The sequence below is a fragment of the Dermacentor albipictus genome, unplaced genomic scaffold, assembly GCF_038994185.2.
Source record: "Dermacentor albipictus isolate Rhodes 1998 colony unplaced genomic scaffold, USDA_Dalb.pri_finalv2 scaffold_17, whole genome shotgun sequence".
In the NCBI taxonomy this organism is placed as follows: Eukaryota; Metazoa; Arthropoda; class Arachnida; order Ixodida; family Ixodidae; genus Dermacentor; species Dermacentor albipictus.
Genome location: NW_027225571.1, coordinates 5,706,789 through 5,778,877, shown reverse-complemented (window position 1 = coordinate 5,778,877; position 72,089 = coordinate 5,706,789). Strand labels below are relative to the sequence as shown.

General features: G+C 46.1%; 1 long non-coding RNA gene across 1 annotated transcript; it reads left to right on the top strand.

The window, feature by feature from the left end:
• The first annotated feature begins 63,299 nt into the window (after positions 1-63,299).
• On the top strand, positions 63,300-71,542 carry LOC139052034 (uncharacterized). Its single transcript, XR_011509675.1, has 3 exons — positions 63,300-63,501; positions 64,632-64,737; positions 71,316-71,542. It is a non-coding gene; the product is annotated as an uncharacterized lncRNA (long non-coding RNA).
• Positions 71,543-72,089: the final 547 nt, after the last annotated feature.

Genomic DNA, 72,089 nt, shown 5'->3' with positions numbered 1-72,089 from the left:
AGAAAAAAGGAAGACATTGACTGCCACCATTGGCAATGTTCCAAGTGTTAAGTTACAAGCACATTATGTGCCTGCGAAGAGCAGACGAAAGCAACACGTATTAGTGCTGCTGCTGCACCCAGTCCCTGCGAGGAGCAGAAGAAATGAACACACATTAGTGCTACTACTACCACTATCATTGATAGCACCAACAAGTATTGATTTCTTCTGCTTGTGGCAGGCACTAAGTAGTGCACTTGTAAATTGGTTGACAGTTTGTGTAGGGTATGGACATGCTCAACTCATGCATTTACTTGGGGCTCACAACCTCTGAAGTCTGCCTTTGTTGAACGATGCTGTAGCTTTCGTCAGTTGACGACTTGCCTCTCGTCAGAGGAGTACTCAATGTATTATTTCCATCGTCGTGCAGGTGACAGTGGCTACCCCTTGGATCCGTGGCTCCTGACCCCAGTTCCAGGCCATCCTCCAGTGCAGACAGCCGAGGGGCAGTACAACACAGCACATGGCGCCATGCGTTCCGTAGTGGAGAGGTGGATCGGGCTCTTAAAGAGCCGTTTCCGCTGTCTTCAGCGATATCGCACCCTCCTCTACGAGTAGGAACGTGCGGCCAACATTCTCGCGGCATATGCTGTGTTGCACAACCTTCGCCTTTCTGAAGGCGACATAGAATCGGGCGATGACAGCGATGACGACAGCAGCAGTAGTAGTGAGCTCGACGGTAACGGCAACCCCATTCCGCACGGTCTGCCCCGAAGCACGGGGTCTACAATGAACTATTTGAGAGGGCGGGCTGTTTGTGACACTGTGATTGGCATCTTTGGCACAACCCGTGCGCAGTACATGCGTTACCTGAGAAGTATGCGGTGGAGCTGCGACGTCAACAGCAGCGTCAGCATCGCTAAGTGCATGCACACAGTTGTAGCGTAACACATGCCAAATAATTGCATTGTGCATTTCATGCTGTGAAATTGCCGACCCATTTGCATGCTAAGTTGTAGTTGATGTTTACGTAATCAAAAGCATTCATGTGTTGGGAATGCTTATGTAAAGCACGCATTTATACTAAGTGAAACCGTATGTTTAGTGGTGACACACAAGATTGAAAGCAAGCTAAAAATAAGTGCATTTTCAAAGTGTCTGCAATGATTTGCTTGTTGCTGCTGTCGTCACCTAGATGCCCTGAGTGCCATGCATGTAGCCTGCAGTTGCCATTTTTATTCTTACTCGTATCGGTGAGAGTTCTCTTGCCCCTTACGCATTCATGGACATAAGCGCCTGTCTCCTCGATCTCTACTCGCGCAGAGAAGTTAAGAAAAGCCCAAATGTACATTGCACGTCACACCTTCCGCTCCATTGAACATGCTGTTACACGCGCACCTTCTAGTTCCTCCACCATTTTGTCTCGCAACAACCGCAAAGTTCTTTTGTAGTGCCGAAAATGCCGTCTAACTGGTCATCCGACATGTCAAAAGCTGTGGCTTCCGTGAAGTGTGTGCACGCATGAGCAGTTGCTAGATTTCAACAAAATGACCTCACTTGTAAATAGAAGAACTCAGTAACTGGAATGTTATACTGTAATATGTGTATAGTGCAAGCTAGCACTTGAAATCTAGTAGCGATATGTCAATAAAAGCACGAGAGCACAACTGCACTTTTCTGTAATATTGGTTCCAAAAAACGTGCACTCGCCAAGAATAACACAAAAATAAAGAGCCGATGGTTCGGGCGCCGTACGGGTCCCTTGATCACAATGAAGATGTAAGCATGAGCGCGCGGCTATTTATGGCTGAGGCGGCGCAGTGTTCGGGTGTATATCTCGGAAAGATTACCCCACGTCCTGCTTATCGTGTGTCTAGTTGAGTGGATGTATGATGATTCTAAAAGCGAATGGGCAGATAAGTGTTTTCTTTTGCGATGATGGCTGCCGAGTACCAGTCAATGATGTGTCCGGTTAGTTCGCGATGTTCCGCGAGGGCGTTCGCTGCTGTGTGGCCCTTGGCCACGTCATTCCTATGTTGTTCCAAGCGCCATTTAAAATTTCCGCTCTCGCCGATGGGACACATCACACTCCTTGCGAGGTATCTTGTGTATCACTCCCGGCTAGTCGATGTGTTGCAAAGGGTCTTTTGCGCGTACCAGCTGTTGGCCAATTTTACGGGAAGGCACGTGGGCGCTTTGAACACCGTAGCCCCTAAAAATTCGTGCAAGGGCTTCGCTTGTTCCCACTGTGTAGGGTACCGCCGCGCACTTCACTGTTTCTTTCGCCGTTTCACGGCAGGGCTTCGCTGCTTTGCGCTCCTGCGTTCTGAGCAGTTGTCGAGGGTAGCCATTGTTCAACAGGTCCCTTTTCACAACCTGTTGCTTTTGCCTACGTTTTGTACGGCTGGAGCAGAGGCGGAATGCCCGGGAGAAGAGTGCTGCTGCGACGGATCGCTTTTGCCTAATTGGGTGCGCCGAGTCGAAGCTCAGGTACTTACCCGTGTGCGGTGTCTTTCTCTAGACACTAGTCCTCAAGCCGCTTAATGTCGTCTCTACGAAGACATCCAGGAAGGGAATTCGCCCATTGTTTTCCTCTTCAGCCGTGAACTGGATACTCGGCTTAAAGGAATTTAGGTGGTGGACGAAATGTGTTGCATGCCGGTGAGGGATAATGCAGAAGCAGTCGTCCAAGTATCTTAGAAATAGCTTAGGCCGCGTCCTGAATGAAGATAAGGCGGCACTTTCCAGATCCTCTAGAGCAATGTTGGCGCAAACGACGGATACAGAGGCTCCCATCGACGTGCCGAATACTTGCTTGTAATACTCCTTGATAAGAAGAAGTACGTATTCTCAAGGCAAAATTTTAGAAGGCAGCACATGTCGTGGAACTCGAATGGCGTGCGTTCAGGCAAAGAGTCAGCCTCGAGAAGTTTCCTGCAGCACTCGAGCGCCTAGACAGTACGTACACATGTAAACATTGACTTTACGTCAAAGGAGATCATGACTTCGTCATCGTCAATGCAGGTGTTTCTTATTAGCTCAATGAAGTGAGCGGAGTCTTTGACGAAAGTAGGCGTGAGTCCTGCAAGCGGCCTAAGAATACGGTGTAGGTAGCCGGACATTTCGCACAGCGGCGAGCGTGCGTAGTCCACAATCGGTCGCATCGGGACGTCCGGCTTGCGAATTTTCGGCAGTCCGTATAGAGCGCAGGAGCCGATCCGTTGTGGCAGAGCAACCTGTAGTAGAGATTCTTTCTTTCGGGGGGGGGGGGGGGAACAAACTTGAAAACTTCAGTAAGCAGCTTGTGGAGCTCCGATTCCACCTTCGTTGGATCCCTAGCCAGTTTGGCATAGGTCCTCGTGTACTGCATAAATGGGCTGCTCCAGGACATGTTGCTCCAGCATTTGTCCAGCATTTGTCCAGCATTTGCTCCAGCATTTGTCGGCGGAAGTGGGCCTCCCCTTGAGCCCTGGCTGCCGCCGACTGGCCCTGCCGAACGTACTCGGCAGTAGCCAACACCACGGAGCTTTCCAGGTCCTGCTGTCTCGGCTGCCTACGGGGAGGGTGGGGGGGGGGGGGTAAGGTGCCTGCGGGTCACGAGGGGTAGGCTGGCGGGTCGGCTGCTAGAGAGTAGCCGGGGGCTCTTCATGCTAGGCAAAAGCAAACACTGCTCATTCACTGGTATCCGACCCACACAGCTTGATTGTCCTAACTAATCACTTTGAAATGTCATTGCAGCTGCATAGTGTTAAGAACGGCCTGCTCAGGCGCAAGCTTTGCCAGCCAGCAGCGGCGGCAACCTTTGCTTGGAACGCCACCGCTACGCTTTAGCCTCGTCGCCATTGTGACTAAACGTGGTCGGCGGACCAACTATTGTTACTGAGCCCACCACCACCCACCTTGTCGGCCGCGAGCGGAGGAGTGCCCACGGGAACGTCTACTGATGCCTCTTCGCACGCGCCTTTCGAGACGCAAGACAATGGGCTACCGGCAGCGTTGCGGGGGTCAGCTCCGAGTTCTACGAAGTCCGTGTGACGTCGGTTCCGGACCGTGAACCGGTGTGTGTGTGCGTGTGTGTGTGTAAGCCGTCCCGCGAAGAGGCGGCATGTTTACGATGGCTGGACGAACGTTTCCGTCACCTTGGAATCGAGGGGGGACCGAGTGTTTATAAACCGCTGTTGTGTGGATGCTCCAGGTACTTTCTCAAGCAGTCAGGTTAGACTGATGCACTTTTCTCTCGCAGTCATGTTAGACTGATGAACTGCATGTAGATACTGTAAATAAACCCATATTCCTCATTCTCGATGAGAAGCAGTCCTTCCCTTCATCAACATCCTCAGCGTGCATAAGTTGGACGACGGCATGGGCCAGCTACCTTCTAATTCATGCCCGACTCCAATCTTGACAACTGGTCACGAACAGTGGGATTGAGCCCCTAACCCTGACAACTGGCTCACAGCGGTGAGATGGACTTTGCGACGTGGTTCTGTGTCTGCGGTGAGTGCTTGATTCTTGCTTAGACTCTCTAGGCTTCATTTTGTGGTTATTCTGTTTAGAACTCTAGGGAAGCTAGATTGTTGATCGTTAGCTAGGTTGTGTTTTCCTAGGTAGATTTAGAGAACAGGAACAAGGCAGTAAAGCAGCAATCATGGAGTTAAGGAGACCGCTGAGAGACGAATTGTTGATTGCTGGAGAGGAACTGGGCCTAGATGTACGCAAGGAAATGCTAAAATCGGAATTATTGCAGCTAATTTCCTAACAGGCGAGTGAGGAAGAAATTGAAATGGGGTTGGAACTTCTGAAAAAAAAAAGAACGTTACAAGGAGAGAGAGGAACGTGAGTTAAAAAATGCAACTTGAACTTGAAAGCAAACGTTTGGAGTTGTCTCAAGGAAGTGAGGGGGTTCTGGGACGATCAAATGAGGCAGAATCATACCGCATGGACAGGCTGTTAAAGCCATTTGAGGTCGGGACCGACATAGGCTTGTTCCTAAGCAATTCTGAAAGGACTTGTGTGAAGAAGAACTTCGGTCCGAGTACATGGCCAGAGCGGTTGCTGTCTATGCTGCCGTGTGAGGCGGCGGAAGTAATCGCCAGACTCTGTGCGGAATATGCATATGCTTATGCGAAAGTTAAGGCTAGTCTCCTGAAGAAATACCGCCTTTCAGCCGAAGCTTTTCGGCAAAGGTTTAGGAGCACAGGCAAGAAAGATAGCGAGGGGTATCCGGAGTTTGCATACGGCTTAAAGGCCAACCTAGTCGAGTGGCTGAAAAGCGCGGAAGTGTACGACAGCAGAGACATGATCATTGAATGCATGTGTCTACAGCAGTTTTACAAAAGCATCCCACCATCTGTGAAACTGTGGGTGCAAGACAGAGGGAATGTAAACACTGTGGAAAGGGCGGCTGAATTAGCCAAAGAGTACGCAACGCGCAGAAAGTTGAACGCCGAGGACGGAACTTGGGACGGTCGAAATGGACCGCAGAAACCTTTTCCGTTCAAAAAGGGTTCGCAGACTAGACGATCGGAGCCTGTAGACGTGGAGGAAAAGCCCTCAGAAAAGAGCGAGGAGAAACGTAACGGGGAAACCGCACAAAAGTAACAGAAAAGAAAATTCGAATCTTTTAGGCCAATCCGCTGTTATAGATGTTACAAACTGGGACATATAGCTGTATACTGCGGGAAGCCTAGCGTAGTTTTCTCCTACGTGGAGGAAAATGACGAGAATATGGAACTTTTGAGAACACATATTCACGACCTGCAAGTTAATGGCAAAGCATGCCGGGTGCTAAGAGACAGTGCCGCCACGATGGACAATATCCATCCGTCTTACGTGACGGTAGATGACTTCACCGGAGAAGTAGCATGGGTCAATCAGATTGTAGAAGAACACAGCTTGTGTCTGCCCATGGCCAAAGTCAAAATCAGTGGACCATTCGGGGAACTAGTGATCGAAGCTGCAGTTTCCAAATTCTTGTCGCTGCAGTACCCTTACATTTTTTTCAAATCGGTCAGAGCAGCTACTCCGTGACAAAGGGCTTAAACTGGGAGAGGGCGTAGTACAGGCATCGACGCGATTCCAAGCTCGTAAAATCGCGTCGCTTTCGGCCGAAAATGCACAAGCTGCTCCAGGGGAAGTAGCAAAGGAGATAACTTCAATAACCGAATCTGAGCTAGGCTCGACTGATGAAAAAGGAGTTGAGGAAAGCCTGCCAGCTGACCAGCTGAATGAGAGCGTATCGCTAGGGTGTCCAAGTTCACCCCTGCCGAAAGAGCCCGCTGTTGCACTCGCAAGCGAGACAGGGTCATTATTATCCCTAGTCTCAAAGCATTTTGATCAGCTCTTACGTGTGGACAGAGAGTCGCTGGCAGCGGAGCAAAAGAATGATGACAGCTTAGATAAATTACGCCACACAGCTAAAAAAGGCATTGCTAAGCGTAACTTGACGATACATGAGAGAGGAAGATTGTTGTATCGGCACTACAGAGATCGAAAGGGTAGGATTCTAGATCAATTAGTCGTACCAACTAAGTGCAGGGAGGACCTTTTGAGTCTCTGTTTTGGAAATAGGTGCTCCGGCCACCTAGGCATAATCAAATCAAAAGAAAGATTGCCTATGGAATACTACTGGCCTGGCTATTTCAAAGACGTAGAAAACTTTGTAAGATCATGCGACGCATGCCAGCACTCGGGTAAACCAGGAGAGACATGGAAGGCTCCACTAAAGGTAGTGCCCTTGATAACAGAACATTTCAGACGACTTGTGATAGACACAGTAGGGCCTCTACCAAAAACAAAATCGGGTTACAGGTACTTGTTTACCATGCTGTGTCAAACTACAAAGTTTCCAGAAGCAATCCCTCTGAAAGAGCTCAGCTCCACCGAAGTAGTAGGCGTGCTTTTGACAGTGTTTGCACGAGTTGGGTTTCCAGCCGAAATTGAGGCGGATCAAGGGTCAATATTCACCAGCGCACTGACTTCCACATTCTTGCAAAAGTGCGGGGTAAAGTTAATACACAGTTCCGTCTGTCACCCTCAGTCGAACAGTGTAGAGAGGTGGCATTCAGTTCTTAAGCGAGTTTTGCGTGCGCTCTGTTACGAGCACAAGGAGGACTGGGAGAACTGTCTGCCGGCAACTTTGTTTGCTTTGCGAGTGGTTCCACATGAAGTGACAGGGTTCTCGCGAGCAGAAGTAGTGTATGGGAGGACACTCCGTTCTCCACTGAGAATGTTAAGAGAAATGTGGGAGGAAAGAGGAGAGAGTCCTACAGTGGTTGAATACGTGCTAAATCTGCTGGAACGGCTAAGCGCAACCCAAGAACTAGTCGAAAAAGACATGGGAGTAGCTTGAAAGAACGCCAAATTCTGTTACGACAAGAATGCGAGGCTTCGTACCTTTAACGCCGGAGACCAGGTAATGATCCTCAAACCTTCAAGAAAGAACAAGCTTGAAGTTCAATGGGACGGGCCCATGAAAGTGTTGCACAAACTTTCAGGCACTAACTACGCTCTAAAAATGCCCGGTCGCAGGAAGGAAGTGTGGATATATCACTGCAATTTGAGGAAGCCGTATGTAGAGCGGAGCGGAGTCGTTAGCTATGCCATCAAAGAGCAGGATGGCATTAGCACCAAGTTTAAGGAGTATAAGGCGACTTCCAACTCTGAAATCGGCCTAGAAGAAGTAGTAAAACACTCGCTAAGCTCGCACGCTCTAAGACCCGAGCAGCTAGATAAGCTAAAAGGGATGTCAGGGGTATATCTCGACAGATTCAGCGATCGGCCAGGTAGAACCAAACTAATAACGCATGATATAGAGCTGACATCAACCGAACCCGTAAGATCAAAGCCTTACAGGGTGTCTCCAAGGCAGAGAGAAATTATGGAGGCAGAGATACAGCGCATGCTAGAGTTGGGAGTTATTGAGCCCGCTAAGAGTGACTACGCGTCACCGCTAATACTCGTAGAAACCCCTAACAAGGACCCTCCTCCGTGTGTTGTATACAGGAAGTTAAATGCCATCACTAGGAATCAGCTGTACTCGATGCCCAACATTGAGGAACGAATTGAAAGAGTTAGCGCTGCTAAATACATTTCAACTATTGATCTCGTGCGGGGTTACTGGCAAGTTCCCCTTTCAGAAATTACCAGCCGCTATGCCGCATTCATCTCACCTGTAGGCACTTTTCGCCCTCTCGCACTCAGCTTCGGGCTGAAGAACGCGCCGTTTAGCTTCTCTAAGTTAATGGATATTGTCCTAAAAGACTTGCAGGAGTTCGCCTTACCTTATCTTGATGATGTGGCCATTTTTTCGGACAGCTGGGAACAACACGTATCGCGCCTCAAACAGGTGTTCTCACGGTTGAGGGAAGCCGGCTTAACGATGAAAGCGGAAAAGTGTAGATTTGGTTGTTTGCACGTTACTTATCTGCTCCATGTTGTAGGCCAGGGCACGAGACTGCCGGCTGAGCTGCAAATAGCTAAGATTGGAGAATTTTCTCAGCCGCGCACGAAAACAGACATTCGTTCATTTTTGGGACTTGTGGGGTACTATGAACGGTAAATTCCGAATTACTCGCAAATGGCAAGTCCATTAACGGAAGCCCTCCGAAAAGCAGCACCGAGTAGCGTACACTGGGACAAAGACAAAGATAATGCTTTCCAAAGTTTGAAAACGCTAATGGTTTCTCGTCCTGCGCTTCGCACGCCAGACTACACAAATTATGTCGTAGTTCAATGTGACGCAAGCGACAGAGGTATGGGCGTGGTACTTAGTCAGGTCGGCGACGATAACGAGGAGCATCCTATCCTCTATGCCAGCCGTAAACTAAATGTAAGAGAGGAAGCCTACAGCGCTTAAGAGAAGGAATGCGCTTCTTTAGTTTGGGCCGCCCAGAAGTTGTCGTGTTACTTATGCCGAGCGAAGTTCATCTTCGAGACCGACCACTGTCCTCTGACGTGGCTCAATCAAATGTCACACAAAAATGGCCGCTTGTTCCGATGGAGTCTCACTCTCCAAGAGTTCAACTTCTCCATTAGATATAAGAAGGGAAAGTTGCATTGCAATGCGGATGGTTTGAGCAGGCTAATTTGAATTCTGCGTTTGAGGGTCCCGCCTAAATTTTAGGGTGACTAGTGTTAATTTTTTTTAAGCCAAGAAGATCCCCTCTCATTTAGCGGGATTCTCTCAATGATTGCTGAATTTGGCAGTACGAAATTGCTTCAAAAGATGGCCTAGCGAAATGCAGCATTTTTTGTTTCGGCAGTTATGTTTTATTTGAAGCCTAACGGGTCTAAATTGAGATTCAAGTGCGTGATCTCGGCGCGAAGCCGTGTTGTGGCATTCGTTTTGCAGTTGCCTGTCCTTGTTGAATGTTTTGGCGCGGTGACATCATTACACAAGTGGTCGCTGCGAGCCAAGGCATCAACCCCTGGCCCCCAGCCGTTCTCTTCCTGCCCAGCGGTTGTCAGCGCTGGACAGTCGAGATTTTCCGGGCCATAGAGGCGCTGTTAAGAACGGCCTGCTCAGGTGCAAGTTTTGCCAGCCAACTGCCTAGAATTAGCCTAGACCTCAGGTCTAGGCTAATTCTAGTTCTTACCATCCTGTAGTCACTGCAGCGCACCTTCCCGAGCACGTCCACATCTTGTATGACGCCAGGGTTAGCGCAGAATATGAGGTCTATTTCATTTCTAGTCTCGCCGTTCGGGCTCCTCCACGTCCACTTTCGGCTATCCCGCTTGCGGAAGAAGGTATTCATTATCCTCATATTATTCTGCTCCGCAAACTCTACTAATAACTCTCCTCTGCTATTCCTAGTGCCTATGCCATATTCCCCCAGTGCTTTGTCTCCAGCCTGCTTCTTGACTACCTTGGCAATAAAGTCGCCCATTAGTATGGTGTATTTCGTTTTCACTCTACCCATTGCCGATTCCACGTCTTCATAGAAGCTTTCGACTTCCTGGTCATCATGACTGGATGTAGGGGCGTAGACCTGCACAATCTTCATTTCGTACCTCTTATTAAGTTTCACAACAAGACTTGCCACCCTCTCGTTAATGCTATAGAATTCCTGTATGTTACCAGCTATATTCTTATTAACCAGGAATCCGACTCCAAGTTCTCTTCTCTCCGCTAAGCCCCCTTAGCACTGGACGTGCCCGCTTTTTAGCACTATATATGCTTCTTTTGGCCTCCTGACTTCACTGAGCCCTATTATATCCCAGTTACTGCCCTCTAATTCCTCCAATAGCACTGCTAGACTCGCCTCACTTCATGACGTTCTAGCGTTAAACGTTGCCAGGTTCATATTCCAATGGCGGCCTGTCCGGAGCCAGTGATTCTTAGCACCCTCTGCTGCGTCGCAGGTCTGACCGCCGCCGTGGTCAGTTGCTTCGCAGCTGCTGGGGACTGAGGGCAGGGGTTTGATTGTTGTATTCATATAGGAGGTTGTGGCCAAGTACTGCACCAGGGTGGCCAATCCTGCTCTGGTGAGCGAGTGCGTTACCGGTTCTGGTCACCGGGATCAAGCCACACTCCAGGCCTATTTGTGCAATTTCATCAACACGCGGATTTTTTTTTATCCGGTGGAAAATTGCCGGCACCGGGATTCGAACCACGGACCTCTTGCACGCGAGGCGGGTGTTCTACCTCTACGCCACCGCTGCCGCTTGATGAATCAGAGCTCAATACTGGACACAAAGGTAATAACAGCACAGTGGAATACTTCATATCAAGATCATACAGCAACTGCAAGCAATGCAACTACAAAAGCTAGGTCACTTGGCTTACGTGTAAGGCCACTTGGCCCAGCAACAGCTGCAGGGCCCAACACCACGAATGCACTTGTCGCTGGTGCATGTCTGTAGGAACCGCTGGGCCCTGCAGCTTCCTCCAAACTCGTGTCCTGCAGTCAGAGTAGTGTTCAGACATTGCGAGCAGTGTGTGCAATGCGCATCCTTTACACAAGTTGCTGCTCAGAGTACATAACCTATTATGCCACTTGCACAAAAAACGAAAAAAAAATGGCTGAAAAGATTTTGCAATATTGTGCTACAATGTAATGCTGAAAATTTGTGAGGCCATAGCAGGTCACACAAACAACACTTTTTAAACCCAATGTACGCACCTCGCTATCGGCGATGAACTAGGCGGGGGGGGGGGGGGGGGTGCTTACCAACGACACCTTCTGTCCTTGTCAGATTGTCGAGGACGTGGCCGTCCACGCCACCCACTTTGCTGCCTCCAGTAGCCCTGCAAACACGGCCTCAACTACGTGAAACCGCGTTACTGTGAGCATCATTAGAACGCTCACCTCTTCTCGCTCGCGGCCCTGGCCGCTTCTTTTTTAGCTTTAGGGGCCGTTTTCGCCCAATGGTTCCGCCAATGGCTGGTGGACTTAACCGCTGGCCCCTGTCCGTTTAGGACTGCCGCTACTTCCTCCCATATCTCGTTCTTTCGAGCAGCAGTCTGACGTGTCGAGAACTCTGTAGAAGCTCTCGCCATTTTCTCTTTCTAAACTTGGGAACTTCAGCCGGCCCACAGGCAAACATTCTGGCAAACATTCAATTTACAGGCAAACATTCTGTTTAAGCTTGCTTAAAGTGCTCATTACGAATCAATTATTTTTTGTCTTTTTATACCACTAATGTAAAAAGGTTAACTCGCTACTCACATTTACCGTTGTAGCAGCTTCTTTCTCGGAACGGAACCGTCAGTGCAGGGGCGCCTGGCCGAGGAAGTATTACCATTGCTGCGATCACTTTGACGAAGCCATTGTTCTGTGGTGGCGGTGCTCTATTGAAAGGTGCTGAGTGCCTTGACAGTTCTCGATCCACTATGTTGCAAAGTTTGTCCTCGGGTGTTACGGATAATTCTTGTTGGCCTTTCGTAAATAAGAAATTATCACACGTCAGACATGCACCGAAAACCACACGACAACGTAAGCACTACACGAGCAATATTTACTCCCCTCACTCCTGCTGTATCTCACGGCTCCTGCAAACAGCGCAGATTCTTCTCAGACGCAAGTATACCACTGTGGGCCGCAATTAGTTGCGCTGCGTCGCGGACACGCTAGCGGCTGTCAGCTGTCGGGTAAACAGATGCCGCCATTTTGCGTGCGCTCAACGGCATGAATTGGATGCACATCCGACCAATATGTGGCTACGGCTTCGAAAATAGGAGTACTTGCGTTTGCATTTCTTTAAGCTGCGGCAGCTTTTGCGTTGTAAGTTAACAAAATGAATTTGCTTTAAGCAGCATGGAAGTCAGCTTTTATTAAGTGTCCTTTTACAAAGCAAATTTGCTATACAGCCCCTGAAAGAGAGAACAGAACACGAAAAAAACATCCGGCCAATGAAGGGAGCTTCTGATTGGACTATCCAAAAAACTTCGTGCATACGCAACCACCATTTACAAAATCGTTGACGTCAGGCAAAAAGGCATTGGCATAAAAAAGGGCATTCCTACAAAATCGCACCCCTTATCTTTCCTACTTTTGTTGCGATGCAATTTGTACGCACAGCGCTGTTTACAAGGTGCTCGTTTGATCTTTCTGAGAATTATGCGCAACAGTAGTTAGTCTTTCACACTCGCGTCTTTGATTTTTCTACCCGTCTTCTCTTAATAAGCCTGTCTGTGCATTTATCCCTTGTGCTTGTTTAATTAAGCAAATTAAAGAGGAGTAACCGCGGCGGCACCCAGGAAGGTAATGTCTCCAACGCAGACATTTCATAAGAGGTTTTTTTTTTTATATGCCGTAATACTATACCTTAAGGTAGCTCTCTTCCAAACATAAAAAAGAAACGTATATTTGCCTTGCGGTGCTAACTTCCTTTCAAAATCTTTAACATCAATCACGCCACTGCTGCAATACAGATTCGAATTGTCGCGCCCAATAGCGTTGTCAACACGGCTTGTACCCAAAGTATATACTCTGCTAGGGGTTATCAAGCACGCATATACATCTTCAGCGTTCACCCAGTCAATTCTACATTTTATATTTCTAGTAAGTGTGAAACGTCTGATGTGCTTGCCTATTTTTTAATCAACTTTTTAAGATTGTATATTGCGCTGCTCGTGCTGGCTATAGCGCGTCTTTCTGTACGTTGGCGTCCCAACCCGGATACTTAATGTCCACGTTGGTCCGGAGGCCACCCGTTCGTCTAATACGCCTTCCACGCTAAGCGTGTAAAACGCATAAATATTGCGCGCCCCTTCAAACCTCAGTGGATAACCGTGTCCCCGAAAGCTCTCTTGCATGATTGCAGTAAGTTAGCTCTAACAACTGACAACTGAACGCCTGGATCCGTCTTTTCAGCTGGCCCGAATCACTAGCGTCGGCAAAACAACCCCTTCGCCGCAGATTCTTTCGGCATCTATAGCGAAAGCCGGATGTGGTAGTATTAAGTATACGGCCGCCTGTGGTGTACGCGGGTGACGCACGTACACGTAAGCACGCACGCGTGCGGGGTCGATCGAGAGCGGCAGAGTGCGAGCGTTTCAGCTGATCGATGGTGCCGACGCAGCGCCGCTCGAGCATACACACACCTTTATACGCGCGCTCGGCGATGCGCCCTAACCGCCAACGTCGTGCCAGACGATCTTAACGACGCCGCCTGAGAAAAAAACTGGCCGAGGCGGGTTAAGCCAGCCATCGGTTACTGTCGGCGAGCTTGCCAGGATGAGCTCGCCGAGACCCCCGGCGTCGAGCGTTGCCGTCGCTTGCATCGCGGCACGTGCAGCGTCTCGCGCGACTGCGCTGCTCACCTGACACGCCTAGCGGCACTGTTAAAGCCCGGACTTCGCACCCAAAGCCAGCTGCCACATTGTTTCGAGTGTGCGCGCTCACTTTATAATTCTTTGCTTAAACCACGGGGTTCCCAAGGCAACGCAGCGGCAATGAAAGATGCGTGGTTGTGGTGGAGGCGATTGACGGCCAACAGTTAGGGTCGTACATCGCAAGGAATCTTTTTCCACTCATTCCGTCCGTTTTTTTATCACGCATCCTGCCTGATGGGCGAGCTCCGTGATAACGGCGACGTGGCTTTGGGCGAGTTAGTGCCGGTGGAAACAAAAAGAATGTAAAAAATCGAAAATAATCTTTACAGGAAAGGCTCGTGTGTAGTGCATTGGGTGCACGTTAAAAATAACTGTTTATGGGAATAGTAAAGCATCGCGAAAGACGTGACAAACCATGATGAACAAAAGTGCTTCTCGCCATGGGCCCAAGTCGCAGTTAGGCCTAATGCCATCAAAGGTTGTTGACGCATTTTCCTGCGCTCGCGTGTTTTTTTTTTTTTAGGTCTTTCTCTCGTTCATTTCTTTCGCGGTGCGTTACCATTTCTAAACGTCGAATCAACGAGCCCTAGCTTCCGTGCTACTGAAAGAACCCCAAGTGGTCAACACTAATCCAGAGCCACCCGCTACGGCGTCCGTCATATAGCCCATTTGTGTAGCTGCCTGAAGTTGCACCCAGCGATTTGATTTTGTAGTTGAAGCGTGAACAGGGGCCGTGTAACCTAACACTATCCCAATATGTTTTTATTCCAATCTCCAGACGTCAAATTTGCGTAACCGCCGACGCAAGCATCGGGGAGTCACCCGAAGGCTTGTCGGAACAAACCAATCAAATGCTCCCCTCGTTCATAGGAAGTCACTTTTGTTTTCTTGAAAAACGGATAACATTGCCTGCACTGAGCGGCTTGTCTTATCAAATTGGCTCACAAGAGGCGAGGAGCATGCTCAAGTGGAGAGGGATTCGATGGGGCGGAGCCACTGCACTGAATACCGATAACCGGATGAAGAGGGCGGTGCCGGCGCCTGCGATTGGTCCGCCTTATCTTACTTAGCTTGCGCTGGCTCCTCGACACTCGCGGTGGCATGCAACGGAAGCTTAAGAATGACTCTAAAACGGATCCTCAGCAAATAAGAGTTGACAGAACGAGGTCGTAAACGCGGCGAAAGTTCTCGAAGACGTTGCACGGCCACGCAAGAAGTTTTATTACACGCAAATAAACCCATTCTCTCCGGCAAGGGGCGAGTAGCCAGTGCCTGAGCGATCAGCGGCAGCCATCTGTTATTCCCTTCGGAACGGGGCAGCCTGCGGCTATTCAGAAGAAAATTCAGTTTTGTTCGGCATATTTATGCATCTTGAACGTGTACGCGTCACTTTGACGCGGTAAGCTTTTGCGGTTTTTTGACGTCGCGTGACAGACAGGTGAAGTGGGTGCAGCCAGAAAACTTTTGACCAATAGCTGAGGTCTAACGCGAAAAGGCGTCGAATGAGAAATAACTATATTTATTTTGTTCGGTTAAATCATACATAATCTGTGTGTACACGTTATATGAGATGGGGAGCTATCGCGGTTTTCGTTACGTCGCGTGACAAACAGGGGAAGTGGGGGTGGTTCAAAAATGTTTTTCACAATCGCGGAGGGCTGATTTCACATTTGTAATAGAAAAGTTTGGAATAGTTTCACGTTATAGCGCCCCAGCTCAACACGAGATGGCTTAAACCGCTTCAAACCTTGCGCAGCCTGTGAACGCCTATAAATATAAAACAAGACGCCCCTCCTCCGCCCCCCTTCCGGCGTCAAGGGTTCAGCCAGAGGGGAGGGAGGAGGGGGCGAATAACGAACGAGCCCCCCCCCCCTCCAAATTTTTGTGTACTAGGCATTTATTGCTCAGCGTTCCCCTCCCGTCCCCAGTTAAGTGCGTGCTCTCGCCTCGAAAAAGAAAGTCCTGACTATGCCACTGCCCGGTTCCACAGGAACTACGTATTTTTCTTTAATGAACGAGGAAAAGAGGAGAAACAGGTTAACGCGTGAACTTGGTAGAGCAGGCATGTGGCTAATAAATGTTCGTATGCTAGCTGTAATGGCATCAAGGCTACCAGATCCGAAATTTTCGATATGAATGAACGAGAAAAAGGAGGAAATAGAGTGGCTCGATTGCTTGTTAATCATTTTCCCCTATGGCTCATTGTTTACTACATTTCACTTTTAACCACAGCTAATTACCCCTGTGCTTTCTTGGCTTCATTGCCTGCTGGCTTTCGTGGTCGTGATTAACAAAAAAATTGAGCCCCTTTATTTTTCTTTTACTCGTTCATTCATATCGAGGGTTTCGAATTTGGTAGTTGATGTCATTATAAGTAACGTGCGAGGGCTTACTAGCCACGTGCGTGCTCTCCTAAGTTCACGTGCTATGTGACACCATCGAAAAAAAAAAAGATGTTACACACACCTAAATAAAGGTGTCCCCCACGTAAATAACATTTCACGGTGAACACCTCTGTAAACTTTAAACGCATTTAGGTCGGTGTTGTGAGTAATTCGGTGAACTTGACTAAAGCAGGTCGCATAAAGGCAAGCGCGCCTTTGAAGAGACCTGTTTGTTTTCAACTGTCATGTACACGCTAGCGTAGACTAGTTTTTTTTTTATGCAAAGTGAGCACACAAAAAAAAGGGTGCATGAGTATACAGTTCACCTCTCAGAAAGGAATAAAGGGGGAAAGAAAGGACAGGAAAGTCAGCCATATGCATGCTGTGTTTGCTGCTCTATGCAGAGTGAAGGGGGCTCAGGTAAAAAAAAAAATGAGGATTCATTAGTTGATAAAAGATTGGACAATCAATCGGACAGTAAATTTTTACTTGGGGAATTATTTAATTAGCAAGTTAATTAGTTCATTATTTGTAATTAATGAGGAAATAATTTGCAAATGAGATAGAATGAAAGAAAATCCTGAGCGTGCGGCATCCCCAGCACGCGCACATGGAAACTACACGCAGTCGTTCACTCAGGTCTGCCGGCTTCACGAAGTGTAGCAATGCTCGTATCGCTTTCTGCAGACTTGCGACGCCTGTGACTATGGTCCGAGCCACCGAGAATGGTCACGACCAGAGGTGATCCAGCGCGGTGCGTAGTAGAAGTCTAGAAGTCGTGGCAGCGGGGACGCAAGGGAGACGTCCGATAGGCTTGTCACAACCGCAGATGTCGCACTAAGATGGGTCACTCATCCAAATGAGGAACGAATAGCTCTTTTTTTGTGTTTGTGAATGCCACGCCGAGCCACCATGTGACACATTACATCGCAGTGGGTGAGACCTTGCGAGTAGCTTGAACATCTGAGAAGAGTCGAGGGTTCTCAAGCGACAGGTCGAAAGACGTGTGGCGTCCCAGGTTGCTAGCATGATTTGACGAGCCAGTGATCCTAGTTTGCTTGCAGCGTCCGCTTTAGAGAGAAGTGTCCGAAGTGTCTGGACACCGGCGCGGGCGGACCGAGTGGCACCGTCAGCGATGGAGCGTGAGAGATTGGTTCACAGAGTGTAGAAAAGCCTTTGCATCGCACCGTAACTCTCTAGCGCGTGGCTGACAGTTTAACATCGGCCAGCAGTCAATGCCAACGATGTCGCAATTACTCGGCAGCCACTGAAATAAGATGCTGTGGCGATCATCAAGATCACCGAATGGAGTTCACTTATCACATATGCGAATAAAGTTCATGGGATGCACGCACAATGCGTCGGTGAACGAGGTAACGGATACATTGAAAAAAAAATACCATCGAAAAAAAAACCGAGGCATTGATTCCGTCTTGAATTCATTCACGAAGAAGCTCAGCGCGCAACATTGAAGTCTTCGTAATTTACATCAAGCGTTAGAACTCTGTGAGCAATGTGAGCATCACGAGGCCTCACTACGCAACAGACCACCTTGTCAAGCGGTGTGGGACAATCTTGATGAAGTTTTCTCCTTGCATTATACAGATGGACCCCATATTTTAACGCTGTTTATGATCGCGTACTGCTCGCGCTGAGTCACCTTGCGCAGCAACGTTCGGTTGTTTGGCGTCAGCACCGGCTAGATTGATATTTTTTCAACTTCCCGCAGCATCAAATTCTTCCACATGGCAGAACAGTGCCTATAATGCGGGTCGTCTCCCAAATGAACCGCTCCATACGCTGTGTGAACTTTATGCAGCGCGTGGTGGTACACTGTTAAGCAAATGCACACCCTTTGGGTTGTATATTTGCCACACAACGATAATTGCCATCTGTCTTGCTTGAGTGTCCTTTCTTGAAAACGCTGCGCTCGCTATTTTCCTGTCGAGAATGCTCTGTGATGCTGATAACGCGCATGCCGTTCGTGACTTGGAAGTACCGGGCTCGCAGCGTTAAAGAAATGCCGACAAGACAGATGGCGATTATTGTTGTGTGGCAAGATACGACCCAAAAGGTGTAATTTTGCTTCACAGTGTAACATATATAGAGAGAGTTGAGTTTAACAAAAAAGCGAGCGCTTTTTCTATACATAATTCATCAACGAAATGTTTTGCCAGTATAGTATGTATTTGTATACTTCTTCAACTTCTAACAAAAATGTACGTTTGTAAATTTTTTAGGGTATTTCATAAATATATTTTGCCACTTGCATCGCTCGAAAGACTATCCATTCTACTAGACTTTTTTACTTTTTTAGAATATATAATAAAGCGATACATGAGGCCGCAAGAACCTCTCAGGTACAACATCTGCAGGCTTGGAGTGACGCCTGACACCGGCAAAATGTGCCGAGAGCGAGTGGGGCTATACTAATCCAAGTACAACGAAATTACGAAGGCTCACTAAGCTTCAACAAAGACACTCCCTCACCAGAACAGGAATTGTGCTCCCTGGTACAGTATTCGGACACTCCCTCACTCATGTTTCCTACAATGAACACATGGCTCCCAATCCCCAATTAGCTGCGGAGCACCGGACCAAGGCGGCGGCGAGATCTGTAACGCAGCTTGGGGTGCTAAGAATCTCTGGACCCGGACAGGCCGCCAATGGAAACTGACCCTGGCAACCTTTAACACCCGAATTCTGTCGAGTGAGGCTAGCTTAGCAGGGCTCTTTGAAGAACTATCAGATATTGTTGGGATATCATTGGCCTTAGTGAGATTAGAAGAACTGGTGAGGCTTATACAGTGCTGACTAACGGCCATGTCCTCTGCTATAGAGGTATCCCAGATAAGAAGCAATACGGATAGGTTTCCTGTGGCAAAGTGGGCAACATTGATGAATTCTACAGTATCAATCAGAGAGTAGCAGTAGTCATAATCAAACTTAAGGCATTGATTAAAGGTAGTCCAAGCCTACCGTCCAACATCCAGTCATGATGATGATGAAGTAGATCAGTTTTATGAAGATCTTCAATTAGCGATGAGAAAAGCGCCAACTCAGTATACCGTAGTAATTGGAGACTTCAATGCAAAAGTGGGGGAAAAGCAAGCTGGTGAACAAAGAATTGGTGTCTACGGCGTCGATTCTAGGAACGCTAGATGAGAGATGCTGGTAGAATTCGCAGAAAGGAATAACCTGCGAAGAATGAACACCTTTTGCAGGAAGCGTAGAAACAAAAAGTGGACTTGGAAAAGCCCTAATGGTGAAACAAGAAATAAAATTGATTTCATACTTTCTGCCCATACCACCATAGTCTAGGATGTAGAAGTGATAGTAGGGTCAAGTGCAGGGATCATAGGTTAGTGAGGGCTAGGATTCACCTCAATTTGAAAAGAGAAAGAGTAAATTCGGTGAAGAAGAAACAGGTCAACCTAGAGGCAGTAAGGGTAAAAGCAGACAAATTCAGGCTGGAACTTGCAAACAAATATGCAGCCTTAGAACAGAAATATGAGGATGACATAAAGGTAATGAATGAAATCGTAATTAGGCTGGCTTCAGAGGCAGAAATTGAAGTGGGAGGCAAGACACCAAGGCAACCAGTAGGCAAGCTCTGCCAAGTAACAAATGACCTAATGAAGAAACGACAAAGAATGAAAGTGTCCAACTCGAAGAGATAAGATAGAATTCGTAGAACTGTCAATATTGATAAACAAGGCGAAAATATGGGATGTTTGAAATCATAACGATATAAAGACTGGAAAAGCCGTAAAAAAGGGACGCAGCCTGAAATCAGTGAGCAGGAAACTTGGTATAGAACAAACCAAGATGTATGCACTGAAAGATAAGCAGGGTAATATCATCGGCAATCTCGAAGATATAGTAAAAGCAGCGGAAGAATTCTATACTGAGCGGTACAGTACCCAGAGGAGTCAGGATACATCAATAAGAAACAATAATGAACAGGATACAGGAACTTCTCCTATAACTAGCGATGAGGTCAGAAGGGCCTTGCAAGACATGAAACGAGGAAGAGCGGCAGGAGAAGTTGGACTAACAGTCGATTTAATCAAAGATCGAGGAGCCATAACGCTTGGAAAACTTCCGGCTCTCTATACGAAGTGTCTATTGACTGCAAGCGCCCCAGAAAAATGGAAGAATTGAAATGTTATTCTAATCCACAAAAATGGAGACGTTAAAGAATTGAAAAATTATAGGCCCATTAGCTTACTCCCAGTATTATATAAAATATACACCAATTTCCAATAGAATAAAGGCAACACTGGGCTTTAGACTACCAATGGAACATACAGGCTTCAGGAAGGGATACTCTACAATGGATCACATCCATGTCATTAATCAGGTTATCGAGAAATCCGCAGAATACGATAAGCCTCTCTATATGGCTTTCATAGATACCGAAAAGGCATTTGATTCAGTAGAGATGCCAGTAGTCATAGAGGCATTACGTAATTAAGGAGTACAGACCACCTACGTAAATATCCTGGAAAATATTTGCAGGGATTCCACAACTACCTTAATTCTGTACAAGAAACGTAGGAAGATACCTATAAAGAAAGGGGACAGACAAGGAGACAAGATCTCTGCATTGCTATTCACTGCGTGCTTGGAAGAAGTTTTCAAGCTACTAAACTAGGAAGAAGTAAGGATCGACGGCGAATATCTCAGCAATCTTCGGTTTGCTTATTACATCGTTATATTCAGCAATACTGCAGGATTGAAGACCTTAACAGACAGAGCGGAAGAGTGTGGTTGAAGATTAATGTGCAGAAGACAAAGATAATCATGAACAGCCAGGCAAGGGAACAAGAGTTCAGGATCGCCAGTCAGCCTCTAGAGTCTGTAAAGAAGTACGTTTACCTAGTTCAAATAATTACAGGGAACCCTCATCATGAGAAGGAAATTCATAGAAAAATAAAAATGGGTGGAATCGCATACGGCAGACATTGTCTGCTCGTGATTGAAAGCTTACCATTATAACTGAAAAGGGAGGTGTAAAATGAGTGCATTTTACCGGTGCTGACATATGGCGTAGAGCCCAGGAGGTTGACGAAGAAGCTTGAGAACAACAGAAAAGAACACTAAAGACAAAAATGATTTCTTCTGCATCAGTAAATTACCTTTCTGCGACACTAAAAACACCACTTTTACCACGCTAAGACTCTTGGTAAACCAGAAAAGGCGCAAGAACGAAAGTCGGGTTGCGACGTCTCCTTGAAGTTCCCGCAACCTGGTCGCTGTGACGTCATTGATTTTTATGGCATCTTCTAGGGCCTGCTTACTTATATAGCGGTGCAGATTGACTACATTGTGTTCTAAAGGGACCAAATATTAAACGTAGCAAGTTTCCAGAACCTTTAGTCGGCTAACGCGGCCCAAATACGAAAACATACTTTGGAATCCCTGACGTCACATTGATGTACCGCCATCGTGGTTTTGGCGCGAAATTCAAATACTGATACTTCGACGTTCATTTCCTCATCTAATAATCAAACTATTATTTTCAAATGATTGCCTGCATGGTTCTCAAACGATGCTTTATTAGTCCAAACTGATTTATTGCTTCGCTTTAGTGTCCCTTTAGGGACCGCATAAAGCGCGATGTAATGAAGAATGCTAGACATAACGTTAAGAGACAGAAAGAGAGCGGTTTGGATCCGAGAGCAAACGGGTATAGCTAATATTCGAATTGACATTAAGAGAAAAGAAATGGAGCTGGCAGGTCATGTAGTGCGCAGGTTAGGTAACCGTTGGACCATTAGGATTACAGAATGGGTACCAAGAGAAGGAAAGCACAGTTGAGGACGGCAGAAGTCTAGGTCATCATCATCAGCCTGGTTACGTCCACTGTAGCGCAAAGGCCTCTCCCATACTTCTCCCACTACCGCGGTCATGTAGTAATTGTGGCCATGTTGTCCCTGCAAACTTCTTAATGTCATCCACCCACCTAACTTTCTGCCGCCCCCTGCTACGCTTCCTTTCCCTTGGAATCCAGTCCGTAACCCTTGATGACCATCGCTTATCTTCCCTCCTCATTACATGTCCTGCCATGCCCATTTCTTTTTCTTGATTTCAACTAAGATGTCATTAACCCGCGTTTGTTCCCTCACCCAATCTGCTCTTTTCTTATCCCTTAACGTTACACCCATCATTCTTCTTTCCATAGCTCATTGCGTCGTCCTCAATTTAAGCAGAACCATCTTCGTAAGCCTCCAGGTTTCTGCCCCATACGTGAGTACTGGTAAGACACAGCTGTTATACACTTTTCTCTTGAGGGATAGCGGCAACCTGCTGTTCGTGATTTGATGATGCCTGCCAAACGCACCCCAGCCCATTCTTAATCTTCTGATTATTTGTCTCATTATCCTAGGTGGCGAAGACTAGGGGAGACTAGGATGCTAGGAAGACTAGGTAGGGCGATGAAATTAGGAAATTAGCGGGCGCTAGTGGGAATCGGTTGGCGCAGGACAGGGGTAATCGGTGATCGCAGGGAGAGGCCTTCGTCCTGCAGTGGACATAGGATGGGCTGATGATGATGATGATGATGATGACGATGATGATGATGATGATTGTGGTGGTGGTGGTGGTGGTGGTGGTGGTGGTGATGATGATGATGATGATGATTCAAAGAGGGTTATTGTTCGGCGGTAACGAAATAGTTTCACATCGTCTCGAAATTTGTGAGTATAACCTTTCGAGAAGTGTTACATGTAACGCCAATGTATTTTATGGCACATTTCTAGGACGGGCATATCGAGAGTTGTTCCGAGTCTTAGGACTTATGCTATAAGCTGGCACGAGTTCTTCGATGCTCGGCTTCATATTCACAATTGCAACACTTCTCCTCGTGTTCATGAAAGGGAGTTAGTTAAAGTGTATTTTTAATTGACCACATGATCAATGCAAGTAGTCTCCACCTCTTCCGCGGTAACATAGACGAACAGTCCGAACTGGGCTATATCTTTCATTCAATTTTTTAAAGAATTAGTTCGCACCTTTTAGTTTGAATGGCAACAACATAATCATCATAATGATCATCATCAACAACAGCCAAAAACAACAATAAACCAAACAACCAACCAACAAAGAATCAAGTTAAGACAGCCAGTATAGATACGTTTTTTTTTCTTCCCCCATCTGAGAAAAGCCTTAATTGAGAGGGCAGTGACAGCGTCGTCTTTATTCTGTCGCCAACTCTATTGTGCGCTGTGTGCTGCCCTCCAGAAGAAAATGTCCGAGCAGTCCAAGGTCGCATTAATGCTGATCTCCTCGTGGCTTGCGCTATAGAGGAGACGGAAATAAGTATACGCTACCGCATAGCATCGCCCAGCCACACGTGAGCAGCTAACGCATGTAGTGGCAGGCGTCACGGCTGACCGCTCAGAAGGAAGCTCATCACAACCGCGCTGAATGTATATATAAAGAATGGGCTCTCATTCGGAACCACTTTGCGCCTGCCGATGTGAACTGCACACACCTACGATACGCACGCATCACGGCTCGGGCCACGAAGACTCCCGTGAGCAAAACATGTTTCCCTGTCGATGAGCTCTGCGGTATTTTTTTTTTCATTTCCTCTGTACGATTCGTGCGTGCAGAAGAGCCCGAACAGCTTCGAAGGCGAATCTACCCGCCTCCAAACGCAAGCCTCACGCGAGCGCAAGCCTCGATCCTGCGTCGAATCCAAACTAAATCGTTCCCCAGCCCACATTGGCTAGCCATAATTACCAACGGGCAATGGAACCCCATATGTCAAAATTGCACAAATCAAACATTGGCTACCCAAAATCACATTCTATGGGGGTGCGAGGGCTTACCCCCTCCCAGGTCGCTCCTGCCAGCTCCCTCACAACAGACGTGGGAAGAGCTGCTCAGAACGCCGGACGTAAAAGTACAAGAAGCCCTCGTTGCCTGGGCCGAAAGGGTCGCTCCTCGTGAGGGGCCATCCTAGGACTCGGGCCTGCCAGAACATAACTGAGCAGAATCTCAATAAAGTTGTTACCACCAACCGCATCTCTACGGCTAATCGGATTGCCACGCTCTCTCTTTATCGAAATATAAATCATGCTAGTATAGCCAACTTTTAGTGAAAAGTTCGAGCTAGTAAAGCCTGCTTTGCCAAGCTGCCTGGCACAATCAGCAAAGTTTGAATGGGCGATTAAAGAAAACCGTGCTAACGGGCCTCGCAAAAGTAGAGCGTGAAAGCGGAAAAACGAATACTGGACTAAACAGGATCGCAGCCGTCGAAGAGTTCACGCGAAACCCCTTCCATATTCTTTTCGCTTTATCGTGTTACTCAGCGCGGTATGTACGTTTAGTTTCGGCCACCTCTCGTCTCTATTCGACTTAAAACGTTTTGTTCACACGCACCCTGTAGGTGCCCGAAGACGCATCATCGAAACATTCCCTCCCGTAGACTCGCTTCAATTGTTCGGTCGGCCTAAATGGGTTGAGTGGCCTTCTACACTGGAAGTCTCAGTTGCGGGGCTACGGGTCACCACGGACAAATAAAAAAGAGAAATACAGGGTTGGCTCGCCAAGCGAAGTCTATTTTGGCGGCGGCGCGGATACCACACAGGGGTATGCCGAGAGGGCAAGATTTATGGGTCCTTTGTTTCGCATTCTCTCGTTGGGCGCTGCGCCGTTCGTGTGTACACTCGTATAGGAGCAACCTTTAGCGAAACGCGCGCCGGCCTCCAGGAAGCGTGAAATGCATTGCTTTCTGGGTTATCTCACAGCGGTGCACCCCCGCACCGTCCTCCGACCATCCGCACGCTCCTGGTGGCTCCCCGAAACAAATGCGAACACTCTGCAAGGGCGCCCGCGAAGCTACGGTGGCAGCGAGGCGCGTTCTGCAGAACCGCAAAGGCGGTCTACGTGCCGTCGAGCTACGCCCGCTGGAGTCGCAGCTGTTTCTATAATTAACACGAAACGCCGCGCGAGATCAGTGGCCCGTAGTGAAGCGCCCATTTCGACTGCCGCGGCAGTTGGCGATTCGTAACAGTGATCTGTATTTCCTTTCTTTTTAATCTTAATTGACGAAATGACCGTGAAGTATACATAAAATCGAGAACATACTTCAGTGTCCCCGCTCCTGCAGCCTCCTTTAGTCCGGTGATCTGTATCTCGCTTCTAAAACACAACTATGATGGGGGAAGCTGTGATTCCACGGTTAATCTATTGCTCTGTTTGTTATTCCCAATGATTTTCTTTAATCTGCCTTTAGTGCTGATAGTTGTATCACTCATTCACATCGCTATTAAGTGAATGGATTTCATGTAATAGAAGTAGTAGTAAATGGTTGTTTATTTTTACATGACATGAAAAAAGCGACAGAGTGAAAAAAAAAAAGGGAATTACTGTTGGTCGCACTGAAACTACCTAGCTGCATTAGCTGACACCTGAACGGCGGTCAGCAGTGGCAGGGAATCCAGCTATTGTTATGATACAGTTATGTCCCGTAAAGAAAGTGTGGCAATAAACGAATTATTTGAAGGCACATGAAATTTTCGGCTGCGTACAGGCGATCAGTATTGAAGACGAGAGACCGAGATGGGATCGAGACAACCGTGCCTCTTTTCTTACGACGGCAATGTCCCCAAATTCTGTGGACAAGTGTGAATTATGCAGAAAAAAAATGATTCAGTTTGTTAAAACAATAATAATTATTGTGTTTTACCGTCTGTTACTCTCTGCAGCACGACACCTGTGAGAGACGTCTTATAAAGTTGAAGGTCGACAATAAGTTTTGATCACGTGGCGTTCGTTAACCTGAACCCGCAACCAAATAAGAGCAATGTTCTCTGTGTTTCCGGTTCCTTCGGAATCCGCGACTGGACATCGAATCCTCTTTTCATGCTCAACAGCAGAATGCCACGCAGCCGCTTCACCTGCAAGTTTAGGATCCGTGATCACCCACAAAGGCCCAGTCTAACCTTTGTTTGAGTGGCTTCCGTAAAAACACATGTAGAAAGGCTATCATCTCGGAACCTTGAACCAATGTGCTTGTTGATTCCAAACAAGTGTCCGACGGAATTCGCAGGAGATGCGCGATCTGGCGTTTGACCCGACACTACTAGACCGGTTTCATTGACCCCGAAGTGATCTGCCAACGGTCCTAACAAAACGGCCCGACGTACTGGGCCAGCGCCGGGTGATTCTTCGTGCAGTCTCAGCGCCGATTTGTTCATCTATCGATCTAATAATTACAAGCGTTAGCACAATGCCATCCTTTGGATATTTGTACCGTAGACCCAAAAGGTGTAAGTTCGCGTTAAAGTAGAACCTCCAAGTTACCTGTTCGCGTGTTCTCTTTTCAGTCTCGCCGTCTGCAGTGCCTGCGCACAGCGTTAGAAGCGCAACCCATAGCATGGTTAACCTTGAGGACAATGGTGCAGGGGTATAAAGAAACAAACCGGTATTTATGCGACCTTGCGAGGATTCCTGAACGCTAAAAAAAAAGCAAGGAAGCTTGTTTTGAAATATTGAGGAGGATAGGCCAATTCTTATTGTCAAATTGGAGTACTTGCGACAACCCTTCAACTTTTGGCTTTCCAGATCAGTTGATATACAGCCTTCTTGCTTTCATTTATTTCATGTGGGCTGTAATATATCGAACTTGTCATTCGCATTTCCGGAAATCCTTTATGCGTGTCGTAACACAGAAATCCCACAATCCTCCTGGTGCACGGAAATCCTTCTACGAAAGTCCTATCACATGTTCCCTAATACGCCTCACACGAGTTCAGAGGTTTCCCAATTTGTGACTGTAAGTGGATTCAGTATATTTCGCCGCATGTTGCAGGAAATACCCCCAAAAGCATGCGTATATGTAATCGTGGGGACGTACTTCATTTGCGCAACATACAGCGCGAGGACGCATGATGATTAAAATTGGGATGGGTGAAGGGAGAGCTTTATTTGCGCTGAGACGACAGCACGTCTTATCGGGGCACCGCATAATACGAGAGCAGACAAGGCAATACGGCGTACGTTTTTGTTTTCAAGCCAACTCCACGTGGAGTATCAAGAAGTTGCAAACGTTTCATGTCCCGAGGTTCACTCCCAAAATTATCCCTTCTTTCTTTTTTGGTGCGTAAGAAACGTGAGTATTGAGTCAGGGTTATGTTGTCACAATATACGTGGAACAAGATAATTCATTACGGCGGTAAGGCATTAATTCGAGCTGTAACGTGCTACAACTCCATTCCCACAACCGAAGGACTTGACGCATTTACTTACCCACACGATGTCGTATGGCAAACAATGCGGTTGAAAACAACAAAGAAGAAAAGTGGTTAGGGTACACGGTTAGTCGCTAACAAGGCACGCGACCACACGTTTCGACTGGTAAAGTAGTATACATGGCACAGTGCACTGAATTCGCAGTCTTCACATTTTTACGACCGGGCCCTGAAGCGCGCAGTAAAACCAGTTTCAGGTCCCAGCGACAGCGGAAGCAAGCATAAATCAAGAAGCGCACTCAGAGCACAGCGACACGAGTGTGCAACGAGGCGCACGGTTGCTGTGCATGGGTGTCCCCCCACCTGGACGGCGCTTCCTGGGTGGAGGGAGCACGCACGCATCCGCCTCCTCCGAAACTTCGTGGCCGCATTGTTTCAGCCGAGGACGAGTTGCCTGCTCCAACTCTTTAGAGCCACCGGCAGATGCGTCGTTTGCGTGCGAGCGTGTATACGTCGGAGGAGGTGGAGGAAGAGCCCCCAGACCAGGACGAGGAAACATTGCTTCCACTACAGGCGTGATTTGCGAGACGAAACCGCATTGTCTGGCCCTAACGCATTGGGCGGGTGTGAGTGGGACTCTCCAACCTGAAGCTCCGTACACCCGGAAGAAGAAAAAGCATGACAGCGCTGCAACTACAGCGTGACCTTGCGAAATAACGCGTTAAGCACGACTCGGTGCGTGGTTAGCGAAATCAGACAGCGAAAGACGGCGACTATTCCGAGACAGCCAAGGGCAGCATTCTTGCATTGCATCCGGTCTGCCCGGCTTGCTTCAGTGCCGAGCACTGAAGGGAGTAAACAGAACCTTCCTCCTGGAAGAGCAGACAGATTTACCGGGTGTTTCAAGTTTGCAGCTCGTTATACTTGCAACGTAATTACCTAAATTGTCGTTCCTCTTTACTGCATGCCGTGAGGCGCTTTGTTTGCAGGTGATTGTCACTTCGCACAGACTACTCAGGTGTGTTTGCTTTGTCGTTTATGCTCGCGCAGAAAGCACCGTTGCGAGGTGGCCGTGACATGCATACATTTAATGTCATTTAAACGGGGAGTCACAAAAGCATTTATTAACGAATATAGCAGCATTCAATGTGCCTATGGAATATATAATGGTTTGGAACGCGTAATTCCATGCCGAGAATTCAAGCAGAGGGGGAAGACCACTTTTAAAAAATCTATGGGCACTTTGCTGAGCTCAACTCCGATAGGCGAAAGCCTGTCTATGACTGCATCTGTTGCTGCAATCTGAAATGTTGTGCGAACGGACGCCACCATGGTCTCAAGCATGGGATCCAAGCGCAGTGCGCGCGCTTTTCGGAGATTTTTTTTTTGTTTATTTCTTTTTTTATTTCTTCTCTTTTTGTTTCTTACCTATTTTTTTATTTATAGAGATGATCACCCGTTGTTCACCTAGAGCAATCCATCAAGCGCTGTGAGAGCTGTCACCGGCTGTGATTGATCACCGCCTTCCTGCGTCCACCACGGACTGTGCACGGACGCTCGTGAGCCATTAAAGGCTTACGCCTTAAAAAATCCTGTGCAAGCGATGCTATAAAGAGCTACATATCACTGTGACTGCTACACAGTTACCGCTATCGCTTCAACCGCGTGCCAGCTTAGCCACATCTGCCGGTGATTCTTGAGTTCAGAGCACGGTTGAGAGCGCAGCAATACGATAGCGCATGAGCGCCGTCATGTGGTTTTATTTCATATTTCGTGGGCTTTCCTTAAACGACAAAAAATACACCATGCAGCGTGTGCGCTGCCACAAAAAAATGGATCGGTCGTTTCTGAATCCCTTCTACAACCTAACGAAACACATTTGGCCCAAAAGTGAATATTAAAAAATCAATAATTAATCTCAAATAATTATTTCAGCGGAATATAAAAAAATATTTTGAGGAGCTACACATGACAGCAAACCATATGTCGTGGGTTCACCTAGCTGCTGTTAACGCACTTTTTTTTATTCCTTGGTTCAAGTTATGTGAAACGACAGCCTGTTATATGCGTCGTTAAACTGATTCGTGAGTCGGCTCATTCAGACTCACCCAGACTCAAGGCCACTCGTGTGACTCAGAGAGTCTAGGTGAATCCGTGTAGGTATGAGTTTGAATCGAAGTGAATCGAGCTGACTCGAAGTGGGCGAGAGTTTGTGTCGGATTGAGTCCCAGTGAATATGCACTTGTGCGAGTCGGAGTACACGCCAGTCCAAATCACGTTTGATTCCGATTGTTTCTGAGCAAGCGAGCCATTCACTCAAACCTGATTTCCCTCGATCCGGTGTGAGAGCATGCACGAGCGGGGTTGTGTCCCTTAATCCACCACGTGTCTGGGTGATTCGGCGGTCCCCGCTGAGTGATCTCGAGTACGAGCCAACGAGCCCGTGAGTATGATTCAGACTGGAGGATTTTTGTGAGTCCGAGTGCAAATTTAGAGTGGGCTGATTTCTGGTCAGAGACCTTGTGAGCTCAGTTGAGTCTGATTTTGCAGTCTCAACGAGCGCTTAGCTAGGAGGAGGAATATGCTTTATTTGTAGAAATGTGCTGATGGCGGAATCATTCGAGGTGGGCGGCGTCCCTGTGGTCCAGAATGCCGTGGGCCGGAGCAGATGGCTTGGGCCTGCTCACCAGACGACGCTGGTCTTCAGAGCTCGGGCTTGTCAACTAGTCCTCCCACTGGTCGACGGTTGGTCCACCGATGTGTGGTCTCGATGGGTTGTGCCCACACTCCCATACCATGTAGTGGATGGTATTGGGCGCTGAGCAGAAGGCGCACTTGTAAGTGTAGCTCATATGATACAGGGTGTACAACCGATTCCCGTGCGGGATTGGGCCGGCCTGTAGCTTCCGGAATATCACCGCCTCTTCTCTGGCCATGGCTTGGGATGCTAAGCTAGAAGCATATTTTGTGAATGAGCATAATGAATGATCTCTGTTTCTTTTGCCAACCAATGCCACGCGCATCTTAGCTAGCAAAAGCTAAGCTGGTAGACAGCCGTACGGTAGCGCAATGTGGCCGCAGAGTACTGAAGCTCTCTACCACACGGCTGCGAAGGCGATGAGAAGTGAAAGCCTGCATGAAGCAGAAAGCGAGTCTGCATGCGCAAGAAAGCGCAGCTGATAAAAGCCGCGCTTCTTTTTGGTCTTTTATTTTGTGCCAACGATTATGTGCAGCTGTAGCCCAGTTTCCAGCTTGAATTAATCGAGAAAATAACTCAAAATACTGATTGTAACTTAATTTGCCAGTGTTCGCACTGGCGCGGCCTGTATGGCGTGAATTCATGCATCTATAATGTTGAAAAGGCAGACAACAGCGCAGAAAAGTAAGCAAGCAGATAAGCAAACTAAGTCAGCAATTCATTTTAAGCGGTCGAGAGTCAGTAATCTATAGCTTGCATGCAATAACTCGTCGTACAAGCGCGACCAGCCAGCAAGAGAGCGTGCGTATACAGAATCCACGCACACCTAGCGAATCAGCTATCAGCGGCCACGACGCCGACCTAATTGAGGTATACTCGTGGAATTGCACTTAGAATTGGCTGCGTTATCCCTCGCCTATAACCGACCGCGTGGTTCGCGAACCGACAAAGTATACATTCTGGTTTTGGCGGGCGCCCACCGAATGCTATAGGGATTGATTCTAATCGAGCGAGGAAAAACTGCGTAGTGGAGAGCACGAACTGGCACTGGAAGCTATGCCGCGCATAGTCCTGCCTTTTATTATCAGTAAGGAAACGAAGAGGCGACAACTGTTACCGCACGAACGTCGGCAAAGCATTGCCAGCCCTTCCCGCTCGGTGGCAACTTTCGACACTGCGCAATTCGGTCGCGCTTTCGCTGGCAGCGATTGCGCGCTGGTTTCGAGCCCAAAATATTTATTTTGGAGCTAATAAATGATAGAAACTATCCTTGACTATCGTCCTACAATATTTCATGTGGTGCCAATAGCTATAACTTAAATTTGAGCGCGTCTCCGATGACCTTCGCCGAGGTCGACGAGCCGACGAAGCCGGAAAACGCAATTATTTCGGGCCATTAGCGCATCATCGTCATCAGCCTATGTTTATGTTCGCTACACCCCCCCACCACCACCACCCATCACCACCCGGGACAAATTCCTCTCCTAGCGACCTCCGGTTACACCATTCTTGTGCTGGCTGATTCGAACTTGCACTTTCAAATTTCCTCATTTTATCACCCGACCTAATTTTTTGCCGTACTCGACTGCACTTCCCTTCCCTTGGCACCTGTTCTCTAACTTTACTGGCCCACCGGTTATCTACCCTGCGCACTAAATGGCCTGCCCAGTTGCATTTTTTCTCTTAATGTTAATTAGAATATCGGCTATATAGCCCAGTTTGTTCTCTGATCCATGCCGCTCTCTTCCTGTCCCTTAACGTTACGCCTAACATTTTTCGTCCCATCGCTCTTTGCGCAGTCTTTAACTTGTTGTCGATCTTCTTTGTCAGTCTCTAAGTCTCTGGCCCACATGTCATCACTGGTAGAATGCACTGATTGTACACCTTTATTTTCAATGATAGTGGGTCGGAGTGCATACGGCAGACATTGTCAGATCCTGACTGGAAGCTTACCACTATCATTAGGCAGCATACGAAGGTTTTTTAGCCCCATGCCTGTTCTCCGTCTTTCTTTTCTTCCTTATACTTCCCCCATTGTAGAATAGTGAACCAGAGGCCGAATCGCAAAACTTTCCGTTCGTAAGTGATCTATGCCATTGACCGGTCACCTACGCTATGTCCAGTATATGTATTGGCTGGAATTTGCTCTTGCGAACAAGCCTAGCGTAAGAGGTTTATGTGAATACAAACTCCGAAATTTTCTTTCGGGTAAACTCCTTGTCTTTTCCATTTCATCTCTCTCCCTCTCTGTTCACTTCTACGATTGTCACGCTCCCGTAAAGCCTTTTAATGACGGTGTTTAATAACCGTCCCGACGTGTACCGCGGTGGTGTTAGCCTTCGCAGCGTGGGCCCTCTCACTAAAAAAGTTGCCGCGCTCCGCAGTTCGCCGGAAAAAAGTAGCGTCCCCGTCCGTTCGGACGTTATTGTGACGTACTATTCATGCATAGCCGCAGATTGCTGCCGGCATGCGCGTATATTGCGATGGTAGTTGTATAGACGTGGGGAACAATAGAGCAAGGAGTGGCTGACTCAACGCAGTCGTTTTACGACCAAAGTGACCGCTTACGATAGTGTCTCTTTTGCGTCGAAAACAGGCGACGCGCCACTGTAAAGTCTCCCTTGCGCAGAGCACAGCCTCCGTCGCCGTTGCTGTAGCCGGACAAACGCGCGCATTTCCATGGCTTCGGCGTAAAGCCTGGAAAAAAGGTTTCACATGGCCCTCGAAACAAGCGCTGGGTGCCTCTGAGCCACCCATGTTTTTCCTTCATCTAAATGCCATCAGGAACCGGAGCAATGCTGAAACTATTATTATCTGACTCAACATCTACGACGAAGCGCACGGCGAAATAAGATTGTTTTTACTTATTTTTTTTATTGAGAGCTTTCTTTGCATTCATCTGCGATAGAAAAAACGTCCTCAAGCTTCAGTGAGCATTTCGTTTTTCAGTAATAATGCTTTGGTTCCACTTTGCTTACTTCAGTTCTTCCACGCTGGACTGCTTCTGCACGGGCTTCTTTACATCTGTGTAGCCGACTTTTTCACGGCTTGCTTTTCGTTCTGCTTGTTTATTAGGGTGCATGCCCAGTGGCACGTGCCCGTTCTGGGTTATTGCCAAACAAACAACGGGTACGTACCCAGTGACCCAAGTTGTTGTCTACTCGGCATGACAGCAGCATCGAGCACCCACCAACCGGGAGGGGAGAAGGGAGGGGGGGTTGGAGTGTACGAGGCAAAGAAAGCGTCGCTTTAAAACATTGGTGAAGCCGGTTTATTCTCCTTGGTCCAATACAGAAGAAAATTTGCGGACGAAGAGCAGAGTTGCGTGTTGAACTGACAAACTGCACTGCTAGTTGTGCGACTGCTCAAGAGCGGCAGGACGGGTGGGCCGCGTGTTCGCTCGCGAAATAAGTACAAAAGATTCCGTAAGTATCTTAAATATTTAATGAAATGCATGCTCACAAGCAGTTAAATTAGAGCAAGAACAGTGAGCTGTCCACGAAAACAGCGAGTTGTCCGCGACTTGAGTAGAGTACTCAAGTTACGTACAAGCTTGTCATCGTGATAGCGGTGGTTGTGGAACATCTGGTAAACCGCAGATGTCACGTATGAATTGCGCGAAGGCCGTATGCCATCTGTGGGGCATTGTGTATGAAGAATCAGAGCCGAACTATGGCCTTCCCTTCGCCCCGCATCTTTTTATCACTTATAATGTGGCTTCGCGTGTTTATAGGCTGTGTTTCATTATTCAATTCGCGTGTTATTGCAGTTTCGTCATAATGGTGCTCCTAGCGGCACGCTAATAAGCTAGCGCTCTTATTTTATACAATGTTTTCTCTTCGAACGTCGTAATTTGTCATTGTTGCTTTAGATACCTGTTGCCTTGACAAGTTAATAGCTCCGCGCTTCAGCCTTTATCGTTTATTAGCTTCTCCTTATTCTCGTCTGATAGGCCACTTGACCTAATAAGCCGGGCCTACCGACTTCATCTATTACGATTACAGCCGACTTTACTTATTTCTTTCGTCGCTATTTCCTCATAAATTTCGTATGTCGTTGCCATTCCTCGGACTACCTAGGCGTATGCTGCGGCTCAAATGAAGCAGTGTTACGCAAAACAATCAACAACATGCAATGCAGTGGCACACCGAAGAAGTGCGGATGATTTGCGGGTTGTAAGCCCCTTATATATATATATATATATATATATATATATATATATATATATATATGCATCATTAGCCATTAGCTTCCTAACCTCTGTAAAATTTCACACACCCCGCGCTCCGGTTACCATATGCATAGTATTGCGAAAGCGACGATCCATGTGTGATAAGTTACCTCCTCGAGAACTACGACAACGCGTTATTGTATACGGCACATTTGGGGTCAGGGTATGGCGTGACGTGCAGACGAACGCTCGTCAGCGCACGTCGAGGCAACGCATTGGGTCGAGCACAAGGTCGCCGATTCGATTCCCGGCCGCAGCGACTGCATTCCGAATAGAACGGTCTTAAGGAAAACTATAAGGAAACTATAGCAGGTCGGGATGATGTAATGATTATAATCCAGTAATTTTCCTTTTCCCACCTCTCAGTGACCCGAGCGGCACTCGCGGCTAGAGAGAGGGGGGGGGAAGGAAAGGGCAGGGTGATTAACCAAATGCGAGTTTCCGGTTCACAACGCTGCACTGGGGTGGGGAGAGGGGAAATAGCGGTAGGAAAAAGAGCGAAAAGAGAAAGAGAGAAAGAGCGAGAACAGGAACAGGAACAGGTAACAGAAAAGGCGTTCCAATCACAGGCGTTCACGCAGGCCGATCGAGATCAAGAATCGCAGTAGCGCTTGCACGGCCTTCTGGTGTGATGTTGAGTTTCGTCGTTGTGCAAATTTTTGTTTCCGGCAGGAGGCTGGTCGTCCTACTGGTTGTGCACGACGTAAAGCGATTGTCTCCGCACACTGTACGGCAGGCACTGGCATAGAAGTCATCCTTGTCGCCGCAACCGCCACATGCTGCGGTATCGACCAGCCCTACACGGAACGCGTAGGCATTGGTAAACGCCGACCAAGTTATCGCTAAACCAGTGACTTGAAGGCTTATCTCCAGAATTTGCCGGCTGAATGGTGTTCAACGGCAAGGAAAGAATAGAATGGAGCGAAAGTATTACATTGCGGTGGCTCTAGCTGGTCAAAAATAATGGGAATCCCTCACAGCAGCTGTGTTGCTTTCGAACGTCAAACCCCATTACTCAAGGGCACGATAGTCCGACAGGTATTTAGTAAAATGCATGGTGGGCAAATTCATAAAGCTTTCATTTTACGCGAACCTCTCGTAATTTGCTGGTCTACTTCGTCGAGAACGTGTTTGCTAACACGAGTGACTAAAGCCTGTTATTACGAATTGATCTAGCGTACGAAATATACTTTGCGAATATGTCCCTGAATTCACTAAAATGTACCTAAGCTAAAGCTATTCGTAAGAGCATGCGTCAGGAAATGCGGGTGTTTGAACTTTTGTTAAAGGAGGCAGTATGGCCTGTGGCCTGCCCTTCCTATATATACAGGGTGTTTCAGCGAACACTTTCAAAAATCTTTAAAAGCTGCCTGTGGCAGCTATCACAATTCTAGTTCATGAGCTGGTCTACTCGAAGCGGCGGACAATACTTGCAAAAGAAATTGAGATACAAAAACTACTAATTAATAAATATCACAATTAGGTTTTAACTAATTACATTATGGTCCATATTGCAATTTGCTAATTCTAGCCGTGGAGTTCGCAAGGTGGATTCAGTTGGAACGAATTTTCAAGATGATACCAGTTTCGAGATATAAATTCCCTAACTTTGCGGATAAATGCATTGGCGTTCCAGTTAATTTGTTAAGAAAACGTTGTTTCATGCACTGAAGCACACAAGTAACTGGAACGCCAACACACTTCTCCAGATTTCTCCGCATGAACATGGTGGACTAGAGACACGTTTAATCCGCTATAAAAAGTGTCGCGAACATGCAGTATACCAAGCCGGATGCGGTGTACTAATGTTTTGAATTTCCTGTTTTCACTTAGATTTGACGGAATTGATAGGTTTATACATGTGTCTATCAAGTATAAATCAGAGTTCTTACATCATTGGTCATAGCAGGTAGTTGAGACGACAGGATATCTTTCTTAGGTGCAGACGGTTTTCATTGCGACAAAGACGAAGATTAATTGCCGCTGCGTTATAGTGCGCCCGATTCGCAGCTGTGTCCGCTGCAGTGTAACCAGGAATATTGCAGTGTCCGGGTAATCCATTGGAATGCGATTACGTGATTCATTGCGCTTGCTTTTGTATGTTCTCGGAGCGTCTCGTACAATAGCAATGTGTTCGAAGAATTCTTGTTAATGCGTTGTAGTAATGCGACAGCGGTTTGTCATCATGAGCAGCCTATTTGTATGTCTACTGCAAGACGAAGGCCTCTCCCAGCGATCTCAAATTGCCCCTGTCCTGCGCCAAGAGATTAAAATTTGCGCCTGCGAATTTCGTAATTTCATCGCCCGACCTAGTCTTCCGCTGTCTTCGACTGCGTTTCCCTTCTCTTGGCACCCATTGTGTAACTCTAATGGTCCACCGGTTATCCATCCTACGCATTATGTGGCCTGCCCAGCTCCATTTCTTTCTCTTAATGTCAATTGCAATCTCGGCTATCCCTGTTTGCTCTCTTATCTCATACCACTCTCTTCCTGCCTCTTAACGTTACGCATATCATTTTTCGTTCCGTCGCTCTTTGCGCGGTCCTTAACTTGTTCTCGAACGTCTTGTCAACCTCCAAGTTTCTGCCCCATAGTTAGCACTGGCAGATTGCATTGATTGTACGCCTTTCTTTTCAATGATAGTAGTAAGCTTCACTGGGAGATTGCATTGATTGTACGCCTTTCTTTGCAATGATAGCAGTAAGTTTCCAGTCAGGATCTAGCAATGCCTGCCGTATGCTCTCAAACCCATTTTTATTCTTCTGTAAATTTCCTTCTTTTGATCAGGGACAAGTGTCAGTAATCAACCCAGACAAACGTACTCCTTCACCGACTCTAGAGGCTGACTGGCGATCCTGAACTCTTGTTCCCTCGCCAGGCTATTGATCGTTACCTTTTTCTTCTGCATATTAATCTTCCTCACTCTTACACTTTCTCTATTAAGGTATTCGATCATTTGTTGCAGTTCGCCCCAGTGTTGCAAACAGGACAATGTCATCTGCAAACAGATTGTTGAGATATTCGCCGTTGTTCATCACTCCTATGCCTTCCCAGCCCAATAGCTTGAATACTTCTTCTAAGCATGCTGTGAATACCATTGTAGAGACCGTGTGTCCTTGCCTGATCCCTTTTTTACAATTCAGAGTGGCTTGTTAATCGCTTAAAATAAAACAAAATTGCGATTTTTCTCACTAATGTTATGAAACGCAAAGCACACAGGATTGCAAACAGTTCTGCGACGGTGGAAGCCTGCAGTACTGTCTGTACGCAGATAACATCTGCATATGGGCCTTTGCAACCCATATACAAGGCAGCCCCACAGAGTGTACTCTCAGCACTGCGCCATGGATCACATGAGCAGCTCGTCGCAGAGATAAGAGAAGTCCACCATCGACTAGTTGACGAAGGACACGATATAATATATCAGTGGTTGCCTAGTCACTGTGGCATACATGGCAATGATCGAGCAGACGCAGCTGCCCGATCTGCTCATGACGGCGTCAAGTGCGTTGCCATTCCTCTATCGAGAGCCGACGAAGCGAAAAAACTTTCCGCACTTGCGCGTGACCTGACATTAGCCCAATGGAATTCATTCGATTTCACAAGTGCACGCCTCCATACCCTGGACCCTAATTTACAGCTCCATATTCCGCCCGAGCTTCCACGACGTGACTGCACCCTTCTTCTCCGTCTATGGCTTGGAGTAGAATTTTCGATGCCTACCCTTTCCATATCGGAATGGCCAACAGCCCACTGTGTGACTTCTGCGGGTGCCACAAAACGATCGAGCATCTTCTTTGTCAGTGCTCTCGTTTTAACCCACAAAGAACTGTCCTCTCAGCCACCTTAGACAAACTGGACAAGCGCCCAATGACAGAAAACAAGATCCTTGGAACCTGGCCTACGCGCACATCAGCGCGATCTGCTATGAAGGCTCGGCTGCGATACTTGAAAGACACGGGACTTGCTGACAAATTGTGACAGTACACTGTGTGGCGTAGGACTGTATGGTGACAGTGCCCACAGAAATAGTTCGTGTGTACGTGCGTGTGTGTGCTTAGGTTTTTTTTCGTTTCTTTTTTATCCTTCTTTCTTTCTCACCTATTGCATCCCCTTTCCCCTCCCCAGTACAGGGTAGCCAACCGGAGATAATCTCGGGTTAACCTCCCAGTCTTTCCTTTGCCTTTCTCTCTCTCTCTCTTTCATATACAAGACATTCAAACAACGCTGCAAGAGGGTCTTGATATTATCGACACCGTTTTAAAAGAGGCAGGAGTCTCTCATACGCAAAGACAACTATACTTGCTTTCACTAATCGATTGTTGAGTAATTTCAAACTTATGCTTGAAGGGCAGACTTTTATGTTAATGAAAAAGCATCTAGTTTTCGGCGTTATTTTGACCACCAGTTGTCAGGGCCATCACACATCCGTGTAATTCAAAAATAGCCCAATGTCGTAATAAGAGTACTTCGTCGCCTCGCTGGCACAACATGGGACTTCAGTCTTATCACTGTTACAATTTCATACCGCTGTCATAAAACAAAAAATGCTTATTGGGCACCAATTCTCCATGGTTTACCGCAAACTTCTGAGGAATGCCGTCAATGTTTACTGGCAAAGGGGCTGAGAGTGTATCTTCTGGTCCCCCAGGCTACCTCGGGTTCTCTAGTAATTGCTGAAGCTCGTAACCCACCATTTTCAGTCATACGAACGGCTTAAACGTGCCGACGTGTTTATCGCATCTTAACTCAACACGAGAAGCGCCCATCAAGCCTCGCGCTTAGTGAACGAAACAAAAGCAAAATTCACTCTGTTGTTGAAGAACATAAAGCATTGTTACCAAACTTTGAGTTATGCAAAGTGGATTTTAGTTAAGCTACTTGGATGTTTTCGGGTCCTAAAATAAAATTATCCGTCAAGGGGATTACATCTAAGAGAGGCATGCTCATGGTTGCCGTACAGCAACTTACACAATTCAAAACTTACTCATTATATCCGCAGGAGATGAACCTGTACACAGACGGTTCATATCACAAAAATTCCTCTGCTTCAGCATTCGTCATTGCACATTTGGCGCCAGAGAAAGCATTTAAATTATCCCGGCCAGTCCTTCTAGGAGACATTAATTACTGTATAATTCGACTGGCCCATGATAAACAGCTATCAGGGACGAGAAGTTATATGGATTCGCTCCCTTAATCTTAGTATAAAAGAAACAATACGCGCCGTTTCTTTGACATTCTATAATTTCGTTCTTCTTGCATCCTCAAATGAACGATTTTTCTAGCCAATATTTCTTTTTCGTAACGATAAATGGTTATTACTACAGTGTTCTTCTACAGAAATGTGAAGCCAGGAATTTAATTTGTGTGTGTGTGTTTATGAATTCACGACAATTAGTTCTGTTGGGGCCATTGAATGCTGTCAAAAATGAGCTAATGGATAAAAGAATAACTGAATAACAGATTTAACTTTTAAATGCCAGAGCATGTAGATTAAACGGCACCTATCGCAAGCAACCTCAACACCACCGGTCCGGCCTTGCCATAATAGAGCCGTTGCCGTCTCTGATGCGCTCCTAATCGATTGGTCGCTCATGGACCGCCGGTGACCCATGCATTACGTGTCACTTACGGCGGTGTGCCCGTAATGACGGCCACCTTTCGGCGGCCTTCGTGCCATCCCATCTCTTACCCGAAGTTGTCATCTTGCCAGTAGCGGTAAATGCCCGGTTACGCTGTATTACAGCTTTGTGTTCGGTGTTTAGTAAGTGACCGTGAAACGTTTTGATACGCAGAATGAGCTACAAAGACCTTCTTCCTTCATTTATTTTGTCCGGACAGACGATCTCTCAGACCACTTTTGCCCGCGCGTTGTCATTGAACAAAAGTGCCGTACAGAAGTACAGCACTTTGAACGCACCAACTGCATGGAACGTCTTGATACTCGTGTGTGCCACAGCGCGCTATCGCTTGGGGGGGGCTTCATAGCTACGACGATTTTGTTTTCTATGCACAATGTTTGAACAATACTGACGCATTATTTCTATAAAAAACATTTGTGCAAATCACTGCAACAAAACGGAAGTGTAAAACGCAAGGTGGCGCAGTATACGTGTGGTAAAGCGAGGTAAAATGAGACAGAAATTTCCAAACTGATATTACGTTTTCTTTTTAATTGTAATTGGGAAAAAAAATACAAAGAGAACCGTTTTCGGGCCCTTGTCTTCCTAGTCTGGGAAGATTATGGCACTCGAATTATTTGAAGTGCTAAATGAAAATTATTTGAAAAAAGGATGAAATATGTCTCATTCTGCCCCAACCACCGGGGCAAAGTGAGACAGCTCGACGGGGGCAAAAGGAGACAACCCCCCCAAAATAACATCATTTATTACTTGCAAAGGATCCTTTTGTAGAAGGTGCTGTGGACCACCAAGTAGGCTTCATGGGCCCATTCGCGGCATTTTATGCATTGAACCCACACTGAGCCTGGTGTGCTCTTGATACACAACTTCTTGAAAACCAAACACTGCCAGTTTCGCGCGGGGCGATTCGTAGTGACTGGCAGGATACATTTTCTTGGCCTGCTTGCACGCTGAACGGATACTTTCGCCTCCACTTCCATTGGTCGTCCACTACGATTTCTACATTTTGGGCAAGACTGCGAGCCTTCGGGCAGGCTATGCCAACAACTTGGGCATGTGGGTCTATGAGATGAGAATTGAGCTCAGCTCTGCAGTCTCTCATTTAGCTTTTATTTTTCGTAACACTGGAGAAGTTTCATGGCAGGCTTTATCACTTGTATTGCACTCGTCTTAGTTCAGCGCGTTTTCGCAAATGCCGTGCATAATTTTCAAGCGGGCTTTCGCGACTTACACGCTGGGTGTTTGTTTGCATGTGTGTTTGGAGGGGGGGGGGGTGGAGCGGGGGGAAGTCGTAGTTTTTGCATCTATTTTAATCTAATTTTTTGAGGGGTCGAGATGATATTTAGCAGATTCTAGCAGACTTCGAATGCTGTCTTAAAAGGAGCTTGTGTTTTAGCAGAATGACAATCGTGATTTCCAGCGCCTGACACTCTTAATGTACACATTGCGTTGCAATAACTTTCCGCGCAACGACGAAGACAATCGCTGTCGTTCATCAGTCGTTCATTCGCTCCTTTGTCCTTGTATGCGCCGTAAGTGATGTTTGAAACAATGGAATACCAACTAGCCCGTACCCACACCTTGCTTCAGCATAGTCCTAGGTTTGACTTTGCATGACCTCCAGTGTCGTTACCTTTTTTTTAAATGAATGAATGAACGAATGCTTTATTCATACTAGTAAGTTAAGGACTGGACCCCAGAGAAAAAGAAATTATGACGGAACTCATCTCATGATGACTCTCGATGGTAATGCGGATAGTACTCGAGCAATTTAGGGACAGACTATATTCCTAAGTCACGTTTATTTAACACTGGGTGAAGTAGTGGTAATTATGAGACATTCATTGTTTCGGCTATATACCACATATTCCGATATCGTCTCATTTTGCTATGGCAATCGCTTTCCAAGGTCACCCACGGGCATGGAGGCATGACGACGACTGCATATGACGCCGACGCAGTAATGATAATTAAAGGAGACGGAATAATAATCGATTGAACGACATACGGATATAACGACGACGGGATAGCAAACATGTGATGTCGATTCTTAAGTTATGACGACGTTGTAACGATGAAAATGTGGCGACGACATGCAAGCAATGAGATGGCGACGACTGTATGAGGATGATAGCGTGACGATGACCGTATGACAATGGACGCCTGATAACATCTGTGTGACGACGACGCAATGAAAACAGCGGCATAATCGCGATTGAATGACGACAGCCTATTTACGGTATAATGATGAACAAGGAGTGCCGTTGATGGATCGACGAAGTTGGTGTGAGGACAACGGCAATGCGACAATGAGATGATGGTACTGAAGCGATGAGGATGGTAAAACGATAGCGTGACTTCGATGGTGTGAAGACAAACGCATGACGATGATGGCATGACGAGATTCGGATGTCGAAGTTACTACGGTGACGATCGAACGACCGCGCTGCCATCCCGACAATGGTATGACAACCAATACATGATGACGACTGTATGGCGACGATGCAGTGATGACGATGGCATGACATGACAACCACATCAGGACAATAGAATGACAAGTGTATGTTAACAATGAAGTGACAATGGCTATGGCGTGACAATGGCATGACAAGAGTCGGATGACGAAGCTGAAGTGGCAATGATGGCCCGACCACGACATTGTTACGACGACGGTCTGACGATGGAGCATGATAGTGACTGTCTGACGATGACGACATAACAAGGGTGGCATATTCATGATTGAATGACGACTATATGAATGCTATGCAACGATGAAGAAAGATTGACGTCGATGAAACGACAAAGGTGGTATGGCGTCGATGACGTGACGACAATGAAATGACGTTACTGAAGGGATTGCAATGATAAAACGACAGCGTGACCACGACAGCATGACGATGACTGCGTGACGACGATGGAGTGATAATGATGGCACGACGAGAGTGGGATGCAAGGCTGGAATGACGCCGATGCAACGACTGCAACAGCATCGTGACCCCGAACCCACAACTTGTAGCCTAAGTGATTCAACAACTTCGACCATTGGGTCGGAGTAGAAGGCGTGACGATGACGGCATGACGAGAGTCCGGTCGCGAAGCTGGAATGACGACGATTAAACTACCACGAGGGCATGACTAAGGCAGTGTGACAACCAATGCATGAGGACTGCATGACGACGATGGCGTGACGATGACAGCATGACAAATGTCGGATGACCAAAGCTGGAATGACGACAATGGAACAACCACCATGGTATCACGACCAGAAGCACATACCTTATGGCCCAAGCAGGCAAAGAACTTGGGCAATTGCGTCGCCGTAAGAAGATTAAGAAAGATTAGGCCAGTCTAAATCAGGGAGAAAAATCGTGGAATGGGTAGGAATCCAATGCGACAGGGGTGCCCCGACTGACAAGAAAGACATTCCGTTGGACGTGCGTAAACGCTTCCGAATCACCCCCTTACCTAAATATATGCATCCTATCTACATCAAAGAGAGGAGAGCTCACAGGGCTAAGGCTCTAGTAAATAAACTTAAAAACACACCGGAGCATAATGTAGCGTACGTGGACGCCACTTGCGGCAGAGACGGAGCTGCGGTATCGACGGTGGTTGATAGCGACGGGTGCGTTAAGATAGCGTGCTCCACGTGCACGAGGGATGCCTGTACAGCCGAGGAGGTTGCAGTAGCACTCGCTTGTGCGGGTACAAAAGCGAGAGTAATATTATGCGATAACAAATTAGCTATCCGAAATTTTAACAAAGGGAGAATCTCGGAAGAAGCCCTCCACATTCCACTCAAAAACCCTCCCAGGAGGGACATAACTTTTATTTTGGTACCGGCCCATCAAGAAGTCCCAGGCAACGAAGCCGCTCACGAGCTCGCCCAAGCACTCTACCCATGGGCAACTCTAGAGCAGCCAGTTACAGGGATAAAAGATAGCATGATAACGTACAGGGAAATTGTCGATCACTACAAAGCGGAAAGAAGAATCTTTCCGCCTCCGCATCGGTCTCTCTCTCTGGAGGGAGCTCGCATTTGGCGACGCCTCCAGGGAAACAATTATACATCACCACATTGGATCTACTTAACACAGGTGAGGGAGTATAACGACGCCCTCTGCAAAATTTGAAAGCAAAAAGGTACGCTAGACCATATAATATGGTAGTGTGCTTGCTGCCCAGGAGCCAAGAAAAACATCGACCGTAGAGAAGCCTGGGAGGCCTTGCTCCAGAGCGAGGCTGAAGACGACCAGCATCGAGCAATCCGCCTGGCCGTTGAGGCCGTGAAGACTCACCGTCCTCAACGCGCGGGGACTGCTTCGTCCTCCCCCCTACCTACGTGTAGATTAAGAGGCGGGCACCTCTGCTCGGTGGAATAATAACGTTTTCAATCAATCAATAAAATCGGGCTACTCCCTCTTCTCCAGTCTGTTATGCGAGGTCACGAAAACCGCGGAATCTCCCCATCTAATATGACGTGTGCGCACGTATTACGCACGATTAGACGGAACAAAAGAAAAATTTATTTCTGATTCGACATCTTATTTTGCCATTAGCTCTTCGCTATTGTTCAAAAGATTTCGGGCAGCATTCACTTCGTATTTCTGTCACGCGACGTCACAAACCCTCGAATGTTCACCACGTCAAAGTGATGTGTACGCATTAAAGATGTATTAATATGCCGAACAAAAGTGAACTTTTTTTAGAGTTGCCGGAGAATGGCTCCGTTCCAGAAGGAATAGAGGACGTCTGTCTACCGATCGCTCTGGCACTGACTGCTTGAAACAATATTATTCGAGTATAATTTTAAAAAATACGGGCCAGTCTAACGTTGTCGAGGCCTTTCGGCATGTATACGTCATTACACTGCCAACTTGACTTCACTGAAAATTGTTTTAGCGACATTTTTAAACTTTCGTTTTACGCCACCATGAATTTCGGTCAGCCACCGCAAGCTAAGCAAGAAGAAGCGGACCTATCGCAGAGGCCGGCACCACCCTCCTCATTCAGTTATCTACTTTCACTGCATTCGCTTAGCCCCACCGAAGCCCTCTACATTTCTGCATGCCCCTCGCCTCTTGTCAGCCAATTAGATAAGAAAAACTTGTCAAAGTGGACAATGTTAATGCATTTGAAATGAAACAAATGTGGCATCCTACAAACGAGGAGACCATTTGATTAAGTGGTTCAAACAACGCTACCAGTCATCGCTCTATGCTTGCGTCGGCGGTTACGTAAAATTGACGTCATTAGATGAGAATAAAAACAGATTTAATAGTTATTCGTGATAGGGCCAACGCAGTTGTATTGCTTAATTAACCAAAACGAGCCTATTGTGTGACGAAATTTATTAGCTTTGTTTCGTTGAGAACAACCAGAACAAAAAAGAAAAATATAAACGAAAAAAATCATCCAGAAACTCTACTGCAGTTGTCTAAATATGCGAAAACGTTGTGCCACTTGCTCGTCTCCACGCAGCGCTGTGTCATTATCAATTTACCAGACTTGATACGATCAGTATAAGCACTTGTCAACCCTCATCAGTTGCCATCAACCTTATCGGACTCGATGCCATTGTTATCAACCAATATCGGTCGTTATCAACCTCATCGATCTTACTCTTTTTATTTATTTATTTATTTATTTACATATTTATTTATTGTACCCTCGGAGCGAAGTAGCATTACAGAGGGGAGTGGTTACAGTCAACCCTGATCTGTCCTTTTCAACCTTATCTGACATGATCCTACCCTTATCAACGTTGACATCTCCTTATCAACCTTATCGGACTTGATCCGACCCTTAATTGTCGACCCTTATGGCTCCTTATCAGCCTTACTAGAATTGATCCAACCATTATAAGTCATTACCGCTCTTTCGCACGTTATCCATTCACGTGGTACCATTACTAACCATGATGTATGTTGCGCGACGCGAAGCTGGCGAAGTGCATGAGCCCTCAGATCGGTGGCATTTCGGTCGCTGAAGGAATGCCCCAACGGAAGGCGCACCACGCAAACACCGAAACGCATCGGGGGTGTGGCGTGTTTGGCAGTGCATTTTCGCAAAATCAGAATTTTCAGGTGTCTACATTGCTCCAAGTCGAGTCTACGTGCAATGCTAGAGGTGGCTTTTATTCCACCATCTGCAAACCTTTATGGAAACTGTTATCCTTGGACGTTTGTTTTGTACCGCCGGTACAACAGAGATAGAGAGAGAAACAAGCTTTAATGATATGCCGGAGTTGTTAGCCTGGCGGTTCGCCCGACATGATTATTATGTTATATACAGTGATAAACACTATACAGCGCGTACAGTCACAAACACACACACACAAATATATTATAGAGATATTTACAAAGTTTCGGTAAGGCTCGTGGCCCGCAAGGATGTCAGCAGTGCTGTCGTGGCGCCTAACCCACAGGTGGTGCTTTGCCATGGGCCGCGGATGTGCTGTAGTGCCAAGCTCGAGTCCCGTTGAAGGTGCAGTGACACCTTCAGAGACTCTCTCTGTCGCGTAGCGGTAGCAATCTCACGGAACATGTTGCAGGTCTTCAGGGACTTTACATTCAGAGCACATTGGCGAGTCCGTGAGTTTAATCATACACCCTAATTGGTACAACACAGTCATGTGGTTCAGATATAATCACCTTCTGCGAGCGTGGATTTAGCCCAGTGGATTTAGCCCAGTGGGTACGACATTTGGCTTCTGAGCGTGGAAACATAAGTTCGAAACTCACCACTACCAAGGTTTCTCCTTTCGGATTTTTTCTGTTCTTTTATATGTTAATTTCTTCATAGCGATTCGTCTCACGAGACGGACGGCCAGGTTTTCTTGTTGGGTATGCACGCATTTAAAAATAGTCAAATTTCTCTGTTGATCAGCAAAATGCAGTACCTTCGGCGTTGTCTTGTGGGATTACAGTGCACAAATCAAATAGGTAAGATCCTGTGGAGGGCTCAGTTTAACCTAATCAAGGACCCTACATATAGTGTTCTATTCTATTCTTATTTATTCCAATCTCCTGCACTCAGATTTACGTAACCGCCGACGCGAGCATCGGGTGGTGATGCGCAGCGTTGTTTCAAGAGTACTTTCAAACGCTCTTCTCATTTGTAAGAGCTCACTTTGTCTGCTTTCGCAGCAATATCATCGACTATCTTGAGAAATATTTCTTTTCTGTTCGGCCGACAAGAGATGAAAGGAGCGTGCATAAAAAAATGGAGAAGGTTTCGGTGGGGCCTAGCTTGCGCAGTAAATGTAGGTAATCGGATGAGAGAGAGAGAGAGGGGTGCCGGGGTCGGCGACTGGACCGCTTCCCGTTGCTTAGCTTTCGGTGGCTGGCCGAAAATTCCGCTGGGGTGAAATAAAAGCTTAAAAATATCACAAAAACGGAGCCCCAACGAAGAAGAGTTGGCCGAGCTATGTTCCGTACGTGCTCAAAGGACTCCGCAAGGTTATATTGCCGCGCAAACTTTTTACACCGAAGCTGTATAAATATTTACCCTCCGGTGGCGGTCGGTGTCCGTCCGCCTATGCGTAGCGTCGACACAAAAAAAATTTCAACTCCAGTTTCTCACGAATGCTCTTTAGCTTTGAATCTAATGCAGGTATCTTGAAACAAATTACACTGAAAGTGGCCGATAAGACGACTCTATCACTATGCCGAGTTTCATTTACTTGTCTTAATTAGCTAGTTCACAGTGCAGTTGTAAACATTAACGAATTCCCTTCTGCTGTCTGTACATCGTGTTACGAACGGCCTGCAAGGGTACCGACCTACAAAATTTTCCCAGCCAGCCGCAGCTGCGAGGGTGGCGAGCTTCCAAGAAGGGACCATGGAAGCCTTCCCCACCTGCCGAGGCGACTCGTTTTGTAGGGACAACGGTGTGCCGCATCAACATCCCCTCCGCGCCGCTATGACTAAATGCGGTTGGCGGACCAAGTATTGTTCGTGGATTAGCCGTGGCCGCCACGGGTTGTTTGAAGCGGTAGAACTCCGGGGAGCCCCTGGGAGATATTTTGCGGTGCCGTCTCAGGCAGCTTAGAAGTTATGGACAGACGCGGCGGCCATTGTCTGCGGAGTCAACACTGGGAGGAAGAGGCGCGTGCCCGGGTCAAACACCGTGTCTACGAGAACCCACTCACCTCGGCGTGATTAGTGAAACCTGTGCGGAACTGTGTGTGTAAATCCCTCCCCCCCCTTAAAGGCGGGTCGGCTACGACGACTTTGAACGCTCCGAATTGGTAGTAGGTTGAACGGCCGTTTTTCGCTCACCTAAGGATATAGGGAGGACATAGTGTTTATAAGGAGCTGCTGTGCGGCTGCTGAGAGTGCATTCCTCATTCAGTCATGTTAGACTGATTAACTCTAACGTTCTCATGTAGATACTGTAAATAAATCCCATATTCCTCGTTCTCGGTGAGAACAAGTCTCTCCCTTCAACAACGTCCTCAGCGTGGATAATTTGGAGGAAGGCATGGGCGAGGTACCATCTATTTCATGCTCGACCCCAAGCATGACAACTGGATGCCAGTGGTGTGAGGATAGGGGGGTCAATCCCATCACTCGTAATCAGTTGTCAAGATTGGATTCGGGCATGAATTAGATGGTAGCTGGCCCATGCCGTCGTCCAACTTACCCACACTGAGAACGTTGTGGAAGGGAAGGACTGCTTCTCATCGAGAACGAGGAATATGGATTTATTTACAGTATCTACATAAGGACGCTGCAGTTGATCAGTCTAGCATGACTGCGAGAGAAAAGTACGCTAAGCAGCCGCACAAAAGCGGTTTATAAACACTCAGTCCTCCCTCGATCCCAAGGTGAGGGAAACGTTCAACCAGTCATCGTAAACGAGTCGCCTCTCTGCGGGAGGGACACACACACACACACTCCCGCACAGGTTCACAGTTCCCACCCACGTCAGACGGTCTTCGCAGAGCTCGGGGCTTACGTCAGGAAAGGCGTATCTTATTCCCCGAGCTGACCCCCGCAGTGCGGCCGCCGGTTGTCCATTGTCTTGCGTCTTGAAACGCGCGTGGGGAGGGGCCTCCAACTACGTTCCCTCGGGCACTCCTCCGCTCGCGGCAGAACAGGTCGGCGGTGGCGCGTTCAGTCGTAAAGCCTGGTTTGTCGAAATCATCTCTGCTCCCGCGACGGAGAGGCGAGGGCGCACACAGCACAGAACGAGCACAGCGAAGGATAAAAGAGTGAACGCGGAGCGCAGCGGGGGATGAAAGACGGCGATAGCGAAGAGAGCACGAGGAGGAAAGCGGAGGGGGCGGGTGAAGTGGAACAATGAGGCGGAAAGCGCAGGAGTAGGGTATTAGCGGCGAGAATTAGGAATAAATTGTAGCATTGCCATTTGTTGGGCGTGTTGGTAAATTGCGTTGTGTTGTCGTATCCCTTGTGTAAGCTCATTGTGTTGTCGTCTCCCTTCCGTCCTTGTTTGCTGGCACTAAATATGCTGAGAATTAGGAGTGGTGCCCTCTCGCGAGTGACGTCACGGCCAGGACGCCTCTCGCTCGCGCTCGCTCGGCTGCCGCGCGCGCTTGTTCCCTTCGTGTATGCTTGGGGTATGGGTGGCTCGAGCCGTACGTATTGAAGGATACGTCGGCTTCTTTCAGCTGCCATGCCTTAACCACAGTTTCTTCTTCAAAAGCGCGTGAGTCGAGAAACATTGCGGCTTGGATATCGCAAGCTATGTAGCCTTAAAGGGGTCTACTGGTTTTGCAATGCACATATGCGCCGTGTCTATCCGTAAATTTTGCGTAAAAAAAATATCTGCAAATTGAACACGCGAAGTTGTGTATGACGCCTCGCTAAACACTTAACATTCCCTTAGTATTTAGCTATGAAAGACATTGCATTTTACATGGAAGAAAAATCGTGGTAATTGGCGTCAGCATGTTATCCGATGTTAGAAAGGCACTGCCCAGCGAAGCTGTCATCATGATTTCTATTACTCTGGTGTGTTGTTCTATTCAAATATGGCCATTCATTATTGCGTAAAAAATAGGCGCGCATTTCTTATGAAAAAGTTTGCTGCTACTTTCATCCCCCTCTGAAACAGGCCTCCAAAAAACGAATTGCTCATGGCCGCTAACACGATGGCGCGTCACGTAGAATATTTACATAGTTAATTCGCAAACACCATAGTAGCAATCGCCTGAGAGAAAAGTTTCGTTGTTAAGATCGAGAGCCAATCAATTGAAAGTGATGAAATGTTTCATACTGGCCCTCAGTAGCCTTTATCGACAATATGGCACACCCCTGGTCACGTAACGGTAGCAATCGACTGTCGGTATGGCGAGGCACGCTATGTTCACGAAACCCATCCGTTCACTACAACTTCGAATTGAAACCATAAAGCATTTTTTTACAGCGCCTACTGGAATGGCAAAAGTACTCTCGAGGTATTAAAGCGCAGCTTAGACTGCCTAGAAAAGGAAAATTCAATCACCTTCTGTCTCACCATGTCTCGATCCAGCGTTCTTTAATTATACAAACGGATAACTATTCGCTTCGTCTGTACATTAAAGAGAACCTTGCCCAACTGCAGGCTAAATAAAGTTTGCTCCAATCGAATCGCAAACATTCATAAAGAAAGCACTAGAAGCCTTGAATATACTTTCACTTGATTTCTGACCCTCCACCGGGGGAATTTCGATATCTTCACTATGTCCCATACTACTAATGATTGACGCTTCGACTTCTTTCTGGCTGCAGCCATGCGGTCCAACAGGCATACTTCACTAAAAAAATTGGGCCGAGCAGCCTGTGTCAGTTCGCCAAACAAATCCGTCATGCATATTCCTCAAGCAACAAGCACCAGTAAATTTCTCAAGTGAGTTGAACGTGTATCACGGAAAAGGAAATATATATTGGTACATTCCTATTTGTATTCTGTAAATAGCTGTAAGCCTTCATTAACGTTACTTCAAATTTCCGCCGCTTAAAATAAACATGCGAAGAACCGCCTAATGTTGACAAGCAGTTAAAGAAGCAAGTGGTGCTTGTAGAATCTAAACTTCAGTATTAGTTAAGTCCCCGTGTTACTGCCGAGTGTTTCTGTGAAGAAATGCAAAAATTCGATATTATATCATGAACTACTCGACGTGAGCAAACCTGTTTTAGCGGATTAAAATCAACGTAACTGTTGTAGAAGTCATATATAGCCAGCGTTTGTGACATACTTGTTGCACCGCGCTAGGTATGGTATCACAACAGGATTCCTGTATCCTATGTTTTTGCGATTGTCCATCCGCGCACGAAAAGCCCGCAATGGGCTGGTTTGCGCTCCTTCGGCTGGCACTGCAGCATTGCCTTTGAGAGCTGCATTGCTGTTTAAGAAATTAGCTCTTTGAATAAATGTTCGCAAAGGAAGACGTCGTACAAATATATTTGAGACGACCACCTTAAGTATACAAGCAGAGAGCACGAGGGCGAACAAACGAAAACACCGCAGAAAGCACCCGGACAACGCCCGAACTGTAGCAGACGACAGGCGCTAGTCCTTGCCCTGACGTCACGCAAGCGGCGCTCGCAGCGCCCCTGTAGTTCGTTCTAGGGGCTAGTGGCGGAAACGTGAGAAGAAAAGCGTAGTGCCGCGCAAGACAATCTTTACGGTGAAGACCGCTACGAGATGGCGCCCGAGTAGCGCGCCGTCGTCTGTTCACCTATGGCATGTGGTGATCGCGTCCACCGATGCCACATATGGAAACAAAGCGCTGCATGAGCGGAGGTGTGTCTACGACGGCTGCTGTGCATTGCGCCCACGCGTCATCCACGTGCTGTCTCTCGCGATCTACCGATTAGCGAGGCAGTCGGGTCACACTTCACTCTGTTTGTAATGTGGCGCACAAGACAGATTGTCAGCGCCAGCCAATATATCGCAAAATGATAACACGTATACAGCTGCGCCCAACATTCGCATTAGGGAATATCGTTCGTAATGGTCGGTGAATTTTTAGTGCGTAGACAACAATTTGACGTGTTGTTTTCGTTGTTTTTTGGTGTCGGGGTAGAGACAGGCGGAGTGGGCGCAGGCTACAAAAATTTAACCAATAGCGTAGATCTAATAGCAAAGACAGCGCAGAATCGCAAAGGTTTTCTTTTATGTTATTTTCTTTGGCCTACTCATGCAGAATCATTGCGTAGACATCGTATGAGATGGGGATTTATCGCTATTTTCGTGACATCACATGAAATGCAGGCGAAGTGGGCGTGACCCAAAAATGTTTGACAAATAGTGTAGGGCTAATGGCAAAAACTGCATACACACCGAATGGAATAGCCTTACTTTATAGAGCCCGAATCAAAAACTTTCCGAAAGAAAGACTGCAGCGAACTATTTCCGCTTCCAGTTTAAATCAAGTAATCCACATAGATTTTGGTGCTAAATATTGCCTTATCAAACTCCATAGATTTTTTCTGAACAAGCCTCTGATTTTTTTTTTCATTTTTTTACGCTTACAAGGATTGCACCGGTATCGATGAATGTAAGTTTCTTTTACCTTTGCATTACATATGGAAGCGAAAAAGCAGTAGTAAAAAAGTGAGAGAATTTAACTGGCTCAATAATGTTCTCAAGTATTCGTTTTTTCCCAACGCCGTTCTTGAATTAAATGATCTATCTGATGCGACAGTATGTTTCAATTTTCAAGTTTATTCATCAACAATGTCAGTCTTGCATAGAAGTGTACATACAAAATTTGTACTACGCAGGGAGCCGAAATTTAGAAACTGTCAGGGGGACTCCCATACATTAACAACATGGAGAATACGAAATATACATCAAGCAGTGGTTACAGTAACTTTAGAGATGATTTGAAAAAGTAAAGAACGGTGCGAAAAACAAGAAAATATAAAGCTCATTAGTAATACACAAATGGCAACGAAAGCTTCTATAATAAGCAAGCAATGTCAATAACAATACACTAAAATGGTAGGAATATAACAAGTAGTATTATTGATATGTCAATTATTACTATTACAATCACAAAAGTCAGTTGCTAGGTTGAAGAGAATTGTTGCGTAACATGCTTCTTAACTTGGCTCTTGAATGCATGCTCTGTTGGCGATGATTTAATAGTATATGGAATAGAATTGCACAGTTTGATTCCCACAAATGTGGTGGTGAACTTAACTATAGTTTGTGCGCACTTTAACTAAGGGGCGGTTATTGAGTTCAGAGAACCTAGTCATGTTAGTATATGCAGTAATGTCAACTACAACGCCATCTATTTCCGCAATATTATAGAATAGCTTGCATATCACGATAGATAACTTAAATTATGGGGTTTTACGTGCCAAGACCACTTTCTGATTATGAGGCACGCCGTAGTGGAGGACTCCGGAAGTTTCGACCACCTGGGGTTCTTTAACGTGTACGTAACTCTAAATACACGGGTGCTTTCGCATTTCGCCCCCATTGAAATGCGGCCGCCGTGGCCGGGATACAATAGAGAACTTAAACTGAAAGAGCTCATGAAGAGTATGAATATTTAAACTTCAATAAAGCGGTGTTGCATTGGATAAGAAATGGTTGAAAGTAAGGAGACGAAGCGCCTGATTTTGCAGGCGTTTAAGTTGGCTGAAGTGTGTGAAGAGTGTGTTGCCCCAGGCTGATACGTAATAAAATAAATGGCTGTGTATGTGTGCGTGGTAAAAGGAAATGGCGCTCTTTGGCCAAACCTGGCCCTTGTGCCATAAAACTCGACACATCGTCATAAAGGAAGTGAATAATATGTGGCTGAAAATATGAGCGGGTTTTGATTATGGTGCGTATTCAAAAATAAATCTCATGTACAAGCGATTGCGCATGAAGATCGAATGTCAGGTGTCTGTCTAAAACCACGCCAAGAAACTTTGTGCTATCAGACATTGGTGTTAAGTTGTCAAGACATACATATATTGATATCGAAATTAGTGCCGGGAAGAAATGAAAGACCGTAAAAACTGTTTTTAGCGGATTGATGCTCAACATATTTATTCGGCACCAGGAAGTTATGTAGATCAACGTTACCTTTTCGCTGAAACTCGTCGACCTTATTAGAGTAAGTAAAAATAGCCATGTCATCTTCATGTAAGATACAGTTGGTAGTGGTAAGAACATTGACTAGCTTGTTAATAAACAGTAGAAAAAGCTGCGCGCCAAGGATCGAGCCCTGATGAACACATTAACTTATGTTCCTAGCCTATGAGTGTTTGCTGTCAATCTGAACAACTTCAGTGCGATTGGCTAGATGGCTAGAGAAAAACTGAAGTGGCGGGCCAGTTACGCCGTAAGATTCCAATTTATATTTAAGGGTATGATGATTAATGGTGTCAAAAGCTATTGTTAAATCTATAAATGCACTTGCAACCTGCAAGCCTTGTTCGATTGCCTTCTTGGTTTTATCAGTGAAGGTTAGAAGCACAAGCTCGGTTGAATAACCTGGCCGAAAGCCATACTGTTTAGATGATAGTAGAATAAATTTTGCTAGGTAGGAAGCAAACGCGTATGAACAAGTCGTTCAATTATTTTACAAGAAAATTAAAGAATACGAATAGGTGTGTAGTTATTGAGAAGTGCACGATTGCCTGTTTAGTTTTGTAAACAGGTGTTATTCTACGAAATTTTAGATAATTGTGAAATACGCCTCCTTTACAGATTTTATTAACAATATCTGCTACGATAGGATATTGTTAATTAGAAACTAACTTGATGCGAGATTAGTGAATAGAGTCTAGCGTCAGATCCAGTGAACCTTAGCCGAAGATGTAACATGAAAAACTTCCCCTGCACTCGTAAGTCGCTCGTAGAAAGGCAATGTCGTTAATGGGGATCTGCTTGAGAATCGCAAGTACTACTAAAATACTCACTAAATGCATTCGCGATCACAGTTGGATGGCAATATGTTTGTGTGTCACTTTTTATGTTAATTAAATAGTCATGACATATGTTATGTCAACGTTTGGTGATAACCTGCCAGTTATGCCTCGTATTATTGCCATTATTCAAAATCGTGTTATTAAAGTAATCTTGTTTGGCACACTTCAGTGCCGCTGCAAGTGCATTGGAATATTTCTTGAAACGAGCTTTAAGCGCACAGTTAAATGACTCACAAATATACTTTTTGGGGAGCCGATTTTTCTTCAAGGTACATTGAAGTAGCGCCCTCATGACCCAAGGTTTTCTAAAGGAAACTAAAAAAAAACGCTTTATGGTAAATGTAGTCGTGCATGCATAAATGCAGAGTTTAACTACAGCAAAAAACAACTGATAAGACTTCTCAGCACAGGATTCAGGTAGTAGGGTGGTCTAGTCAGTTGATTGTATCATAGAAATAGACTTTTGAGAGCCAAAATATACTTCCTCTTTGTTTTTAGTAGATTAGGATTTTTTGTACCGAAAGTCAGGAATTACGGTAGTGATATGTTATTTTATTTATTTATTTTCAATACTGCTGCTCTCAGCTGAGCCCATAGCAGGAGGGCAATACAATATGTGAACTGTTTACAAAACAGGCAAATATGTACACACATATAGGAAATAAGCGGTTACAGTAACGCATTACAACAACATATGCTGGTTACATGAATACAGACAGTGAACATCACTCTAATGTTTAACAATATTGATACTATAAACAATTAAAAAAAATCTAGCTTTTGTTGCCTTCAATTTTATTAGCGAATTCTGAGAACGATTTAGTGTTTTTGATAGATGGGTGAAGTTGGTTCCATTCTCTTATGGCAAGCGGAAAGAAAGATTGTTTAAATGTTTCATTACTGTAGGAATATTCAATTAATTTGTTTGCATGGCTTTGACGTGTAGGTCGAGTGTCGGAAAACGAAGTGCATTTGGATGCGTCTATCTTGATATTGTTGCGAAGTATCTGGAATAAAAATTTGAGGCGAGCTTCTTTCGCTCTATCTGCTAGCGTTTTTAGATTAGATGCGATAAGATGGTTAGAGGGGGAATCTGTGCGCCTATACAGCTGTTATATACAAATCTTATGGCTTTTATTTCCACTGCTTCCAGTTTTCTTAAGTTAGTCATGGTATGCGGAAACCAAACCCCGTTGGCATATTCTAAAGTCGGCCTTATGAATGTCTTATAGGCGAGCAGTTTAATTGGAGTAGGCGATAGTTTTAGGCATCTTTTAAGAAAAAATAACTTACGTAGTGCTGCTGCGGTATGTTATCGATGTGCGGTGTCCACTTAACGTCTACGGTAAATGTCACACCTAAATATTTATGTTGGTTAACTTTAGTTAGCATGGTCTTATTGACTGCATAAGCGAAATTAGAATGATCTTTTAAGTAGTGATGGTAATTATGGCGGATTTTGTTTACATTAATTGTCATCTGCCAGATTTCGCACCTCTCAGATATTGTGTTGAGGGATGCACTCAGGGCAAGGTGATCTGCATGACTGTTGATTTCCCGGTAAACAACACAGTCATCGGCAAAAAGTTTAATGTTGGAATCGATTCTCTTTGCGATATCATCAATGTAGATTAAGAATAACAGTGGTCCAAGGACTGATCCTTGTGGTACACCCGATGACACAGAAATAGTTTGTGATGTAACGTGTTCAAAGAATACAAATTGTTTACGATTAAGCAAAAAGTCCTTGATCCAACGGGTAATTGGGCTAGTACCCAAAACGGCTTCTAATTTGATAATTAATTTATTATGGCTTACACTATCAAAGGCTTTTGAAAAATCTAGTAGAACCATATCTGTTTGACTTCGGTTATTCAGGCTATAAGCAAGGTCATGTACAACTTCGATCAATTGTGAAGTAGTTGATAAACCATTTCGAAATCCATGCTTGTTTGGAGAAAAAAAGGTTTAGTCGTTTAGTCGTTTAGTCGTAAAGTGTGATGTGTTTAAAAATAATATGTTCAAAAATTTTGCACGATGTACTTGTGAGAGATATAGGCCTATAATTTCATACCATATTTTTATCTCCGGATTTATGTATCGGTATAATTTTAGCTAATTTCCAGTCTGGCGGTAATTTAGGAGATTGGAAAGATTTCCTGAAAATTAGGCCTAGATATTTGCTACTCCATTCCGCGTACCTCTTAAGTCATTCGAGACGTTATCAGGGCCACTAAATTTCTTAGAATCTATTTCTAACAGAAGGTTCATGATACCGGTATCCGTAATAATTAGGTCATTGATGGTCGTGGTAAAACATGAATTGACAGTGGGTACATTTTTATTTTCGACAATGAATACTGACAGGAAAAAATCATTAAATGAATGAGCTTTTTCATATTTTTCTTCTGTAGATAGTTGTGGCACTGCTGTGTTTCCACTGAAGTGCTTCCAGAACCTACGAGGATTGTTTGCAAGAAAGTTCGGAAGAGTTTCGTTAATTATATTTTGCCGCTTTGGTCTTGTTTCGGAGATCATCTTAAGCGCACTGCAGTTTTGAATTTGCCGGCTGGCTTGGGTTGTTTATTACCGTTTTACGAAGCCGATTCAGTCGACGCTTTGACTGAATAACCTCTCGCGTGATCCACGGGTTTGACCTCTGTTGTTTCTTTATCTTTTTCGGAATATACTTATCGACACAAAAAAATACAATTGATTTGAACGTAAGCCATAGAGTATTTACAACAGAAGATGCGTCCGACGCGAGTTGTGAAAAGCTGTGGAACTCGTAATCTAAGTACGTTAATATACTGCTGTCATCCGCCTTGTTAAAGTTGGTTATCACATAGATTTCGCTATGATTGATGAGGGTGTTGCTAATTGGTAAGGTGCATATTGGTATGTCGTGGTCCGAGATGCCTTTCATAACACTTGATTTAATAGCACATATCTGGAAGTGTTGACTGAGAAGAATAAGGTCCAGAATGTCTTTTTACGGTACCTTGTGTGCGTGTAGGTTCAGTCACGATTTGTTGAAGGTTAAATGCTAGCTTTATATGAAACCGAGAATCCGAAGCTGATGACGAGTGATACAGGGTATCCCAATATATGCCAGGAAGATTGAAATCGCTCATGAGCAATATTCTCGAATTTCGCACATGTTGCATGAATTCTTGAATAGCCGATATGCTTTCATGACCTGATGACGGGCTTCGGTAAGCACATGCAATGAACACAGTCCCCGAATCACATGCGAGTTTACAAAAGACAGCTTCAGCTTCTAAATTGTATGGCAGAATGCTGAAGGAAAAAAATCATTTTTTTTTTATTAGCCGAGCAACTGCACCCTCTCGCGTCAGACTATCCGTGCGGATTACGGAATAACTTGGTGGCGCAATTTCATGATCATATACGTCGGGTTTGAGCCATATATCAGTGATAGCCACGGCATCCGGTTCATATACAAGCAATAAATTTTCGAGAGCTTCAATTTTGTTTTTAATACTCCTAGCATTTTTATTTATTACAGGTAATTCTTTGACTATGGGTTTCGCGCAGTGGAGGTCGACTTTTTCTGTCGTTCTTTTTTGACGAAGGAGCACTTTGTCATTTTTCGCGTCATTCCAAATGAATGCTTGGCCATTAATGTAGAGTTTGTCAAAAGCTATTGATACCTTCTCGTGTTTTTGTCGGTTTTCTTTTGCACTCTCCCAAATCTTTTTACTAACTTCCCGTATATTGCGCGAGAAATCTTCACCGATAAACAAGTCAGATTTTTTCAATTTGTACTCGTTTAACATTACATGTTTTTGTCTGGAGTCCAGTAGTTTAAAAATAACTGGCCTGTCTTTGTTTGACGGTGCGTTCCCCAATCGGTGTACGCATTCGATTGTAACAGGCACAAGCTCGAGCTCTTCTTCAATAATACCATTGTTCACGGCTTGTTCAAGGCTTTCACTCGTTTCTCCTTTCTGTTCTGCTAAGCCGTACACAATAAAGTTAGACCGGCGGCTTTGATTTTCAAGGTTATCCATTCTATTATGCGTAGTTTTCATTGCCTGCTTCATGTTTAGTATTTCACGTTGATAAGTCTGAACTTTCTTTTCTAGTTCCGATATCGCATCAAGCTTATTATCAATGTCATTTAGACGCTTCTATTTTATCTCTTTTATGTCACTAGCAATTTCCTTTATCTGTTTTGCGATTTGGGCTAGCTCAGGTCCAGGATTTGTTTCAATATCACTCCCAAGGAGCACCAATTTCTTGACTATGTCTGCACAGCTTGACATAATCCCACAAAACTGCTGCGGGCACGACAGCACGATCAAGAAACGGTTGTCTAATCGAATACAAATTCCATATTCCTTCCTCACCTGCACGATGAAGGTGAAAGCATTTAGCGTCCGCATAGCTTGAGTGCTGCCATGCCCATAGCTGGCGTTGCCCGGTGCGCGCTCTTTTGTAGTCGCGGTAATCCGTGGTGGTGCTGTTTGAAGGTCATGTATCCTGGTCATGTATCATGGTATGTTATGTTGTGCTCAATGACTCCTGCTGTATTATCTGCAGGAAAGTTGGTTAAGGTGTGATCAATCAATGTATTAGATTCTGCCATGTTACATCTAGTTGGAGTGGTGATTAAAGAAGAAAGGCCGTAGCTACGAAAACACCCGAGATCATCACAAAATGACTGATTGTTAGGGTCGATAATGTTTATGTTGATGTCTCCGCAGATAATGACATTTTTTGTTTCCGTTCGCAACAGTGCCCAACAACTTTTCAATATACCCAGCTTCTTGCACGACATTGATAGTATGGTGGGAACCTGGAACCCTGCACTCGTTTGACTGTTGCACTGTAGTATCTTGTTATGCTGCTGTACCATGTGCCCTGTTTTAACCCTTGCATAGCACTTCGTGTTCTGATTGCACTTTTAGTCGTCGTGTTTTCCTTTTGTTGATGCATTTGCTTCGACCTTATTTTTTTTTTACACTTAGTTTGTATTATTAACGCCCCTACTGTAGTGCACCATGGGATCTGTAGGTTTCCAGTATAAATAAATAAATAAATAAATAAATAAATAAATAAATAAGCCACTTAGACGCTTTCATGATTGCATTCAACGACAATGTCCAGTTACTATATGACAAAATTTCCCTAATTATGTGACACATGCGCCATCCTTTATGACAGTTAGTGCTGACATGTTGTCGTGCCTGAAGATCGACCTTACATGTAGATGCTTAAATGTCCACCTCTAACTTATATGACATTACTGACACCTTTTTCTGTTACCATATACTATTGGATGAAGCAACATGTAATTGTTGCTCTAGAAAAATAATTTATTGCTAACTTCCACTCTACATTTGTCATGTAAACATTATTAAACTATACAATCAAAACCGGTGAGAAATAATTTCTTATAAATTTACAGAGCCATGCCATTAGCCTCTCAAGCATGCAAACTATTAGAGTGTCGATAATCCCCAAGCACGTCAGAAGCTTTCGTTAGTGTAACAACGACCTCCGTGATGCAAAGTGAGGTTATCGGCCTGGTTTCACCAAAATTACTCCACTGAATTCGTTTACCTCACCTCTATGCTATTCACTAAGGGCAGCGGGCTGACGCAATACTCGTAGACTTCGATCGCCGAAACTTTCGACAATGTCAATCACTCAAATCTATAGTACGCTGACCCAGCCTCATACTAAATAACACTGGTTATTTGACTGAACCAATCATATCCTTTTCAATCACCATCGATGTTCTTTTTCGAATTGTGCAACGCAGTTGAAGCATATGTGCATTTGGCGTCCAAGGTCTACACTGTAAACAAAAGTTAGCCGACATTGGGGTTTTTGCAGCTCATGAGCTTTGAAGACTACCTTGCACCAGAAGAAAACTCTGGCATACGGCAGTAAAATGCGTTACATTACATCGTTTTACTACCACCTCTGAGAAACGTAGTAAAAGGATGTCATGAGCCGGCTTTACTACCTACGGAGTTTTAGATCACGTGACCAAAAACCATCTATTGAGAGTTTAAAACCACGTGATCTGGAACCAACCTGAAGATCACGTGATTAAATACTACCACTTTACTCCCCAAGGTTGCAAGCTCCGCCCAACCCAGTTAAGCCTACGCTCGGCGACAGGCACGGCCGCGGCAGGAATGGCAAAGATCGATGCCGTGGCGGTGCATCCACCAGCGGAACGGCAGAACGTTGGAAACTTGGAACGTATGTACTACATACGTCGCGTAAGAGGTGTCTCAAGTGGACGCGGCTTCCTGCCGGCGCGCCGCCCGTTGCACGACCGACGAGCCAATCGACTGCATTGCGTCAGTGCGAACTCATCGAAAAATAATGTTCCGATTCCGCTCTGCACGGCGAGCCGGCGTGGCCATGCTCGTATTCAGCGACAAAAATCGCCTCAAGAATCGTTCCTGGACCGATCCTCTCTACGGCAGGTAAATATCTTGCCGTTCGGCCGGCAGCCTACAAACGGCGAGTTGTCGCGTCTGCTGCTCCGGCCGGAAGCAAGCGTGTCGGTCAAAGTTCATTGCCAAGCACAAGCCCACTTTTTCATGCTTCTACGAGCGAGAAAACGACTGTCTCTTGTCCACTTTGAAGCTGTGAACGGAATCGTCACGACCCACTGTAGCACAAAATAAACAAAACGTTGGTTAGTTGTAGTGACAGTCAATGGAAAGCCTCACGCACTAGAAATAGATGCGATCATGTCGAGCGGTCTGGCACATAATCTCGTAAACACCACAGCTAGCGCTGTAGGAAGCGTGTATACGAGCGGTGATCATGAATTTGTGCTCAGTAGGCGTCAAAGAAGCCCGTAGGCCATCCACCATTGCAAGCACACGGAGCTGCACAGACGGCGCGCTGATGGGCTCGTGTTCGCCAACTAAAGCGGGAGACACACGGTCCGATTCGGTGTCCGATCCGGCGGCCGACGCGCCTGAACGGCAGCCGGAATCGAGGTGTTTTGCCGTGCGCATGCCGAAGCGCCGGATCGGACGTCCGGCGTGCGACAAACCGGGCAAATTTTCATCGTCCGATGTGTCCGACAACCGCACTCTCCGCACAGTCGTTTGGCCGCAGCTAACGTGATGTTCTCTGACGTTCCCTCCACGGAGGCGGCGCTGGCAGGCCGGTTTCTCGCCGTCTTTTTTTTTCCCCCTTGCCTGCTGCAGTTTGTTGCCGACACGAAATAGTTACCAGTTCAATAAAGTTATCTCAAATATGTGTTTATTATGCAAAACAGCGCCTAGTACACTAGCACTAAGCTACCGTCGAAATCGGGAGCCGCGACGCGAGGGCCTTTCCGCGGACAAACAGCACACACCGATCTCTATGCACCGACCGTCCGAGCGAGGCTGCTCGCTTCGCTTGCACGTTTGCCCTTCGCAACGACTGCGTCGAGTAAACCAATTGTATTTGATTACGGGCTACCTAAGTGCACAGCGTTAACTGTTTTGGCAAAAATAAGCCCTCTTCATCGAGCTCGGGCTGAATCGAGCGCCGTCGGCCGCAGCGTCCGCCTAGCTATGCCTGCCGGCCGTATCGCTGACTGTTACCGGAGCCGTCAGTGGACAACGCGCCGTCGTGAAGTGTTCTGTCACTTGCAGGGGCATAATTTTATTGACAGTGTTCACGTAAAGCGAAGCAGTGTTGTGCAGAGTTTTTATATTGCGTTTCTCGACGTGAATCTGAACTCAAGCTGGGGGGGGGGGGGGAGGGGCTGGATCTGGGCGGAGCTTACGCGCCGCTCGACCGTTCGGATACACGCACGTTGGATCGGACGCCGAATCGTACCGTGTGTCCCCTGCTTAAAGCTCGCTCATGGTTCGGCGTTAGTCCCTGTATATTCTTTATAAATAAGGAAGCCTACCTAGGCACTGTAAACCCAACAATTGGGGCCTAAATGCCTGCACTCCTCCCAGCTACAGTTTCGTTTGAGCGACAAAGTCTGATTTCGAAGGCCGTGCTTTTGCAAACTGCATGCGACTGAAGCGGTTTCGAATCTTGAAGGCGACATCCGCTTCGTTTTATTTTTTTATATATATAGTACATTTTCTTAAACTTCGTATAAAAAAGTGCATATTTATACAAAGTTAACACTTTTTGACTCAAGAAATTTGTTAAAGTGTCCCTACCGATTGTTGTTAGGAAAAAACACGTAATTTTCTCATTTACGACACATTTTTCTAAAAACCGCAGAGTGGCGCCACTGCAGTATTTGTTTGGTCGACATACCACGTTGGTTGTAAAGTGCGGTATTTGAGTTATATTTTAGAAGAGCCTAGACAAAATGTGCTCCTTGCCGTGTGCAGTAGCCATCGCAAACCCTCCGGACTCGTGTAACGCCGTTAGTTCGCCGTGTGTTTCGTGCGATCTACCAGTGTCGACAGTGAGTGTTACTAGAGCGCCCGTCCGAGCTGCCTTTGTTCTGCCCACGACCGGCTATATATATATAAAGCCGGTCGTGGTTCTGCCAAGCTGCCTGCCCGCGCTCCCGTGAAAAGTCTGGTACTGGAGCTTCGAATCGTAGTGTATGGAAGGCTGTTGAAGGTTGTGCTTTTGTGGAGCTGGAGTTCATCGGAAGTTCTACAGTGCTTGCGCCAGAAAGACGTCGGTGCCTCGGTACCTTTGAGACGAAGGAGCGTTGGCCAAGTCTTTTTGAAAGGTAAGCAAGTTTGGCCCTTGCGCGCATTCTTGAACTTATGATTTACGTAATGAACGTTGTGTAACTAGCTAGAGCAAAGCGCTTTCTGATCGTAGGTTGGCCGTCTTGCTGTGCACATTTAGCAAGCAATTTCACGAAGGCTTCCTCTGATGTTACAGCGTACTTGCATTCTGCTGTAAAATATATGCTACCCGCCTTGATTGCTATGCCTGAATGGGCACACAATTATGAAAACACTGAAAGTTGCTGTTCGTTCGGTAGTTTTCTGGCAAGAAGTTATTCGTTATATATGCATTCCCGCAAGTACAGTACATGTGTAATGTATCCGTCGATGTATCATGGGCTTCGCGCGTTGGCACACGATTCCTATGTTTGACGCTTAAGCGGATAGAAGCTTGTATGAAGATTTTTGTATGTATACAGTTTGGTTTGGAGGACCACGTCGCGAGAACCTGTGTATTGTTTATGTTCTTGAGTGTCTTCGCGTATTTGTCTTCTATGTTGCAAACCCGACATAGGCCGATATTACAGTAACGAAGTTTATTTTTAATCGAGACATTTCAGACACCGGCCTTTAAGAAAGACATAGACCAACCAATTCTTACGAACGGGATGCCAGCTCTTGCAATCGTAGGTTATACGGCAGTGCGTAATAAAGTAAGGACTGCGATTTTGTAGCGATACTTACCCCTCGATTCTATACCACTCTTGTCGCCCACCGCAAACGGCCGGCTGTTCCAGTACGTAGCACGGGCCGGGGCGGCGGTCAGACCACTTACGAATAACGAAAAGGAATAGCATCGCTACAAAATCGTGATCTAGCTTTCAGAATGCTTTTCATGTGCTCAATATTTTTGTTTATTCCAATGCGCCACGTTTTACTGCTTATACGAGTTTTGTTTTTGATTGTCCTGGTAGCCTGTTGTTGCTGATTTCGTTCCTCCCTGAAACTTCTTGTTACAAAATATCAGTGTAACCTCCTTAGATATAACAAAGAGACATTTGTGCAACCAGGCGCAAATTCATGCAGCTGGCTGTGTGAGGCTGTCTTTGCAATTCCACATGGCACTGGTAAATAACAAATTCCCAGGTTCACAGCACAATAAATTAAACGTTTCTTACTTTTGAAGGCTATGCGGATTCTGGAGGCATCCCTACATCGAGCAGGAATCTGCTGCACTGCTGGAAGCTGGACAGCACGACAATAAAGCACGTGATCTGCGTGCTTTCTCAAAGGTGCGTACAAAACTGGCGCTGCCTTTCGAGTTGTAGGATACATTTGTGTTATATGCAATCATTTTACTGTATTGCCATTTTCAGGATTTCTAGTGGCTGATCACGAATTTTATGTTTTGGTGGAGTGCCCTCAGTTTAATGAATTTACCTAAAGTAGCCTCCTCTGAGTTAAATATAATTGGGCGCTTGAGTAATTATGCCTTGTATACTCCATATAGACTATATTAATCTAGCCAAAATACCTTTTTAAGAACCATGAATTCAGGTTTCGTGCCTTGAATAATGTGCTCTAGAGTGTCTAGAAAAATGCGTTGTACCACCTAAAGACATAGTTTATGCCAAAGTGCCTTAAGCAATGCTTTCGCACAAAAGTTGTATCATCAAGAGTTTCAGAGAAGCCTGTGTGGTCGGTATGAAACATGACAAAGACAGACATAGACCAACCAAATACAACATTAAAAGCAATACATTTTGGCTTCCATATGGAAGCCTTGTTCACAATAAGGCTAAAAAAAGTGGAAGTGCATATTTAATTAAGTAAGTTTTAGCATAAGATGGGCGTGGGCTCCTTGGTTTCAGATAAACGTGTGTCCTGTTGATTGCATCTCCAGGGAATCCAGGTACAGGCATGGCTTCCAATTTCTTTCCTGGCCGATTATGCTAGACACTATCCAGTCACTATTGTGTTTAGTCATTGCGGCATGCTCTGCCAAAGCATTTGATGCCACTCTTTTCTCATCCACATCGTTCTGATGTTGGCGTAGCCATTGCTTAAAGTTGCCCATTGCTCTAATGTAGATAGTATTCATATACACATGTTATGTTTCAAAGGTCAGAATTCATGTCAGTAAAATTTTTGATACGGTTTGTTACTGGGATGGCTACCTCGTTGGTTTAACATGGCTTGTCACTGGGATTGCTCTCTTGTTTGTTTAGCTTCTTGTCGGGTTCATATGGATTTGATTTTGTGCACAATGAGATGTTACACACACACACACCTTGCATATACATGAAAAAAAGGTTTACAACAGAGATAACATATATGCATGGGCATATATATGTGTCAATAAAATACTCGAGCCTCATTTCTACCTACAGAAAAAGAAGTTATTTCTCCTCGAGGGCATGACTGCTTGCAATAATGAACCTCCAAGAAAAGGTTTTCTCTAATCCGTATTTTTGATATCTAAATGCTTATGTGGCATGTACAAACTGCTTGCATCAATTTCTCATTGGGATGAGTGGTCTAAATTTTAAATTTGAGTAATAATTGCAATAAATAACTCATTTCACCTGTCTTCTAATGACTCTAAAATTCTATGCTTCTACCTTGCCAAACCTTTTATGAAATTAGTTTGATGAGGCCCAATATACAGGGCTTTCTAAATTGAAGGTATCAGTACCTATTAAAGACTGTGCTAACTAAGAAAATGCTGCTTGTGTATGTGGTTTATTCATTTCTCAGACAAAAGCTTTACACCCAAGTGCAGTCAGTAAATCGAAAACAATTTGCTCTTGTTCAATAGTTCTCGAGCACTTGTGCGTCACTATAGTTGGATACAAATTTAGAAAAAAGGGGAGGCCCCGCCCGGATGAATGAAGCGCGACCTCCGATTGCCTCCGCGACTAAAATAATCCCGCTCAAAAAATCGTGCTTAGGAAACGCACAATTCTCAGTATAAATAAAGACTTTGATGACTGGTTTAGTAGAGCACTCATGCGCTACAGCACATGCCAGATTGCGACAGAAAAATAACCCCGTGCCTTCCACAACGCTGCCCGTCGTCTGCTCTTTAGCTTCATTGCAAGCGGCAAAAGTAGAAAGAGCAACTCTGCATGGCATTTGTGCTTGTTTACATGTACACGGCACATTTACTACTCTTGTTCCGAGCTTCAAATGAATCAGTTGCTACTGAACAAGTACTTATATAAAACAATGCATTTATCGCAACCATTACAAACCCAAGATGCTCAGTGTCAGCGAAAGCACCGTGTTAAAGGTGAGGAGGGAGGTCAAAGCTTCGCATATTTCGGGTGGCAAACTATCGACGCCCTCGCGAAAACGCCCACAAAATGTGGAGAAAAGAAGCAGCAGCACGAAGTAGGACACATGTGCGCTGAGCTCGTGTGCACGACTTCTTTCACCACAACGAGACCGACGATCGAGAAGATCACTAACGAGTTCTCGAAGCATATTGTGTTATGTTTGTGCCCTGGGATTTGCCTGACGGAAGGCCAGTGCTATGGTTTGTCGACTGTGGAGGCAGCATTGATCCCCGCATGGTGCCTGCCTGCTTCGGACACGACTACGTGCACGGCTCGAGTTTCCTCGCGGCTGTACGGCATCCACGACAGAAGCAGCCACCGGATCACGGACTGCTATTCGGCCCCTCCCCGTCCCGGCAGCAACGCACCCCCCCCCCCCCTCGTTTGTCCGGCGGCGCCCGCACCACAAACGACTCCCGCTGTGTTTGGGACAGTTTCCAAAGGAGGGCTGTGTTTCGACCCAGTGCCTTGCAGTTGGTTCCCTTTGTCCTATGCGGGCCATAAAACTTGCCCGGCGCACCATTCTGACCGACCGCCAAATCGTCCTGACGCCGCAGCACGGTTCAAGGAAGCGCCGGCCACCGAGAGCGGCGTTAGGACCCCGGAGGCTGCCCAGAACCTCTCTCTCACGACCTTGTTTTGTCTTTGGGGACTGTCTGGAAGATCTTTGGGCTGAGGGGTGTTATTTAAGCAGCTTGCAGCTGCTCTGTTGGTCTCTCTCCTGATAACGACGACAACATGTAAACATTGTATAAAGAATTATTCGCAGAGAAAGCTCTCCTCGTCTCTGACTCTGCGTGAAGCGAGGTCCAGACCTCCTGCCAGCCACACATACCTCGGCAAACGCAACAATGGATCTCCCATCACTGAAGCGGTGTACTGTGTGTCAAGCACAGCAGCCAAGCATTCTCCCGTGACCTCTCAAATAAATAAGCGGTTCACTTGATGACATATTCCTTCTAATGGAAGCCCAATTCTGAAAAAGCAACGTTCTGCACAGATGATGCTCAATATAAGCGTTGGCATGGAAACGTGCTGAAATGCCGGAAAATCTGAATGCAAATGCAGTTATTAACTGAATAACTATGTGGGGCCCGAAATGCTCATTCGGGCAGCCACTGTCCAGCTTCACGCGAAAAAGCAGTAGTCAACGTGAATGAAATTGACAGCCACTCTTAGCAGCTTGCACGCCAAAGCACATTGTGCTTTGCGTGCAGTTGTGCTGCCCCTACTGTTTTTTCCAGCCCGTTGAGATGAATAATGCCAATGTCAGAAGGCCCAAAATACTCTAGTGGGCAACCACCTATGAGCATGACGGGCCCTGTGATGAAATAACAGTCATCAGGGCACGCTTCAAAGGCACCTTTAGCAGTCTGCACGTCAAAGCCAAGTCAAGCCGTAACGACTGTTGGTGAAACGGCAGCAACCAATGCGACAGTGACAGCCACTGTTGGCAGCTTGCATGCAAACACACATTCATGTGGTGGCATTGTTTATTTTGGTTACCTGGCCTAGGCAATGCGAATAAGAACAATTATCAAACATCATTAGCTTAGTTAGGCCCAATATACTCAGTCGGGTAGCTATTAATAGCAGTAGTCGAGGGCACGCTTGAAAGGCACCATTAGCAGTCTGCACGTCAAATCACAGTCATACCGCGGTCATTGTTGTATTTATTTATCTGACCGGGCAAGTAACACCAGTGTAAGCACAATTATTCACCCTGAATAGCTCTGCTAGCATTGTGCTAAAAAATGCTGAGTGAAGTTGAATTTGTTTTATTGAGGCAATTATTTAATTTACAAGCCATCGGCATGTCGATCAACGGCCAGGTTCAGACAATGTCATTTGTGAAGTAATAAATGGTGAAAGTTGCAAAAGCTCTCAGTGCACTGCTTTGCTGGGCTCCATTCACTGAAGAATGTCTTTGCAACGGCGAAAGCGTCAGACAGAAATCACACCCCGCTGCACATTGTTATTCGTGCTGAAAATTTTCGCCATCATATGTGATAGGCAGCGAAACCGTTTGTTTACTAAGACTGAATGCATGAAAAATGCAACAGCATAGCAAGGTATTTCACAATATGCAGCCTTTCATGTGCACTTCTGGCTAGCTGCCACATGCACTGATGCATAAACGTGAGCAGAGGTAAGAGGCAAAGTTGCTGTGCAACCCACATGACGCTTTTAAGAAAATGTATCTCTAAACCTTTCTGTTTTGATAGGCGATCAAAATATGTTTTGAGCAAGTTGGTTAATCACATTGCAGCAACAATACAAGAAACAAGGACAGAAAACGCAGCGAGTAGGCAGATTGAGAAGACGAGGTAGACCAGTGAGAAAGGTTTTAATGAGATGGAAGAGGCCAGTCCTGCAGTGTACAGGAGTTAGTGCTTTGAATGAGATTGTCTAATGAAAATGTTTAAGGACTTTGCTGAACGAAAACTATCAAAAACAAATGCTAATATAAAATAAAAGGACAAATATGAGTAAGTGCAAACACGCATGGAAGCAGGAACGCTGGCAACACAACTTATGCGTGACTGTGCCACAGCACGCATTCTACAGCTTGCGTGCGCGGTGAGCACTGGTGGAAAGAAATCAATCGACGGTGCTATACACAATGCTCGAACACCGCCATTAGACGCTCGGCTATCTCACTGTTGACAACGATCACTCACGCTAAGTTGACGGCGACAAATCTTTGCATTGGAGGCTTCTTTGTCAAATACAGTAAAAGCTCGTTAATTCGAACCGCATGGGGAAGCCGCTTCAGTTCGAATTAACGAAAGTTCGAACTAACGAAAGTGAAGGAGAGCAACAGTACACTGCGATTTGGAAGCAGTAGGGAATGTCAGAAATTTGGCGTGTCAGAAAGTGATGGCGTGTGCCGCGGGCACAGGCCATCTTCAAGTCGAAGCTCTGGGTCCGACTGTGCCACACCACCGATGTCCACAGAAACGAATGTTAGCCGAGGCTTAACACCATCACAATGAATCGCGACGGCCGATACCTCCTAAGCTGAAAACAGAGGTACACAACCGATGAAGACTGACGAGACGAAGACGCCGAACATGTGAAGGTGGCGAAGGCCCTGATTCGTTGGTTCTTGATTGCAAGCGCAGCTGCGACGTACTTGATTCGCTGTGTTTTGGCGCTTGCCGTGCCATCTTCGCACAACATTAGCAGCTGTACAAGATTTGCAAAGCCTCCGAGATTCGCAACAGGCAAGAAGTCTCGGAGGTTACGTAGAACGGTGAGGCGGCAGCCGCCGCTGCCTTCTGGCTGACCCCGCGTCGGTTAGATTTTTTTCCGATTTTGCCTTCTCTCGCCGTTCTCTCCGTTTAGGAGGCAACACAGCCTGGTGTGTAGGCCGTAGGCGCATTTCTCTGGCCGTGTGCCATGCGAGCGTAGTTCGAATTATCCGTGAGGGAACCTTCTCGCGTTCGAATTAACGGACTTTTTTATACATAGACTTCTGTGGAGCTTGGCCGGACCAAATCGTACAGTTCAAATTATCCGTAAATTCGAATTAATGAAGTTCGAATTAACGAGCTTTCACTGTATTTTCTGTTGAGACGCTTGTAGGTTTGTTTCACGCGCGCACACTTTTCTAATTTCTCCTCAGAATGGTTTTGCTCCATCACTTTACCCCGTCCGACGAAAAATGCAGCGACATGGTACACGAACTCACCCACCGCTGACAGCGGGCACCAGACTTTGGCAAACTTTTCTTGTCTTAACTTCACTCAGGAGCGAAATAAAAAAGACATGAAACAAACAGGCAGGATGTGTGTTTGCAGCAATCACCGAGGCATCCTATTTTCAGACAAAGTGTAGCGCAGCATCAGCGATGCTCGCTGCAATGTTTCTTCGCGAGATCACGGCTTAGAATAAACGCACGCGGCACAGATGCCGCATTGTAAGCTCGCAGTAATATTTCCGGCATGATAGACAATGACAAGCAGATTGGGAATTCACTGTGACGAGGCATTGACACGCACAGCTGACGCGACTTGGCCCAGTTCGAAGCCCGGGCGGCCATCTTCGACGGCGGGCCACCGGCCGTCCGGCGCATGACGTCAGTCCAGAGTGCGCACCCATTAGTGGATGCTCGTGTGCATCCGCCTCGGAGGAGTAAAGGCCCCTGTTTTTCTAAAGTTGTATCCGACTATAATCGAGCACAGCTTGACCCTTGGCCTAATACTAAATCAGGCTTGAAGCTTTCAATGTGTGCTAACCGCTAGAACAGCACCAGATTTCATTCTGTGCCAAGGGGTGGAACGCATTTGCTTAGAGCTAGGCAGATGAATGTCTTTCTTTTGCATTGAAGTTCCCAATACTTTCTAGTCTTAGGTGAAAGTACACAGCTCAGCACAACGCATGTATGGTATACGTAAGGGTACTTTGTTCTTTAAACCGTATCAACAAGAAGCAGCTACTTCCGTTTTTGCAAACCTGACCTTATTTCCTAACCTTTCCTTGATCAAAAGTGTAGAAAATTAATCTGTGCTTGTTCTGTTGTTTCACAGGTAGACATCGACGACGGTGTACATGTTGAAAAGGGCCTGCTGAAGAGGCTGCGCCTGGATGCTAACAACTCGGGCTTTCAGTTTGCGGGGGGCCTCCTTAAGGCTCCTTTTACAAAAGAAGAGGTTGAAGGGAGGCGCTACACATGGATGCGCAGCGATTGTTTGTGACAGCGTCACTGCTGGCAGGCCTGGCCTGCCTTTTCGCTTTGTTCTGGGTCTTCCACGTTATCTACTCGAAAATGGCCCACAGGATTTTGACATTTATTGAGCACTGCTTTCTGTATTTTTGCTACACAAAGCCGCAAGTGATAGCATTGGATTTAGTCAATTTTTACAAGAACTATTGCTAGGCAAAAAAATTTTCAGATGCATATCCTCAAGAAAGTTTCTGTCAAAATTATTTTGCCTAACAAAAGCACTCGTGGGTTCTGTGGCTGACAGGTTGCCCAAGCCATGTAGCACAGTGCTTGCTTTAAAGGGACACGAAAAAGAAAATTTGTTTGAGCTTTATTAAATCATTCTTCTACAACACCGAAAAAACAACTCCCACCATGAGAATCGGCTTGATAAGCCAGATAACTTGCAAAAACGAAAACTGGTGCCGCCACCACCACCTTATAGTTCCTGCACCAGCTCGCTGTGATATGGAATTTGACGGTGTCTGTTCGGGTCTAGCTAATGTTCTACTGGCCAATATTGATGAATTCTGTTGTAAAGGTGTCAAAGAATATACTTAGTTGAAGTATGACTCCACACGGATGTGCGGGCACTGCA